This window comes from Physeter macrocephalus, chromosome 6 (assembly GCF_002837175.3).
Source record: "Physeter macrocephalus isolate SW-GA chromosome 6, ASM283717v5, whole genome shotgun sequence".
In the NCBI taxonomy this organism is placed as follows: Eukaryota; Metazoa; Chordata; class Mammalia; order Artiodactyla; family Physeteridae; genus Physeter; species Physeter macrocephalus.
The window spans coordinates 2,630,446-2,702,534 of NC_041219.1; the positions used below are offsets into that span (position 1 = coordinate 2,630,446).

The 72,089-nt window shown below is 41.1% G+C and overlaps 1 protein-coding gene across 1 annotated transcript; it reads left to right on the forward strand.

Annotated features, from left to right (window-relative positions):
- The first annotated feature begins 12,516 nt into the window (after positions 1-12,516).
- Positions 12,517-59,416, forward strand: IRAK3 (interleukin 1 receptor associated kinase 3). Its single transcript, XM_007126269.2, has 12 exons — positions 12,517-12,830; positions 26,756-26,938; positions 32,408-32,472; positions 33,097-33,151; positions 34,377-34,528; positions 38,469-38,533; positions 41,780-41,894; positions 42,785-42,903; positions 55,692-55,890; positions 56,225-56,287; positions 56,382-56,546; positions 58,483-59,416. Exons 1-12 carry the CDS (start codon positions 12,683-12,685, stop codon positions 58,996-58,998), a joined length of 1,845 nt encoding a protein of 614 aa, XP_007126331.1. The 5' UTR covers positions 12,517-12,682; the 3' UTR covers positions 58,999-59,416.
- Positions 59,417-72,089: the final 12,673 nt, after the last annotated feature.

Sequence of the window (72,089 nt, forward strand, 5' to 3'; positions counted from 1 at the left end):
ACTTAAAATGACATTAAATAGCAAGTTAAAAAATCATGGGGCTTCCCTGGTGGCGCAGTGGTTGAGAGTCCGCCTGCCGATGCAAGGGACACGGGTTCGTGCCCCGGTCTGGGAAGATCCCACATGCCGCGGAGCGGCTGGGCCCGTGAGCCATGACAGCTGAGCCTGCGCGTCCGGAGCCTGTGCTCCTCAACGGAAGAGACCACAACAGCGAGAGGCCCGCGTACCGCAAAAAAAAAAAAAAAAAAAAAACATGGCGGGCTTCCCTGGTGGCGCAGTGGTTGAGAATCCACCTGCCAATGCAGGGGACATGGGTTCCATCCCCGGTCCGGGAAGATCCCACGTGCCGCAGAGCAACTAACCCGTGCGCCACAACTACTGAGCCCGCGCGCCTAGAGGCCGCGCACCGCAGCAAGAGAAGCCACCGCAATGAGAAGCCCGCATGCAGCAACGAAGACCCAACACAGCCAAAAATAAATAAATAAATTTATTTTTTATAAAAAGTAAGCTGTGACGAAGTGAGAGAGTGGCATGGACATATATACACTACCAAAGGTAGGGTGGATAGCTAGTGCGAAGCAGCCACATGGCACAGGGAGATCAGCTCGGTGCTTTGTGACCACCTAGAGGGGTGGGATAGGGAGGGAGACGCAAGAGGGAAGAGATATGGGAACATATGTATATGTATAACTGATTCACTTTGTTGTAAAGCAGAAACTAACACACCATTGTAAAGCAATTATACTCCAATAAAGATGTTAAAAAAAAAATCATGGCAAGTCAAGAGACTGCAAAAGAAACAGAAAAGCTTTCTGTTTTAGTACATTTGATGGGACTTCTCCCTGCCTTTTAAACAAGGGGCCCCGCATGTTTATTTTGCCCCAGGCTCCACATATCATGTAGCCGGCTCTGCTAGTGCGACTGTATATGGAGAAAGCCCTTTGGAAAATTGTTTGCCAATATCCACCAAAGCTGAACATACACAACAAGGTCTATGACTCAGCAATTCCACTCCTACATGGAGTATATGCTCAACAGAAATGCATGCATATATTTGTAAAAGATGTCCAAGAATACACATAGCAGCCTTATTCATAATAGCCAAAAACTAGAAACAACCCAACAGACCACTGTTGGTAAAATGGATTAAAAAATTGTGGTATATTCGTATAACTGCATAGTTTCTACAATGAAAATGAACAAATTACTACTATATACAACATGAATGAACTTCACAAACCTTATGTTAAGCAAAAGAAACCAAATACAAAGAATATGCACTATGAGATTTTATTTAAAATTAAAAAGCAAGCAAAAGGGGACTTCCCTGGTGGTGCAGTGGTTAAGAATCCGCCTGTCAATGCAGGGGACACGGGTTCGAGGCCTGGTCCAGGACGATCCCACATGCCGCGGAGCAACTAGGCCTGTGCACCACAACTAGTGAGCCTGCGCTCTAGAGCCTGTGAGCCACAACTGCTGAGCCTGCACGCCTAGAGCCCATGCTCCGCAACAAGAGAAGCCACCGCAGTGAGAAGCCCGCACGCAGCAACAAAGACCCAATGCAGCCAAAAATTAATTAATTAATTTTTAAAAAGCAAGCAAAATTAACCTGTGGTCTTAGACATCAGGAAATTATCTTTGGGGAGTAAGAAGGGATAAGAACTGGGAGAAGGCACTTAGAAGGATTTCTGGGATGGCTGATTACATATGTTTACTTGTGATAATATAGCAAGCTGTTTATACTGAGGGTTTGTGTACCGTTTTGTGTATTATACTAAAATTTTTAAATTGTGTTTTTAAAAGTGACAAAAGTTATTTGCTCCCTCTCAGTTTAGATAAGAAAGTTATCTTATGACAATAAAGCACTTAACTGCAGATATGGAATCCAATAACTCAGTATCCTCTATTTTTTTAAGCTTATATTTTCAAGAACAAGTTTATTTGTTGTTGTTGGGTTTTGTTTTGTTTTGTTTTTGTTTTTGCTTTGGCCACACGGCTTGTGGGATCTTGTTCCCCGACCAGGGATTGAACACCAGCCTTCAGCAGTGAGAGCACAGAGCTCTAACCACTGTACCACCAGTGAATTCCCTCCTCTATTCCTTTAAAGCTGCAATTTCAAAGAAAGTGCTTTGTAAATAAAGTCACTAATCTAAACAAATTTCAGTGGTTTTAAAGACCTGTCTGCATCTCTCCTCTTCCTGCATCTTTCCTCTTCTTTCTTACTGTCTCTTCTTCTTTCTCCCCTCCTTTTCATTTAATATGTTTGTTCTACCAACTACAGGCTAAAATCTCTTCTAGATTATTCCCAGACTCTAATAATTCTATCCTATTCCTAGATTGACTGGAAAACCTTTTTTTTTTTGGCTTTTAGTTAATAATCTGCGTTCAACATTGAAGGAAGTAGAGAATTAAGCTGCTACTATCTTAAAATTTTTTTTTTATCTTTAGAGTTTTACCTACAACTCAAGTTTAGGGACCAGAACAGTAGAGGTTTACAAATCTCATAAATTACAGAAAAAGAGCATGGGCTTTTAGAGCTAAATAAATTTGAGTCTGAATCCTAGCTCAATCACTCACTAACTTTCAAGCACCCAAACTTATATCTCCAGGCCTAGATTTTTTCTACTGTAAACTAAGAATCAGAACACCTAAACTGTGGGTTTGCTGGAGTATTAACATATGTAACGTTGGAGACAACATGTGTAAAGCACTTAACTCTGTGATAGCAGGTGCTCTACTATATCACCCTCACTGAATCTAAATAGGTAGGATTTGAGAGTTATTAAGGAATGGGGAGAATGTTAGAAGGAGGGAGGAAAAGCAGGCATTAAGCATGGCCAGAGGTAGAAATGAACACAACCACCATGAAACAGACTAGAGAAACTTGAATAGTAGGACTTTATTATGTAATAGAGAGTCACGAGGAAGTAATGTGATGAAATCTCTGTTTAATGTAGATTAATTTGGAAATAAAATGGATTGGGAGAAAGCTAGGCTAGAGAGGCAACACAGTTTTGTGGTTAAGCCTCAGTTTCCTCGTCTGTAAGATGCAGATGGCACAGATACCTACTTCAAGGAGCCCTCATGTGAATACATATGTGTGGTATAATAAAAAATGTATTTTGTTTTTGTTCTCAGTTCCTGGCACAGAGCTTCAAAAAACCTTGGAATTTCTGGAGTGATCAGAGTATCTTTTGTTATTCACAAAGAACCTCTTTCCTCCATATCTGAATTTATGCTAATTCATGAGGTGACTTAGGTGGGCCTTGACATAGTTACAAGGAAGGGGCTGGCCAAGCCAGAAAGACCAAGCTTGTGATTAGAGGGTTGGAACTTTCAGCCACACCCTCCTAGATCTTGAATTCAATCAAGTGGTCGATGATTTAATCGATCATGCTTATGTAACAAAATCCTAGATAAAAACTCTGAAACAGTGAGGCTCTGGGAGCTTGTTGGTTGATGAAAGCATACATGTCCAGGGAGGATGGTATGCCTGGAGGGGACAAGGAAGCTCAGGGCCCTTCTAGACCTTGTTGTGCTGTTTACCTCTTCATCTTGCTATTCATTTGTGTCCTTCATAATAGAATGGTCATCGTAAGTATAGTGTTTTCCTGAGTTCTGTGAGTTGTTCTAGTGAATTATCAAATTGGTGGGGGCTGGATTCTGGGAACTCTCAAATGTGTAGTCAAATAGTCAGAAATACAGGTAGATTTGGGATACCTGAGACTTGCAGCTGGTATCTGAAGTGGGGTTAGTCATGTGGGACTGAGCCCTTAACTTGAAGGACCTGTATTAACTCTGAGTAGTTAGTGTCAGAAATGAAGGCCTTTGACCTTAACTTGTGGGGTCCATGCTAACTCCAGTAGTGAGTATTAGAATTAGATTCACCTGTAATACACTCAGTTGGTATCAGCATATTGTAGTTGGAACACAGTATGTAAAGTACTGACACAGCGCCCAGTACAGGGGAAGTGCTCAATAAATGATAGCTGTAATTATTATTGGCTAGAGGCAAAATCATCACTTTTTTCATTTGTTAGACATTTGTTGAGTAATTACCCTGTGCCAAGCAGTATGCAAGGTACCCAAAGATGACTAGGGCTGTCCCACTACACTCCAACCCTCAACAAGCCCAAGGGGAAATAACAACAACAACAAAAAGTGATGATGGAAATAAGTACTGAGTGTTATAGAACCAAAAAAGGAATGATTAACTTTGGGGAGGTTAAAAATGGCCTCACAGAGTGTTTTAGTTTGCTAGGGCTGCTGTAACAAATTACCACAAACTGGGGTTTAAAACAATAGATGTTTCTTTTCTCACAGCTCTGGAGGCCACAAGTCAGAAATCCAGGTGTCAGCAGGGTTAGTTCCGTCTAGAAGCTCTTAAAATCTGTTCCATGTCTCTCCAGTGGCACTAGGCCTTCTACCTTCTGTGTCTCTATGTCTAAATCTCCCTCTTCTTATAAGGACACCAGTCACTGGATTAAGGCCCACCCTTATCCAGTATGACTCCATCTTAATTTGATTGCATCTGCAAAGACTTTATTTCCAATTATGGTCACATTTAGAGGTAACAAGGGTTAGGATTTAAGTACATATTTTGGTATTACACAAGTCAATTTACAACACTGAGGTGGTGACTTCTCAACTGGTCTCAGTGGATAAGTATGGGTTCACCAGGCAAGAGATACTCAAAAAACACAAACATGAAATAACTAGTAAAGACAAATTGAAAAGACACAGACACTTATGAGAGACATTACAGAAGAAAAAATTTTGTGACTTATCGAATATAGCACCTAGCACAATGTCTGACACAGCAGTTGCTCAGAAAATTCTTTTGAATATATCAATCAATTAATCAAAATTACTAAGAGTTCCCTTGGCCATGTCACCAGAAACAAGGAGTTGATTTTTCAAAAAATGATCAGTTTGGGGCATGTTGATTTGAGATGAAAGCAAAAAAACTGAAATGAAACAAATAAATACTGGAGACAGGAGTGAGAAGGGAGTCTGCAGGGCGGGCTAGGGCTGAAGACACAAATATTAGTGTGCGGTTTGCAGGGCAGAAATTGAGACACAGATGTAGAGAACAAACATATGGACACCAAGGGGGGAAAGCGGCGGGGGTGGTGGTGTGATGAATTGGGAGATTGGAATTGACATATATACACTAATATGTATAAAATGGATAACTAATAAGAACGTGCTGTATAAAAAATAAATAAAATTCAAAAAAAAGACACATGCAAAAATATATATATATATGAGTGTAGTCCATGTAGAGATAATAGATGAAAATGAGATTATATGAAATCTCCAACATCTGGAATAAAAAGATCCAAGAATTCAGTCTGTGGGTGCATAGTACAGGCCAGAGGAAGAGTCAGTTAGGAAAACAGAAGAAACAATCACGAATATAGGAAGAAAATACCAAGCATCATCATAGAGGAAAAAAAGGCAAAAATTCAAGAAAGATGATGTGATGAGAGACTAATGCTCAGAATAAGCCCTGAGGCCATTTGATCTGAAAAATTACTAGTATCTTTAGACCCAAATATGTTGGATATTTTCATATACAGACTTGTTATTGCTTTCATTATCAAGACACCAGATTAAAATCCAAGCTTTTATTTTTCTTTCAAAAGTTCAGAACAGGGCTTCCCTGGTGGCGCAGTGGTTGCGCGACCGCCTGCCGATGCAGGGGAACCGGGTTCGCGCCCCGGTCTGGGAGGATCCCACATGCCGCGGAGCGGCTGGGCCCGTGAGCCATGGCCAATGAGCCTGCGCGTCCGGAGCCTGTGCTCCGCAACGGGAGAGGCCACAACAGAGGGAGGCCCGCATACCACAAAAAAAAAAAAAAAAAAAAGTTCAGAACAATGAAATAAATTCAGTACAAGAACAAGAGGAACTATGACCACTATGAAAGGCTACATGATGTAGATAACTAATTACCAAGTGTTGTTAGAATGTGTACTCTGAAACCTGATGATGTGGCATTGTTTCTTGAATTTACGTGCAGAGGGTTTCCTATGAACTGAAATCTGTGTCATTCCCCCCACCCCAATTCACATATTGAAGCCCTAACCCCCAGTATGGGTGAATTCGGAGAAGGGGCTTCTAAGGAGGCAATTAAGGTTAATGAGGTCATAGGGTGTGCTGGAGAACGGAAGGGACAAAACGTATCCACTGAACTGAGAATGCATTTTGAGACTGAAAAATGAGGCAGGCAGCTCCATACACTCAATGGATCAGTTTATTATAGGGTAACTTACTCACAGGGGGTGATTAGTTGGACAACAATCTGGAAGCATTCAAAGCTGCACTCCACACAGCTGAGGGGCCATTGGGACAATTTTATAGGGTTATGGGGGTAGGTGCTTGGAAACAGGATGTGTACTCCTAAAACAAGATTTATGAAGGGGTAACTAGTCTCGAGGGCACAGGGAATACATCAGCAACATTTTTCATCGTTTGGGGACTAACAGAGCATAGAGGCCACCTGGACCTAATGATCACTAAACAATATCTAATAACTACAAAGCCCTTGATGATAGAAAAGAGATTCACTACACATTACAGCCCTAGGTAGGGTCAGTGGAAGGACAGGAGGAACTGAACAGGCCCAAGATGGCCCAGTTATGCTAACAGCCATGCAGGGTGGGGCCCTGATCAGATAGGATTAGTGTCTTCCTAAGAAGAGACACCAGAGTGTTGCCTCCCTCCCTCTCTCTCTCTCCCTCTCCCTCTCTCTGTTTGTGTGCATGCAAGTTAGGCAAAAGTTATTCTAGAAATACATTCTGGGATGAAAAATACTGTGAAAATAATTTGAAAAGGAAATAGTGAAATGGGATGAACCATAAAAGTGCTGGAAGAAATTATTTTCTAGAGTTGAAGGTTTTCTAATCATAGAGATAATATGTTAACTTTAGTAAGTTTGGAAAACACAAAGTAAGAAAATAAAATCCCCCAAATCCTTTCTATCAACCCTAAAAGGATAATTGTTAAAATTTTAGTATTTATTATGCTGTGAAATAATAGATTTTTAGAAAAATGTTTTGATACCTTAAATGGGAAAAGGTTGAGTTACAAGACAATGCAACCCTAATGTTCTTTAAAAATACAGAGAGAGAGAGAGAGAGAGAGAGAGAAGGAACTGGGGGAATAATTATTGCCTGTTATTTTCGTGAGGTCATTTTTTCTTTTTTTTTTTTTTTTTTTTTTTTTTTTGCGGTACGGGGGCCTCTCACTGTTGTGGCCTCTCCCGCTGCGGAGCGCAGGCTCCGGACGTGCAGGCTCAGCGGCCATGGCCCACGGGCCCAGCCGCTCCGCGACTGGTGGGATCTTCCCGGACCGGGGCACGAACCCGTGTCCCCTGCATCGGCAGGCGGACTCTCAACCACTGCGCCACCAGGGAAGCCCTAGGGAAGGGAAGCCCTAGGGAAGGGAAGCCCTCATGAGGTCATTCTGATGAAAGCCCAAGAAACCATTAAACTTTCACTTTTGAAAATTACCAAGTAATGCACACTACAAATGTTCTCACCCCATTATTGATCTTTACCCTATTCCTGAACCCCAGGGCACCTATGACCCTCTAGAATAAGGCTCAAGGATGAGATGAAACTCAAAGACGGGATAGGTTAGTGATCTTTGTTTCAAAAATTATTTCTGAAACTAGAAAATTCCCTATGACCCACAAGCCTGTGTGTCCTTTGAACATTCATCCTTAGGGATACTGGGTAAATAGCTGCCACCAAGATAGCTGTCTCGTACATATTAAGAGCTGTTATCTGCCTCACCTGCTTTCTCGCACTTGTTTTTCGATTTCTGAGACTTTGATGCCCATGCTTAAGCTGGAGCTTCACCACTGATAATACCATGTATCTGTGCCATTGTCACTTTGTCCTTCAGGGTTTCCTCAGCATCTCCGTTTGTAATCTTTGCAGTTCATTACTCTCTTACCTCCAGCTGGGGTGGAAACTCTTCTTCTAGTGTCCAAAACTTGAAGGGGAGGGGTGGCACTAGCGAGCATTCCGTGGCAAAGGGCTAGGTCATAGTGTGAAGCAGTTTTGCGTTTTCACCACAGCCCTCTCTTCACTAGAAAGCATGTATGCTGGCAGGGGGTCTGAGTCTTCATGGATTCTGGTGCAGTCTCACGCACGTCTAGAGCAGTCTCAGGCACGTCTCATGAACTTCACATCGCTTCCACCCACACTGTCAGAATCATTCTCTACTAACATTCGTTTTCTCTCAGGGACCCAGCTGTCTCTCTCTGCAATCCAGTTTCCATGCCTATCTCACATTCCACAGATATAGCTGTAAATGTACATTTGAACTCCAGTTTTGGATAGGAGTTAGTTTCCCTCCCATAGGTTTCAGGCCCTCAGCAAAATCAGGGAGTAATACCAAATGTCTGTTCAGTGAATCAGGATGCATATAGCTGCAAATGACAAGATCCTTGGTTTAAAAACTGATTTAATAAGGGAATTTATGTCATATAATTATAAGTCCACAAGTAGGACATTCTTCAGGCATAAAACAAATGAGCAAGTTAATGACCTTATCAAGCATCTGGTTCTTTCTCTCACTAGACCATCCCTAAGACTCACTTCATTCTAATATTGACCTCTGTGGTTGCAAAGTGGTTCCAGAGATGGCCAGAGCTGCCGCCTGTTCTTATTCAGATCAAGAAACAGAGAAATCTGAATGAGATTTGGTTCCTGCGGCCATAAATTATTGCCAATTCCAGTCACGTGCCAGCCTGAATCTGAGTACATGGACCATAGCAATTTTAAATATGGAGGTCAAGGTAGACCTTAGCCACATGGGAAGAGCATACCAGGCAAGAGAATAGCAAGTACAAAGGCTCTAATGAGGGATTCTGCCTGCTGTGTTCAAGGACCAGCAAGGAGTCAGTGTGGCTATGCAGAATGAACAAGGAATTGTGATCAGAGGGTAACAGAGTGGAGGGGGAGTGGGAGAGAGAATGCAGCACGTATGAAGAATCTGATTTTTCTTCTGACTGAATTTAGAAGCCATTCTTGGTTTCTGAACAGAGGAGAGGCATAATCAGATTTGATTTAAAAAGATCAATCTGGTTGCAGTGTTGAGAAAAGCCTGTAGGAAGCAATAGTGAAAGCTACTTTTAGTTAAGAGACAATTACAGTGATCTGGACAAGACATAGTGATGACTCAAACCAGGATGGCGGCTGTGGAGGTGGAGAAAAGTGTCAGATTCTAAATATATTCTGAATAGAGTCAGCAGGATTTGCTGCTGGATTGAACATGGGCTGTGAAGAAAAGGAGGAGCCAAGGATGACGCTATAGTTTTGGGTTCAAGCTACTGGAAGGATGCAGTAACCTAGATGAGGAAGAATGTTGAAGGGCAGGTTCAGGAGGCATGATCAAGCGTTCAGTTTTGGACATGAGTCTGAAGTTCAAGAGAGAGCTCTGGACTAAACGTACACTGGGCAGTGCTGGGTAGATAGTTGGTATTTAAAGCCTCGAAACCACCTGAGATCACCAAGGGAGTGGGTGTCAATAGAGAGAATTATGGACTGAGCCCTGTGGCACTCTGACATTGAGTTAAGGGAGAAGTGGAGGAACAGCAAGGGAAGCTGAAGGGTGACCAATGAAGTCAGGGAAAATGTAAGAGAATGTGGAAGATAAATGAAGAAAGTGTACAAGAAGGAGGGGGTGATCAACCGCGTCAAAAACTACTAGTCGGTCAAGTAAGATGGGGACTGAAACTTGACTATTATCTTCAGCAGTGATATGGACATAGGTGACCCTGAAGAGAGCAGTTTTAATGGAGTAAGGTGGGACAGATGGCCCTAGTTACAGTGGATTTAAGAGAAAATAAAAGGAGAAAAATTAGAGATGAAATAGTCAACTCTTTACTACAAAAAGGAGTAAGGAAATGGGATGCTTGTGGCATCAAAGGGGACAATGGCATCAAAAGTTTTTCAGTTTGTTTTAAGATGGAAGAAATAATTTCATATTTGTATGCTGATAGAACTCATCCAGTGAACAGTGAGAAATTGTTGATTTTGCAGAGCGTGTGAACAGCTGCCCTTAATGTCTTTGAGGAGGGGACAGGAGATAGGATCTAGTGCCCAAGTGAAGAGATTCGATTTAGGAGCCTAGATAATTGATCCATGGAAAAGATGGTGGGAGGGGGAGTGTATATTAGTACAAATGCAGGTAGGTACCGTCGATGTGGTAATGAGATTCTGTGGAAGTTTTCTCCTGGTGCTCTCAAGATCATCAGCTGAACATGAGGATGAGGGAGAAGGTGATGGGATTGAGGAGAAAAGAGACGCCATATACTAGTTGTCAAGGAGATCAGCAGAGTAAATGGACTGAAGGCACAAGTGTGACTGCCTGGCAGCATAAAGGACACACTTGAGAGCCATGACTTTGATTTTAAACTGAATCCAATTAACAGGGTTTTTATTCCCCCTCCCCCTTCCAGCTACATTCAGGTGTATGGATAGAGCTCAAAATTGGAAAACTGGATTTCATCAGTATGGTAGATTTGCCAAGGGAGTTCAACAAAGTGAGAGGGGAGCAAGAGAATGGACAGCATGTGCAAGGGAGGGATTATAATAATTGAGTGTGGACTTTATGGATAAAGAGAAAAGTGAGACCGTCAAGTGGTTGGGGCCAGAGAGGAAGTGGCAAGATTTTGGACTTGGTATCCAGACGGGGGTAAGGATTGTTGGGGTCAGAGCACTAGAGGATGAGATGTACTATTAATGAATCTCGAGCAGATTAATGAAATAGAATTTACGGACAGGGTGCAGTTATTGATAATGAGAAGTTCTAGGGGATGAGTAAGTGGCTGAAATAGTGGGGAGGAGAAAATCACTGGAGAAGACATATCGAGGAACTGAGAGTCCAGGGTATGAGAAAGATCATCATCTATTCTACATATATTCTAAATCACCAAGGATTAAGAAGAAATTAGCACTGGAAAGAATTACAGTAAGCAGGGGCTATATAGTCTAAAAATGAAGAGGAGAAATTGAGGTGGGGGAGAGCAGTGGATGACGGCAACAGTGAAGAGTAGTGAGTGATACAACCTGATGATATAAAGTTCAAAAGTCAAAGACAGTTTTAGGGAACAGGGAGGAGGCATGGTCTGATACTGCCAACATTGAAAATGCAATTAAATTCGCATAATCTATACATAGATTTTGCATAGTCTGGCTTTCACATAAAATTCTTCCTTCTCTGTAAATCAGAAGATCTGGCAAAGCAATCCGTGCTGACTGCTTCACTCAGCCACAGTGATTTCCTGGCTCCCTGGCGTATTTGAGTCTGGCTCCCCTGTTCCAGCAATTCAAGAGCTACTAGATTAGCCTCTGTTACTCATTATTCAGGTAGTCCCTTTGAGGGGTATAGGGCTTCTAAAGCGTGTTCAGATTGGCTGTAAAATTTTAGCCATTTGAACAAAGCCATTTGAACATTGAAAACAGGGATACAGAAACTCTTGCCCAAACGATGTTGGTTTTACCAATTTTCAAGTACATTTTGTGGAATACTTTAGCTGAGAGCGACCTGGAAATTCAGGTAGCTACCAAATGATGGTGCATCATCACTGTTGATCTCTAGAGGGCGTCATTCCCAAAAAGTACAAATCTGAAAGGTTGCAAACAGGTGTTGATATTTTCAGCGCATAGCCATCGTCCACTCTTCACTCCTTCAGGCTAGGATTTTTCTCACCACTTTCGAAGCATCCCCTCTTTTTTGGCAGTGGCATTCGTATCATGCCTGTGGTGGGATATTACAGCATAAACGGCAGAAGATTTCAAAACAATAGCCAATTTTACTTAAACTCCCTGTTGAAAGCAAGAGGAAGATTCTGTGAAGCACTTTGAGGAAGGAAAAAGTGGTCGAAAAATGCTTCATCAGGAAAGCCCATGGACAAGAGTAGGTAGTAAAACCAAATAGCAGTTTGGACAAAGGACAGCCCCGAGAAGAAAACGACCACACTTTTATTTCACTTCGTTCTCTCTTATGTTTTTCTGTTCTTGGTATCTAGGTTCATCTTTTTCCAATTATTATTTCAGACATACACATTTACCTGTTTAACTTCGGTAAAAGTTGGGAGGAAAATGTGCCAAACGTTTAGAGTGGCTGTCTTCAGCTGGGGGGCGGGGTGCGGGCTATGAGTGATTATTTTCTAATTTCAGTTTTTCTGGGTTTTCCAAGTGCTCCTCAAGAAACAGGACAAAACGAAATAACTTTAAAAAGAAGTCATGACAGGTCATCTCATATCCGTCCAGGCCAGGTCGAGGGGGTGGCGGACTCTCCATCAGTTCTGAGCTTCTGGTCTTTCTCCACCTCTCACTCTTTGCTTGGTCTCTTCACCCATGTCCCAAAGCCGGAGGAACGAAAGGACTGTTGAAAACTTAAAGCCAACCTGCAGGGGGAAGCCCGGGGCCGGGCGAGCCAGCGCCGGGCCGGGCCGGGCGAGCCCAGGGGCCTCTCCGGGGAGCGTCGCTGTGCGTCACGTGGGGCCCGCCCAGACGCTGCCCGGACCCCGCGCGTGCGGCCGTCTTAGCAGCCGTCGTGGAAGCAGGATTTCCGCGCTTGTGCAACGGCATCGCGCTTCCGCGGAGAGGCCTGGGCTCCGCGTTCCTCCCCGGCCCGGCCCCTCCTCTCCGGCAGCCCAGCCATGGCCTGGACGGTGGCGGCGGGGAGCCGCGGGGTCCGCGGAGCGCTCTCGGAGCACACGCTTCTGTTCGACATGCCGCCCACGCTGCTGGGCGAGTTCTGCGCAGTCCTGGACAGCTGCGACGGCGCGCTCGGCTGGCGCGGCCTCGGTGAGTGCGGCCCAGGCGGCGGGGGCCGTGAGGGGCGGCGGGGCAGCGGCGCCCACGCTCCGTCCGACGTGCGGCCCGCGCGGTCCAGGACTGCGCGGCCTCCGGGGGTCCTTGCTGCAAACCCGCGCTTTCCTCGCTTGCACTGGGAGCGACTCCCCAGACCCACCCCCGAGCTCCCCCTTCGTCACTGAAACTTCGGGTAAGATTTAAGTGAGCGGAGCCTTGGGGAAACCAGCTCCCCCCGTGAAGCCATCTAATGTTTCTCCACGATTCCTTCCTTGCTTGGTTCGGAATATTTTCAATAAGAAACGCCTGTGGGATGTCTTCCTGTCCTTTCAAAATGACCCCCAGAATATAATTTTCGTATGAAGGCATGTTTATACCTTTAAAATATTTATCCTGTGGTGTTTTCAATGCACTCCCCTTAATTACACTTCAGGTGAAATGCTAAACTAAAACATTATTTGTAATTAACGTGGCTCGCAGTTTGCTTAATTAAATATATGTTTCTTATTTACCCAATCTGGTGGAATGAAGTTTTAGGCTAGAGAGTGGCTTTTTAATTTAGTCTAGCAAGCTGGCTCCAAGACTTCATTTTCTGCAGGCTTTGGAAAGTTGAGCAACGGCCTGTTGGAAGTGTTGAGTTTGATCAGAAATAATTCAGGCAAAAATCTGTAAGTATGTGCATTCATGGTTAGATTTGATACCCCATGATGTTGCAATTAATTGAAATTAGTTGAAAATAAACACAAATATGTCAAAGCAGCTTCGCCTTAATTCTCTGAAAGAGCTGTTATTCTTACCAAAAAGAGCAGAAGACCAAGGAGGAAAGAAGTTTAATTTGTTGTTGATGAACTGTATGGTCACACTTTATGGAATGTGGCATTGGGTTTCTAGTTGTATAAAGATTGTTCATTATAGGCTCTGTAATTTTATATTGTAGCACTTTAGTAAAAATCAGAAAACTGATTTCTGGAATGCACGGACATTTGTAGTATGCATTTGAGAGATATCCCTTCCACACCAGATCTTTATGAAATGGATGATGGCATGGCAGTTTTTGCACCCGTTGGTTTCCTAGAGGTACTGAATTTGTAAGTGAAAAATGTTTTTAGTCCAGTCCATGGTTAGTGAATGGACTGAGTAGATATCATAAATGTGTGAAGTGGGTTGGTATAGACTATGAAAATATACGAACATATGTCTCATCTGAAACAGTGAGTACTCAGCCCCAGGTCACTGCTCCTTTTCAGGAAGTTCAGCTCAGTGTTGCTGAATCTTTTCTCTCCCACCCCCCTCTCTCCCTCCCTCCCTCCCTCCCTCCCTTCTCTTACTCAGCATTGAAATTCAGATATTCATTCATTACCTGCGTTGTTTCATAAACCCTTCCAATGCCCCTGTCAGGCAGGCGCAATTATCATCAGTGTTTGCACAGATAAGGAAACTGTGGTGCACATTGGTTTAGTAACTGGCCCAAGTCAACAGCTGGGAAGTGCAAAGGGAGGACTTGAAGCACATTATACAGGAAGGATGAAGCACATGAGGACTCTTTGGACTATATTCTAAATTTTACTGTATATTTAAATCTGTTCTGGGACTTCCCTGGTGGTGCAGTGGATAAGAATCCACCTGCCAATGCAGGGAACACGGGTTCAAGCCCTGGTCTGGGAAGATCCCACACGCCACGGAGCAACTAAGCCCGTGTGCCACAACTACTGAGCCTGCGTTCTAGAACCCGAGAGCCACAACTACTGAGCCCACGTGCCACAACTACTGAAGCCCACGTGCCACAACTACTGAAGCCCGCGCACCTAGAGCCCGTGCTCCACAACAAGAGAAGCCACCGAAATGAGAAGCCCGTGTACCACAACGAAGAGTAGCCCCCTCTCGCTGCAACTAGAGAAAGCCTGCGTGCAGCAATGAAGACCCAATGCAGCCAAAAAAATTAAAAATTAAATCTTAAAAAAAAAACTGTTGGGGCTTCCCTGGTGGCACAGTGGTTGAGAGTCCGCCTGCCAATGCAGGGGACACGGGTTCGTGCCCTGGTCCGGGAAGATCCCACATGCTGCGGAGCGGCTGGGCCCGTGAGCCATGGTCGCTGAGCCTGCGCGTCCGGAGCCTGTGCTTCGCAACGGGAGAGGCCACAACAGTGAGAGCCCCGCGTACCGCAAAAACAAACAAACAAACAAACAAAAAAACAAAATAAAAACTGTTCTAAACAAAGTCTATTTAAAATTAAAACAAAAAACACATAGACTCTGGAGTCTGTCTACATTTCCCTCTATGACTTCCTCAGGGTCACAAGTACTGCTGTGTTCTTTCAGCTGCATCTCACAGTCTCCCTAAAGTACAGCCACTTCTGCCATGAAAGAACCATTCAGTGAACCATTTCAAACATGCAGCCCCATTTTTCTAGTAGTGGAAATAAATGAAGACCACCAAAATGAGAACAAGCAAAGGCTATTTATTCAAAGCAAGGAAGTCAGCTCCCATGGCTTGCATTTGACTGAGATGCAAAGGCAAGCAGAGGATGAGAAAAGCTTTATAGCTGAAAAAGAAGGCTTCATGTATGCCCTGATTGGAGGCTGTTGGCATGGGGAAGCTGTATGCAGGACAACTAGGAGTGGGGAATTCTATTTAATTAAGGGTACATATTTGGCTTTCTCCAGTTGGCCCTAAATTGGAATTGGGGCAAAAATTAGGAAAGCTATCAGCTATTAATGAAGCCTTGGCCATTTTGGGCCAATTGCCATAAGGGTTATTGTTTGGCTTTCTGGACTAGTTGCTACAGATAGTAGTTTGACTTCCCAGACTGGTTACTCTAGATAGAACATTGGCTTCCTGGGCTGGTTGATTCATGTTGTGGGTTAGAGTTCTGTTTGTATATCTGTCTGGCCATTGTTCCTTTGTATATTTGTTCTCTTATAGGGGAAGAATCTAAACTGTTTACTCCTTCATACTCCAGCTATAATTCATTGTGTAGGGGGTTGTGCCCCTGCAGTCTGGACCAGAGCTCTAGAAGGAGACCTGGAACGGACCAGCTGCTTCATGAATTGTTGGCTCAGCAGAAAGGGAAGGCTTGCTCCGTTCCAGGTGGTTGAGGGCAACTGCCTGTGTTAAATAGGCTGAGTTTCTCCATTGGCACAGTGAAAGGAAAAAGGGGGGAATGAGGTGCAGGGAGGGAAAACTTGACCTTAGAGGGCGGAAGGGGGAATATTGAGGACTGAATCAAGAAGACAGTTTCTTTTATGCTCAGGACAGCTGAAAGCCTGTGGTTACAGAGGGTCCAAAATTCGATATAGAAAGCAACTGTAATAGTAATGGGCAAGAGAAGAGAAAAGCGGTAGAAGAGATTAACCAAACTAAGTGTTGGTTCTCGAGCTTATCATGATTCTTGATGATGGTGAATATCAAGCTATGTTTACAAAGGCAGTTCAGACAAAGGCAGATCATATGGTGGCCTATATGGTATAATCGGTGTATACAGGATAAGGTAGACAGGATGTTAACAAACAGGAATCACCTGTGCAGTCTTTAAAAGCTACAAATGCCCAGGCCCTACCCCTGGAGCTGTTGATTCAGTAGGTCTGGGTCAAGGGTCCAGCATCTTTCTGTTTTTTGCCAAGCCCCACGGTTGAATCTGATGCACAGCCTGGTTTGGGAGCCATTTGCTTAGGCCAAATTCTCTTCTTTAATAACATCTTATTGTAACAGTTACTTTACTGTAGTCTTTCACTACTCTACCTAATTCTATCTTTAAACACATTCTACATATTAATCATTAAATCACATATTTTATTGTCATTGAAAAAGGTGTAATCACAAGATAATATATTCTCTGGTTGATGTTGATGATTTTTTGGCTTTATATTGAAAGTAGGACCACTGTAGAAAATGCCATTCATCTTATACTACCTCAAAGACATAAGGTATATGCAGAGCCTCTGGTGACAAGTGATTTCATTACATTACCTTGAACTAGTGTTTAAATTGTTTGGAGCAGCTCACACTGTAAAACCTCTCAACACTTACAATGAGAGAGGAACCCTGCTTACAGATACTATGTAATAGGTTGTATTCAATTTTCTTCCTCTCAAAAAAGGAAAGAAAATTATCATAGAAATTATTATTAATCACTTTAAAACAAATTAAATGTAAAATCACATTAAATATGCATTTGAATATTTAGTAAAGATTTAAAACAATAATAATACTAATAATTGCCACCATCTTTTGAGTGCATACTATTTGCCAGACACTCTGTGCTAAGCACTTTACATGGATTATCTCATTATTTATCACAAAAACTCTGAGACAGGTACTCTTCCTATTTCCATTTTATAGATAGGAAAACTGACTCTCAGAGAATTTAGGTAACCTACCTCAAATCATAGTCTAGTATGTTGCAGACTAGGATTCTAACCAGATTGTCAGACTCCAGAGTCTATGTTGTTGTCTTTCTTTAATTTTAAATAGACTTTATTGCTTAGAACAGTTTTAAGTTGACAGAAAAATTTAGAAGATAGTATCAGTACAAAGAGTCCTCATATATTCTGTCCTTCCCATATACTGTGTACTCAGTTTCCCATTATTAACATCTTACATGAGTATGGTACGTTGATTACAATATTGATACATTGTTATTAAATACAGTTCATACTTTATCCAGATTTCCTTCATTTTTACCTCAAGTCCCTTTTGTCTTCCAGGATCCCATCTAGGATATCACATGTCACACATTTCATTTAGTTATCATGTATCCTTTGGCTGCTTTTGGCTGTGATAATTTCTCAGACTTTTCTAGTTTTTGATGACCTTTACAGTTTTGAGGAGTACTGGTCACTACTGATCAGTGCTGATCTACTGTTTTGTAGAATGTCCCTCAATTGAGATTTGTCTGATGTTTTCCTCGTGACTAGACTGAGGTTGCGGATTTGGGGAAGGCAGACCACAAGAGGTAGAGTGCCATTTTCATCACATCCTATCAGGGGAACACACTGTTTACATGGCTAATCACTGTTGACATTAACCATGGCTGGAGTAGTGTCTGTCAGGTTTCCACACCGTAAAAGCAAGTCTTCCTCCGCGCCCCCTCCCACCCCTTTCCATATTATGCTCTTTGGAAGGAAGTCACTAGGTGTGGCCCACACTTAAGGAATAGAGAGTTATGCCTCCCCTCCCTGAAAGTGGAGTAGAACCCATGTTCTTCTGACCACCGTGTCATTTCTCACATCTTACAATGTTCTAGCTAGATCAAACTTTTACTCTTCAGTTACCACTCCTTTTGCTGTTCCGCTTTATGGTAAAATTCCTCAAAAGGGCTGTTTACTCTCCAGTTTCTCCATTCTCCCTTGAACCTGCTCCAATCAGGCCTTCGCCCCCCACTGCACTGCTCCATTGAAATTCCTCTTGTCCAGAGTCACCGAGGCTAAATCCAACAGTCAGTTCTCGGTCTTCATCTTATTTGACACAGCTGATCACTCCTTTCTCCTGAAAGCTTTACTTCACTTCTACAACATTACACTCTTTATTCTTCTGTTCTTACAGGTTCCTCGTTCTCTCTCTCATCTCTTAGAATGCCCCTGGGATTAGTCCATGGACCTCTTCTCTTCTGTTTATCTACTCTACCCACTATCTTGTCATTGCCATCTATGTGCTAATAACGCCCAGATTTCTTGCCTGGGTCTCTCTCTTGAACATCAGCACCGTCTACCTAGTCCACCTATTTGCCTACTTGACAGACATCTCCAACTTAACAGTCCAGAAGTGCTCCCCTCCCCCAGAGTTTTTCCCCATCTTAGTTAATGGCAACCCCATCCTTCATTTGTTCAGGCCAAAATTATTAGTCTTCTGCGACTTCTTGCTTTCTCTCACAAACCACATCCTGTGTCTCAGCAAATGCTGTTCACTCTGCCTTCAGGATCTATTTAATAATCTGACCACTTCTTATCACTGTCACCACAGCCATCCTTGTCCAAACCACCGTCAGATTCCACCTGGTTAATTTCAGCAGTCTCCTAACTGGGCTCCTTGCTACTGCATCTGCCCGCCTCAAGTTTCTTTTCAACACAGCAGCCAGTGAGCCTGTTTAACATATGAAGCATCTTATACCATTATCCTTATTCAGAACCGTCCAGTAGCTTCCCATCTCACAGTAAACACCAAAGCCCTACATTGCTTTTCTTACTTCTTTCTTCTTATTTGTTCAACTCCAGATAAATTGGCCTCCGTGGACATTCAAGGAATGTTTTTCCTGTGGGTAACCTTGAGGCTTACTTCTTCACATCCTTCATGATTTTGATTAACTATTACACACCCTAACTATGCTTTTAAAATTGATACCCCTGTGCTCCCTTATGCTCTTTTACTGCTTCATTTTTCTCTGTATCACTTATCATTCCTCATATACTTTATATATATACATACACATACGTATATATTTATTTGTTTATTGTCCATCTAGAAATAAGCTTCATGAGGGCAAGAATTTTTGTTTGCCTTGTTTTCTGCTTATTCCTCTAGGATCTAACATTGTACCTGGTACAGAGAAGGTACGCATTGAATATCCGTTGATTGAATGAATTAATGAACAGATGTCTGTTAAACATCCAAAACCTTTTTGGGCAGAATCTTAGACAAAGTAGTATACTGGATACAATGCCATGGCCCCAGCGTGTAAGGATTTTCCAATTTAACATAGGCAACAGAACAATAGAGATGCTATAAAGTTTAACAAGGGAAGAAAGTATGGGAAAATAGTACTGATCGTTACCTGAGTGTGCAATTGTACAGCTTCTGAGTTCCAGACTGAAACACTGGTGTTGAGGGTGAACTGTTCTTCACTTGTCTCCCAGAAGTCATTAAAGTCTGATCCTTCCCTGGGTCTGGGATTGAGAGAGCAGGACAGATGGAAAGATCCCTGAAAAATCATGGGCAGGCCTTCCTGTTTATCAAATAGGAGTCCTACTCATGTAGGGGGTAAAAAGTACACATAAGCTTAAGTATGGACAAGTATTATTTCTTGTAAAATGTAGGACCTAGTGAGTGTTAATGCTATGGTCTGTAAGAGGAGTTGAGCTAAATTATGCTTTTGAGTTTTGTTTTACTTTTTTAGGAATTAAAAATATCTTTTAAATCCTCAAGTTTTTTTTTTTTTTAATTGCCTAATTTGTTTGTGTGCTTTGTGGGGAAAAAAAAAAAAGCCATCTTTTCCTCTTCCCATTTTGTTATCTCAAAACAAACTTTGCAAGAACACAGACAATTTCCTAGGGGTTTTGGCATATGGTTATATGCAAATACAAGGATTCCAAATAGGGTATGTTGCGTTATTCTAAAAAACCCCTTCAGAGACATATTTGCATGTGGAGAGTGATTTCTACAGCTGAATTCCCCAGTCTTAGCACTCCTAGATAGTCCTGCCCTCTCAAAACAGAGCCCTGAGAACCTTTGAGCATTGAATGATTATTAATCTGTCACTATTTTCAGATCAATTTATTTCTGGACTTCTCAGGTCGACTTTTTTGGCTTATATTATGCCAAGGTGCCTCTCAAACAAAAAATTTGCCTTCCAAAAAATGATTTTAAACTGTGTTTAAGTACAGCATATTTTTCCTGATTTATCTTTTCATGTAGAAGGCTCTTCACTTTTACAACACAACAGTCATTGGGAAGTTCACTCTTTGTTTAGGACTCTTAATAAATAAAGTTCTACATTCTGGAAGGAACAAGTAAGGAAGGACTAGAGAAAACTTTGCATGCTGAAGAATATAACAGGAATTAAGAGTTTGCTTTCCTGTCAAATCATATTGAAGCTGTTGTTTTACAGAATTTGATCTAAATGAATTATACGTTTTATGGATGCTAAGAATACTCTTTTAGTGGTGTTTCTATTCCCAGTGCATCATCATTGGAGAAAAGCTATTAAGATTGTACTGTGAATCACCAGTTAGGGAAAGAGAAAACATTTCATTTCCAGTCCTGGAAGCAACCCATGCTTTCAGGATCCATTTTCACTGAACTGGGTCAGTTTCAGCACTGTCAACTATGTACTCTTGGAAAAACGCCTTTGTCTAATCTAGCTTTCCTTAGACTTAGTGCAAACTCAGAAACCTTTGCCCCCGGGGTCAGTGTTAGGGAACTGTAAAAACCTCAGCTCATTTGGCATCTGTTCATTCACCCTCCAGCTAAATCTCAGAGATGTGCTCAAGGGAATCATGGCCTGTTGCACTTTTAAAAAGGAAATTCAGAAATTAAGAAAAAGAAAAATGGGGAATAGAATTATGTGGGAAATCTGACATCCCCTGGAACTTGAAAGGTTAACTCCAGATTTCCTTAATAGTTATAAACTGTTCCTTTCCTACTATGAGAATTGTGAGCCATGAAATGTTTATATCTTTTTATGTGCAAATACTGTATATGAGACTCCTGCTGCTATTGCCACCAGATGCATCTTCCAAAAACTAAAGCTTCCATCTTTGCATCACCTCCTCAGAAATCTTAGATTGGTCCCATTTACTTTCAGGGTAAAATTTTAAGTTACACTGACACTCAGGGCCTCTGTCTGTCATTCAGCAGATACGTATTGAACGTCTGCTGTGTGCTAAGCACATTCCCATACAGGTAACACGGAGACTTCATGGAGCTTGTTCACCTTTTCTTTAACTTGAACCCTCTGCTCTAAGCATGGTGGTCTCCTCTTTGCCCCCTCATGCCCTTTTCTTCATTTCTGGAACAACTCTCCATCTGACAGGCTCTTCCCTCTTCCTTCGTGGGACTGAAACCTTGCCCCAGGCCCCTGCTGTTGCAGAGTCAGCTGATGTCCCACCACATGCTCCTTCCGGGGCTGTGGTAGCCCACACAGACATCTTCTTTCTTCACCCCTGTTAAATTATGTGCAATGTCTTATCTCACAGCGTCAAAGTAGAAAGGGAACTGTTTTAATATGGAAAAAAAAAAAAGTCCTGCTGTGTGTTACATAAATTGTTAATTTATATGGTACATGATGCCTCTATAAATGTTAGCCAGTTGATTTACTAACAGACAAAGTAGAAATCTAAATTTTCCCTTTGCTGAAATTTGATATTTAGCATTCCCTTATTGGAACGTTAATTTGGAGACTGGGAAGTGTTTTAAAGACTGGAGCTGTTTTCAAGTCAGTGCTTATGTAATCAGCAGGCCAGCGAAGGGCAACTAAATTTAGTGTCTGTTTTAGGAGGCACTGTTTGTCAAAGGACATTAACTGATGAGAAGTTTGAGATTGCTCAGTGAGGCTGTGACTTGTCTGGAGTTGTACTATAGGTTGGTGACAGATCCACCACTAAACCCACGTGTTCCTGCATATATCCAGGGGGCCACAGTGATGTCTGGACTGGTGACTTTTCTCATTAGAAGTCAGCATAGTCTGTGGGGCTCAGAATTCATTCTTTTGTCTTGTTTTCAAATCGTTAACTCGAGTGATTTTTTTTCTCCCCAGGGTAGTATACCCTATCCAGTTATTCCTTAAGAATTGGCCTCTCTTTAGAAATACTCATAGTTTTAAACTTGGCTCAGGCTCCAGAAACCACCCCTCTAGGAAGCCTTCCATGATGCCCCATCTTTAGTTAGGGACCCTTCTTCGTGCTCCACTCACATGTGCTATGTGCAGTTACTGCACTGTTGCACACAGTAGATGCTCAACAAATGTTTGAATTACACTGATTTACAGTATTTCTTCCAAGAGCTTTTAGAAAGAGTTAAAGTGTTCATAAAAATGTGCCTCAACCAAATATGCAGATGACATCATCCAAAAATACTTTAAAATAGAATTAGCGTGTCTTGCCAACTATTTTTGCTTTGAAGGTTCCCTTCTATTTTTTTTTTTTTAGTGCTACTCTATCTAAAACATATTGGCATTTGGTTAGTCCTTGCCTCTTCATGAGACATCATCTCTACAAAGAGATGTAAAAGGAAGATATTCTTGCCAGAACTTAAAATATGGAAGAAGGGCAAAAACATTCCAACTTAATGAATGATATCACATATTTTGTAGTAACTGTTTTCCCCCTACAGGCTAAGCAGGCATTCAGATTGAATGTTTCAACTTTATCTTCCCTTGTTTGACATGTGCTTACCAGAGCAGCCACTTCCTTTCACTCTTTTCGGGTATAAGATGCGACTGAAATAACAAAAACACTCTGACTTCCCTGGTGGCGCAGTGGTTAAGAATCCTCCTGCCAATGCAGGGGACACGGGTTCAAGCCCTGGTCCGGGAAGATCCCACATGCCGCGGAGCAACTAAGCCCGTGCGCCACGACTACTGAGCCTGGGCTCTAGAGCACGCGAGCCACAACTACTGAGCCCGCGTGTCACAACCGCTGAAGCCTGAGCTCTAGAGCCTGTGCTCCCTAACAAGAGAAGCGACCGCAATAAGAATCCCGCGCACTGCAACGAAGAGTAGCCCCCGCTCTCTGCAACTAGAGAAAGCCCGCGCGCAGCAATGAAGACCCAACATGGCCAAAAATAAATAAATAAATAAATAAATTTTTAAAAAATAAAACATCCAAGATAAAAAAACTTTGTATGTATTAGGTTAGTCTAAGTTATACTGCAGTAAAAAAAACAAAACGAAAAACAAAAAAACCACCACCTAAATCTCAGTGGTTAGCATAACAGAAGCTTACTTTTGGCTCATGGGAAGAGCACTGAGAGTCCAGGGCAGCTGATCTCCATGTGATGGTCCAGCATCTTGGGGCACCCCCATCTTGACATGTGCTTCTACCATTGCTGTGACAGGGATGGGAGCCTGGTGAATTGCACCCTGGCTCTTCAGTGTTTCTGGCTGGAAGAGACACATAGGCATAACCAACCTAGAGCAAGAAAATATCATCCTCTCTGATGGGGTAGAGGACTAGAAATATTGGTGGGCACTAACAATGTCTACTAAGTCCATTTTTTTGCTCCGAAATAGGGGCAATAATGCTATCATATTGTGATCTCTTTCAGCTTTTAGGATTTACTTACAGTCTCAGCAGGAACATAAAACTGAAGGAAATTGAATAGTCCAGCAAAGCCTTGTAGGACTGAAAATATGGGGGCAAGGGATGTCATATTAAACAGAAGACATTTGCCTTTCTGATGTCTTAGTTCAAAGACTGTAACTGGTGTAGTAGTTCCTTAAGAAATTTTCAAAACCTGTGGAGTCTGAAACAGACTGAACAAAAGATAGTTCCCTAGGGCTTATTGCTCTTCTCAGAGCTGAGAACCTGTTCGTCTTATAAAAGGACATCAGCCTTTGGAGAACATCATTGTTGGAGAAGTGAGCCCTTCCATGAGGTTACCTTGATTCCTCTTGGAGGTCAGCTTCCATATTTTTGTGTGGTAGAGGGAGAGGGACCGATTCCCACAACCAGTGACAGTGATGTGTTGCAGGTCCCCACAACCACTCTCAGGTGACAGTTGGATCTTATCTATAGATCTATATCTGACTGCCTGAATTTTTAAGACTCTGGAGGATAAAGGTATGAGGGGATGCTGCCATCACCATCACCAGCCCTAAAACACATTGCTAATTTCAGTACTCAAGATGGCTGGACTAATCCGGGAGTACTGTCCCAGGGACAAGAAAGCTCTTCTTTCCATCTGTCATTTGCTTGCTTTCTTCCTCCTTTGCCTTAAAATACACTTCAAAATTTGGGAGTTAATGCAGAAAGGCCGTGTAATATTTTACCTGAAGAATCCTATTATCTCAGGGTGCCATAAAAAGTCATATACTAAATCAACTATACTCCAATAAAAATTGTTTAAAAAGTCATACACGTTCAGTACAGCTTTAAGGTATTTACACAGGACCCTAAATCAGTCAGATACACTGTTTTCGAGTAATTAAAATCCTGTTATCCCAGTAGAACATTTCCCTGACCCTACCCAGATAATAATTCTAATTGCTCAAAAATGTTCAGCAAAGACAGTCTAGAACAAAAAAAAATTTCTTAACATCTTTATTGGAGTATAATTGCTTTACAGTGGTGTGTTAGTTTCTGCTTTATAACAAAGTGAATCAGTTATACATTTACATATGTCCCCAAATTTCTTCCCTCTTGCATCTCCCTCCCTCCCACCCTCCCTATCCCACCCCTCTAGGTGGTCACAAAGCACCGAGCTGATCTCCCTGTGCTATGCGGCTGCTTCCCACTAGCTATTTTACGTAGAACAAAAAATTTAAACAGCATTTCGTAAAAGCTTCAACAAATGAACCTAACTATATTATCAATGAGTAACCACACTGAAGAGAATGAGAGAGAAAAGAACTAACCTAAGTAACCTTGGAAAACAGGCTCTTCCCAGAATACCCTTAGCCTGAGGACAAATGTGCACAAATGCTGTAATTTGATTAGTTAATGTGTTCCTCACAGGGCTGTGGGTTAGCCATTCTGAAAGTACTTTATGTACGTAGTAGAACTGAACAAACAAGCAAATATATTGTGGATAATGAGAGCAAAGTTTCTCACTGTGTGAGAATGAAGTTATATAAGTGAGAAAGGTCTAAAATGTGCCATATGGTATTGACTTGGATCAGAGGTATCAGTTAAAAATCATGGTTTTTAATGTGTGTACAGACAGAAATACAGATGCGTGGGTGAGAGCACATACATATATTTCTCACCTCTGTCTGCTTGAAGGACCGACCTGGCAGCAGTGAGCACATATAGCATCTAAGTTCTTGCTTTTTAAACACCATTATCCAATAAAAGGAATCAGGACTCCTTGGAAAAGTAATTATATCAAGGGCCGGGGCAGGGGAAATACAAAATGAGCCTAGAGCATCTTGTAAAGCCAGAAAAATAAAGTGTTCCCAAAATGATAGGGCTTGTCAAAAGAATACAGGAGCAGCCTGAATGGAAAAAGCTGGAGCAATTTTAGCAACAAAATAAATAATGATAGTATTGGATTTTAACCTGTAGAGTAAAATAAATATCCATGAGTCCACTCTGATATAAATAAATTAATTACCTAAATAAATGGGGAAGAAGAGAATACTTTCTTACAGAAGAATTGTAGTTAATGAACATAGAAGGAAGAAGGGAAAATTGAAAAATACCATTGGGCTTCCCTGGTGGCGCAGTGGTTGAGAGTCCGCCTGCCGATGCAGGGAACACGGGTTCGCGCCCCGGTCCGGGAAGATCCCACATGCCCCGGAGCAGCTAGGCCCGTGAGCCATGGCCGCTGAGCCAGCGTGTCTGGAGCCTGCGCTCCGCAGCGGGAGAGACCACAACAGTGAGAGGCCCGCGTATCACAAAAAAAAAAAAAACAAACATTAAGCAAACCCCACAGTAATAATTATGATAAACGAGAACCGTAGATAGGTGCAGATATTTTTAGGCAAAATCTGAGAAGCAGGATGCTTCCACAGTCTCAGAGTATCTCCCCCAACATAGTTATTAGTAAAATATAATTAATAATAAGTTTATAGTGGAGAAACCTGCAGACATCACCTTAACCATGGGATCAAGGTTAACATCACCAGTGATAAGACATGGACATCATGAACCTCTTGATATTATGCACCGAGAAGGATACAACAGCATTTCACTGTCCTTAAAGATAAGGAAAAACTGAGGAACATCAGATTAGTGGAGATTAAGGAGAAGGAACAAGTAATTGCAATGTGAGTAACTGGATAGGCTCTTAGAACAGAAAAAAGACATCAGTAGAAAAACAGGTGAAATTAGAATAAGGGTCTTCAGTTTAGTAATCTCTAAGTCTGATCTTTGTACCGTGGTTACGTAAGATGTTAACATTAGGGGAAGTTGGATGAGAAATACATGCTAAAATTAGTTCAAAATAAAAATATAAATAAAATGCAACAGAACATATAAGGTACACAAAAAAAACAGGGATTCCAATAAAAGTAAACTATTCTTTGGTTCTTCCTATTACAATTTCCACAGCGGAGCGACTTTCAAGCAGCTGGCTGGATGTTCGTCACATTGAAAAATATGTAGACCAGGGTAAAAGTGGAACAAGAGAATTACTTTGGTCCTGGGCACAGAAAAACAAGACTATTGGTGACCTTTTACAGATTCTCCAGGAGATGGGGCATCAGCGAGCTATCCATTTAATTGCAACTTATGGTAAGCATTGATTCTAACGATATGGCTCTTACTCAATTTTATATGAATTGTAACTTGTAAATATTGTATTTTATCTAAGACATTGACTGGTCATGCTGTATGTCAGTGATTCCTTACCTGTGACTTTTATCTGAAGCGGGGTTTGCAGCTTCCCATTTTTGTGTCTGATACTTTCTTTTCTTATTGCCTAACTTATACAACACATTCCCTTCTACCACTTTATAGTTTGGTTTTTAAAAAATATTTATTCACAAGCTACACTTCTTAAAATGTTTCATTCTCACTTAGTTAAGAGAATCAGCTCTCTGTCCAGAACTCTGACTCTCTGAGTCATAAACATGACCAGAACCACAATATGAGTAAAATACAAATAATGCTATAATTTGTTTTACCATATGATTAGAAGTTAAAAATAATTGGGTTCCCCCCTGTATTTTAGTGCGGATGATACCTCCAAAATAACCCTGGGATTTCTCTATTATCTTCACTGCTGTTCTTATGCCACGGCTTTCTAACTTCTAACCTGTTTACTGTCCATTTCACAGTGACTTGATTCTTGCCTCTCTTTGTCTTCTCTTTCTGATGCTGTGTCATGCATTACATTTATAGTAACCTGATAAATAAAGCTCATGAAGTTTTCTCTGTTCATTCTTTGTCGATAAAATAATCTCCCAATGTCACCTGTTCTGTTTATTCCACTTTAGATTCATTGACTTCAACAAGAATGATCTTGAGTGATCTTGGGTCTTATGTTATAGATTCAGGGCTCTTAGGTTGGAAACTCCTTTAAATCATCAGGCTTATTCTTTGGCTTTTTCATCCAGGCATATTTTTAGTTCTGTGTATTTGCACACATGCTCTTTGATAATATATTTTGTCCACTCAAGCCACTGCCTCATCACCTAAAGAAGCTTTGCACACACAAGAAGAAATCCCAAGAGGTTTGTACCAGAAAACTGTAGCTGCAGAATGACTTTTATTTTATAGGTTTTTCACATTAAGGTATTAGACAGTTCCCAATAGGCTTCCACCATGATATTATCTGTATAACTTGGCTAATCCCTTTTTTCTGTTGCACACTATTTCTTCACTTAGGTTTTTTTTTCCCCCTTAATGTTTATTTATTTATTTATTTTAGCCACTCCGGGTCTTAGTTGCAGCACGGGGGTTCTTCACTGCAGCATGTGGCTCTTTAGTTGTGGCATGTGGACTTCTTAGTTGCAGCATTCGGACTCTTAGTTGCGGCATGTGAGCTCATAGTTGCAGCATGTATGCAGGATCTAGTTCCCCAACCAGGGATCGAACCCCGGCCCCCTGCATTGGGAGTGCAGAGTCTTACCCACTGGACCCCCAGGGAAGTCCCTTGACTTAGTTTTGTACGGCAGAATGCTTCACTCTGAAGCTGACTGATCAGGCAAAATGCAGTGAGTCTCTGGGAGCTGTAAATGTAATGCCTTTTCATTATCTGAACCTTTTCCAGCCACTGAAACCACCCACGTGACTTGTTGTTCACAGTATAAACTCACACCAATTTGATAGGACACGGGTATATTTTATACTTAAGTGTTCTGGAATAGATTTCAGGGTGTCTTTTCACACTTTATGTTGTTTATTTATGCAGCGGGGAATTATATGGACAAAAATTCCACATCCTTGGTTGACTCCTAGTCTGTTGCACATGGAAAATTTATTTTTTACAATGTGGGATTAGTTGATTTGTGGAAAGGCAATTATTTACTGCCCTAATACCAGGAGATAGATACATCTGAGATGAAAAGGAGGATAGTGCTTTGTTCTGAATCCTTTGCTAAGGAAAATAGCATTATTTATCTACAGTTTATTGAATTAATGCTTTGAATTATGATCTTAAAAACATTAATTGTATAGCTTGTTGAAAGCAGCGACATGATGATTCATTGGAAACATTTAAAAAAAATGTAACCTGCTGCACAGGTGTTTCCTATGACAGCAGCTCACTGAAGTCAGGAGTTGGAGCTCCTAATTGAAATGCAAAAAGATTTAGTCTTTCTTTGTTGCTACCATGAACAGAGTTATCACTTATCTAAATAATCTATTTTTGCCTAGCTTTCCTTAAAATTGTTCCATTTGGTGGGATGGTTTCACCTTAATCACCTTAGTCAAACCTTTTTTTTTTTTTTTTTTTTTTTTTTTGTAGTACGCGGGCCTCTCACTGTTGTGGCCTCTCCCGTTGTGGAGCACAGGCTCCGGACGCGCAGGCTCAGTGGCCATGGCTCACCGGCCCAGCCGCTCCGCGGCATGTGGATCCTCCCGGACCGGGGCACGAACCCGTGTCGCCTGCATCGACAGGCGGACTCTCAACCACTCGCCACCAGGGAAGCCCAGTCAAGCCATTTTGAATCTTCCATTTTATATGACAGTGAAGTCTGGTCTCTCTTTTTATGTGCAGCAAAAGGACAATGGCGTTTAGTGCCCTTGCAGCCCCCAAACTTCAAATTTTGTTCTACACAACAGTACCCTATTCAGGATGTTTGTTACTTCTTGCCTAATTGCCCTCGCTGGAACCTCTAGTATAACGTTGAATAGAAGTGGCAAGACCAAGACGTTCTTTTCTTGTTCCTGATCTAAGGGGAAAACATTCAGTCTTTCACCATTATGTACGATGTTCACTGTAAGTTTTTCACAGATGCCCTTTACCAAATTAAGGAAATTTTTTTCTCTCCCTAGAGCTTCATCATGATAGATTATTGGATTTTATGAGTTTTGTTCATTTTATTAATGTGGTATATTTTCAGATATTAAGCTAACCTTGGATTCCTGGGATGAATCCCACTTGGTCATGGTACCTCATCTTTCTTATATGTTTCTGGATTTAGTATTTTGGTGAGGATTTTTTCATCTATATTCATAAGGGATATAGCTCTGTAGTTTTCTTGTGCTATTTTGTGTGGCATTGATATTAGGATAATATTGGCCTCAAAGAAAGATTTGGGAGTTGTTTCCTCCTCTTCTATTTTGGAAGAATGTGTGAAGAACTGGTCTAAAATCTCCTTTAAATGTTTGGTAAAATTTACCTGTGAAGCCATTTGGGCCTGGGCTTTTCTTTATGGGAAGTCTTAAAATATTAATTAAATCTCTTCGCTTGTTACAGACCCATTCATGTTGTTTATTTCTTCTTGAATTAGTTTTGGTAGTTTGTGTCTTCCTAGGAATCTGTCCATATCATTTATCTAGTTTTTTGACAAATAGTTGTTCACAGTATTCCCTTATAATTCTTTTTATTTCTGTAAGGTCAGTAGTTATGTCTTTTGTTCTTAATTTTAGTAATTTGAGTCTTCTTTCTTTCTTGGTCAGTCTAACTAAAAGATTGTCAACTTTGTTTATATTTTCAAAGAACCAGCTTCAGTTTCATTGATATTTCTCTTCTGTTTTTCTCTTCTGTTCTTCTGTTTCATTTATTTCCACTCCAGTCTTTTTTTTTTTTTTTTTTTTTTTTTTTTTTTTTTTTTGTGGTATGCGGGCCTCTCACTGCTGTGGCCTCTCCCGTTGCGGAGCGCAGGCTCCGGACGCGCACGCTCAGCAGCCATGGTTCACGGGCACAGCCGCTCCGCGGCATGTGGGATCTTCCCAGACGGGGGCATGAACCCATGTCCCCTGCACTGGGAGGCGGACTCTCAACCACTGCGCCACCAGGGGAGCCCTCCACTCCAGTCTTAATTCTTCCTTCCTTCTGCTTCCTGTGGTTTAGTTGTCTCTTCTTTTTTAGTTCCTCAAGGCAAAAGTTTAGGCTATTTATTTGATATTTTTCTTCTTTTTAAAGGTGGGCATTAACAGCAATAAATTTCCTTTTAAGCGCTGCTTTTGCTGCATACCATATGTTTTGGCATATTGTGTTTTTGTTTTCATTCATCATAAAGTATTTTCTAATTTCCCTTGGGATTTCTTCTTTGACTCACTGGTTATTTATGAGTTTGGTGTTTAATTTTCATGTATTTGTCAATTTCCAAAAAAAAATTTCCTTTTGTTATTGATTTCTACTTTATTTTTTTTTGCATTTTAAAAAAATGTATTTATTTTTATTTATTTTTGGCTGCATTGGGTCTTCATTGCTGCACACAGGCTTTCTGTAGTTGCAGCGAGTGGGGGCTACTCTTAATTGCGGTGCGCGGGCTTCTCACTGCAGTGGCTTCTCTTGTTGCGGAGCATGGGCTCTAGGTGCGCGGGCTCAGTAGTTGTGGCATGCGGGCTCAGTAGTTGTGGCTTGCGGGCTCTAGAGCACAGGCTCAGTAGTTGGGGCGCACGGGCTTAGTTGCTCCATGGCAGGTGGGATCCTCCCAGACCAGGGCTCGAACCCGTGTCACCTGCATTGGCAGGCGTATTCTTAACTACTGCGCCACCAGGGAAGCCCTTGATTTCTACTTTAATTCCATGTAGTCAAAGAATATGCTTTGTATGATTTCATCCTTCCAAATTTATCGAGGCTCATTTTATTGCCTAACGTGATCTGGAGAATGTTCAACGTACACTTGCAAAGTATGAGTATATTCTTCTGTTTTGGATGGAATGTTCTATAGATGTCTGTTCGGTCTAATTGATTTATAGTTTTGTTCAAGGAGGCTTATTATTAATTGATTGTATTTTGTTGCTAGTCTTCTAAGCAAAATAATCTAGGAACCATTAGAATACAATCTAAGAAAAACTAGAAGATGAAATAAAACTCTTCTGAAGTCTGAATCAAAATGTCAGAAGTAACAGCAAAATATTGCAGAGTTTTAATTTTTTGTAGGAAGCTACATAGACTTCCTTAGTTCAGACAGAAGTAATAGTCTTCAATTGGGCAGCATTTGTGGGCATTTGTGATTGATCGCGCATGCGCGCGCACACACACACACACACACACACACACAACACACACTCACTCACCCCTCTAATACCTTATGGCACGAGATGGGATAAAAAGTGAACTAACCGAGAGAGGTATATCCCATAATCGTAAAAATTTTAAATACATGTACAAAAAACTGATAACAACATTGCTTTTTTCCTGTCAATTCTCTCCTTCATACTTTAATATTTTTAATGATGTCTAACAATAACTTAAGATAGGTGCTCATGGACTTCCCTGGCGGTCCAGTGGTTAAGACTCCGAGCTTCCACTGCAGGGGGCACGGGTTTGATCCCTGCTCAGGCAACTAAGATCCCCCGTGCCATGCCTCACGGCCAAAAATTAAAAAAACAAAAATACAAACAAACAAATAAGAAAAAAAGATAGGTGCTCATGTTTTAAGTGAACAAAGGTATGTTTGTATATTTGATCATTAGAAAGCTCTTTCACATATGGAAATTTGTAACCATTCAATGGGAATGAAACTGAGCTTTAGAAATGAACCTTACTAGCAAGGTATTTATTTTCACAGTGTAAAAAAGAAAAAAAAAGTTTGTTAAGGACATAACATTTTTTGTATCTAGCTTCCCTTATTTCTCTTTCAGGGGCAGCCTTGAATCCTTCAGAGCAGAGTCATCAGGGAAAAGGATTTCCGATCATGTTATCCAAGGTAGAGTGTGTGCGCATGGGGAATGACCCTTGAACCCTGTTGCATATATAATTGAGCGTAAGGAATGAAATTATCAGGCAGAAAAATGCTGTATTTGCAGGTACTTTTTTAAAGTCTGGAGAGCTTTAGCTCTCATTCTTGTTCATTTATTTGGGGATTCAGGAAATTGGAGATTTGTAAATGTTTGAAGAGTTAAGAGCTTTGTCCTCTCGGTGATCTGTCAGAGATGAGTCTTAGAACTTTTAAGAGTACTGTAAGTTACGCATTTGTCTTAACTCAGCTTTTAGTTTTCCTGTTCTAGTGTTTTGCATGTTACTGTTAGTTTTTATTAAAGAAAATTAGCGGTGATCATTTTTACAGCAATAGAAGTCATTTAAAATTGACTATAACTATGACTTTGATACTTGAGTTTTTACCGTTGGTATGGAAGCCTTAAATATATATAGCAGTGAATACTATTGAATAAAATAAAATAACTTTGCATTCTACTAGCTTTCTTCTAAATTAGATTCCACCCTGTTGCACTGTACAGTCCCAGGGGGAACTTTGGATTTCTGTTGAGGTTCTGTTCTTTCTAGACTTTATGAAATTGAATTATACTTTAATATGTATTTCTTCTCTTAGGAAACAGCTAGTGTCACAGTGGATAATGTTCTTGTTCCTGAGCATAATGAAAAAGGTAAGAAAAACAAAACAACTTTTCTTTAAATCATGTTTTCCTTTAAGTGAATTCATGAATTCTTTTAAGTGAAATTTAGAAAGATCCAATAAACATAATAACTATTCATTAATATGCAAATTCAAGATAAATTTTTCATAGATATCAAAATATTCTCAATTTTGACTGACACATAGTTCTGATGGGTGATATATTATTGTTATATTAAAAATTCATTGGCCAGTAAAGAGCATAATTGTGGTCTCAGGAGAATTTCATGACACTTGCTATTTTTATGTGTCATAGGAAGGCATTTAAAAATTGGGTTTTATACAGTTTTAGAAATTTTCATAGCACTTACAGAGAAATCTTTAGAGGTGATTGTAGAGCAGTGCTGAAGGTCACTATGAAAATCAGTTATTTTCCACACCGACTTTCCTACTTTATCAGCAGGGAGAATAATTTACTTCTATCTGGGAATCATTCTGATAAACTTTAGTGGCTATTTAAGGCTGCCTTGCCTAATCTTTGCCACTAGATCCGATGCTTCTTTGGTTCAAAAGAGAATTAGAATAGCTAGATAAGGTTGTAGTCCTTTAATGTTTCGCAAAAAAGGTTTAAATCAAACAGACTAAGTGTGTAAATATAGCCAAAATTGGTCTCTGAAGCATTTAGCCAAGCTTTTCCCTTTGAATTTGTATTTGATTACCTTTGAAATGTTTCCTCCCAATCTCTGCTTTAGATGATGTTTTTTAAAAAGCTGAAGCATCTTCCTAATTTACTCTGAGCAAGTTAGTTAGCTATTTAGAGGATTTGGCTTATGAAAAACGTTTCTACCAGTCATGCTTAGAGAATCAAAATTTCCACTTCTATAATTTTTATTTTTACTGGTTTTAGTTCATAGTGGGTCAACAGCAATCTGTTGATCTAATGACAGGGAAACAGTCTTGGAAAAGTTTCCCCAACTAAGTTGTCTGGCTGATCTCTTTGGAAAGGTGATAGAATCACAGTGCTTTTGTTTGAATATCTAAAAAGCCATTTGCTCTGTGGGATGGTGGGAGCCAGGCCCAAGTAAATGTACAGAGAGCACATGGTGGGCTTCAGTTTTTGCTCCTGGGCCTTTCTCTGTTGACTTTTCACTGGGCTCTGATTTGTTTCTAATGGGGAAGTCTTGGTTCTTTATAATGATGATTGATTCTTAAAAAGAGAAAAAGTAACTTATCTTCTCCCTACTTTCCTTCCTAAGGAATATTGTTTAAATCCTCCATCAGCTTTCACAACATCATAGAAGGAACCAAAAATTTCCACAAAGACTTTTTAATCGGAGAAGGGGAAATTTTTGAGGTATACAGAGTGGAAATCCAAAACCGAACATATGCCATTAAATTATTTAAACAGGTATGGAAAGAATTACTATCACAGGATATCCATTCCATTTATTGGCTCATAGTTCACATTAAATTGTGTCATTTTTCATCAACATTGAAAGGAGGAGTACTTGAAAATAAAATTTCATAAATGGAAATAAGATATATGACCTCTGGTGACTGGAGAAATGACTGAGAAATGAATGCCTGTCTTGCAGGAATGTGGAAGTTAAATCCTTCCCCTCCCCAGATGTATGGCCTGAGAAAGGCTTTTCTGAAAAGCGTTGTTAGGACCATTGGGACTTTGCTTAAAATGGTCGGATTGTGCTGGTCTGCTCCAGTTTTCCTGGCTTTCTAGGATGGGCAGCGCCCTCTCCAGGCAGCTTCACAAGCTAAGCCACAGACTGATATTCGGTGCTACTTTATGAATCGGCTTAAATCACAGTTCAGGAGAGGAGGAAAGAGGAGGCTTTGGTAGGAGCAGCACGGCAATGCTCAGAGCAGGAGGTTAGAATACAGCTGAGTACAGCCAGGGAAGCAGAAAAGCCTATTGGGGGTCCGACTCAGGAGTCAGGAGGAGATAGGTCTGCACACGCATACCCAAAGAGCTGTTCTTCATTGTTGGTCAACAGCCAATAAACATTCACTAAACTTCTTTTATGGGCTGCGTGTTGGGTGGAGATGAATAAAGCATAGTTACATTCTCCAGGAGTTCCCAGTCTTATGGGGAAAACAGGTAAAGAAAAGGTTAAATTGCAGTGTGATAAGTACTTTAGCAGAGATTTGCCCCAAAGGTCATGGGATCACATAGAAGATAGGCAGAGAGGGGCTGGCACAGAGTAACCGTGCAATAAACATTTCCTCAGTAAACAAATGGAAAAGTGAATGAAAGGAAGTGACCTTTCAACTGGATTTTGAAGGATAAGGAGAATTTTCCAGGCAGCGAGGGAAGTACTTTCTAGATGGAAGAGATAACAGGTGCCCAGGCCTAGAGGCACATGCATGAAAGCCTGTGTCTTACTCACGAAGACCAGCTCGTTTGGTGGAGTAGAGTTTAGTGTGAGAGGGTGGGAACGTAGTGGCATCAGATGATACTGGAAAGATAGGTGAAGTCCATGGATGGTTTCTAAGTAGGAGAGTGAAAGGACAAGATTTGGGTTTTGAAGTATCACTTTGATTACTGGTCAGATGATGGACTGGAAGTTGGCATGGGGCACTGGAGGAGAGACGGCAGGAATTAGACTAGAGGTAGAAAGACCTGGCAGAGGGATATTTCAGATGTGTAAACTGAAGTGGATAGGGCTGAAACCTGTATTCTCCAGTTTAATATTAGAATCACCCAGGAAGTGTTTTGAAAACTGAGCTCTGCAGCATCTGGTTGGGTCAGAGCAGTGGTGGTGGTAGGCGTCCCCAGGTGGTTCAGATGTGTGACCAGTGTTGGTAACCACTATGTCTGAAAGATGAGGTGAAATGGAGCAAATCTGGTGATCTGTTATACAGGGCTGGGGAAATAGGGGAGAAGGAGGGATCTGAGGTGGTTCCAGTTTTGCAGCTTAGATTACAGGGCCTTTTTAAAAGAATTATTAACCCAAGTTGTCCATTTCCTCAAACTGCATTTGCCCCACTAATTCTGTATAGACATCTCAAGATTCCTGAGAAGATGAATGTCTAATGAAGAAATGAAACAATCTATTGTTATAACCATTCAACAAGAAGAATGTGGTTACTCTAGAGGTGTCCTAACTGAAGCCTGCTTCTTAGGGCCAGTGTGTCCCTGGCCCCATTTGTACATTCTCTTCTGGTTGAGCCCCAGGGCCACCTCCCCAAAGACTCCATGCGTTTACTTTCCTCTTCTCTCTGCAGCTGCCACCAACTCACACTCCCTTTTGGGAGTGTTCTTTCCAGGAGTCTGGCTTCAGAATGGGATGTCTTTGCCCTTTCTGTCCCGAAGACAATGATCATTTCCTTGATTGCTTCCGACCCCTCCAGGATGGTTTTGGTGACCCTCCTGTGTATAGTCGCAGCAAAATACCACTGTCTCATAGTATTGATTTCTTCATCTGCCTCTCCCAGTGGACTGGGTGGTTTTCTTTAAGGAGCTTTTATTTATCTTTGTATCCCAGTACCTTATTACAGAGCCTGGCCTATAGTAGTTGCTCAATAAATGTTTGTTGGGTGAATTGAATGAAGCACATAGGCTGTTTTCATGAATTTAGTTGCTATTCAGTATTAGTAAAAAGACAGGAGGTAACAAAGTTACCCAAGACCTAGAGACTGTACAAAGTCCTACACACACATACACATACACATTAGGAAAAATGAGATAATTTAATGAAGCCTTAGCCACAGAGCATTTTTTACTAGAAATGTAGTTTTGTAACATTGAGACCTTAATTTCAGTAACCTTTCTTAGAGGAACTGAGGCTGGGAACTGTACTTATTAGGTGTGTTAGATTAGTGCATACAGCTCACGTGGGGATCTTACAGTGCAGATTCTGATTCAGCACATTTGGGTAGGGACCTGAGACTCAGCATTTCCCACCAGCTCCCAGAGAAGCTGGTATTCCTCATGCACAGAACACACTTTGAGCAGCAAGAGTGCTAGGGTAGCATGAACACAAAAACTAACCCCTTCACTTTTTCAGATTAAGAAAACTAGGACACTCCAGGGAGGCTTGGTGACAATAAGTCACAAATAATGGGTGTTAGAGGTGGGCCTGAGACCCAATCCACTCGCTCCCAGGGCAGTGGTTTTTTTAAAATGTAAATTCTCATAATGTGGTCCTTGCAAATGATTTGTTAGACTAGTTTATTGTTTCTGACTTCTTGGGTTAACTTGGAAAATAGTTTCCAGGATTCCTGTTGGACTTCTCTCCCTTTGTTCCTGAGGACAGAGAGCTCTAAAAACTCTGCCCTGGGACTTCCCTGGTGGCGCAGTGGTTAAGAATCCGCCTGTCAATGCAGGGGACACGGGTTCGACCGCTGGTCCAGGAAGATCCCACACGCCACGGAGCAACTAAGCCTGTGCGCCACAACTACTGAGCTTGTGCTCTAGAGCCCATGAGCCTCAACTACTGAGCCTGCACTCTAGAGCTTGTGCTCCGCAACAAGAGAAGCCACTGCAATGAGAAGCCCGCGCACCACAACAGAGAGTAGCCCCTGCCCGCTGCAACTAGAGAAAGCCCGCTCACAGCAACGAAGACCCAGTGCAGCCAAAAATAAATAAATAAATAAATAAATATTAAAAACAAAAAAGAACTCTACCCTGTCTGGCAATTTGCAAACGATAACTGGAGCACACTTACTTTAACCCTTTCATGGTAGGAATTTGAGATTCAGAGACATGCAACAATGTCAGGTGTGTGAAGCCATCGAGAACAGTGGAGGTGCTCCATACAATATTATTGAATTCATTAATTTATTCATATGTCAGGCACTCTGCTAGCTTCTGAATCTTCTTTGAAGTAAGGAGTTATATGTTTCATTTTCCTAGTGGGCCCATTTTTTCAAAATTAGTACAAAGGTAAACTTGAACCAACAGCCAAATGACCCAAGTCATAGCCAAATTATTGAAATCAATTCTAATCAGAATACAATACAATCAGAATACAACCAGGATTCTTTGAGATCAAGTGGGGAGTTTCTGTCATGGGATTTTCTTTGAATACATATTTTGAATTCATGTAAATGTGTCCAAAATATAGTGAAAGGGTTTGAATATAAAATATAGCAGTATGATACATTGCATGAAAAACTTCTAATTCAAAAGCAGTGGTTCTAAATCTGTTTTGGGGTTAATGGATTTTTGAAAGTCTGATGCAAGCTAAGGATCCTCTCCCCAGAAAAATGGTCATATGCATTTATACCATAAAGTATCTAATTTCAGGGAGACTATAGACCCTAGGTAAGAATCCCAGAAATAGAGAGATCCTTTCCTTATTTTTTTTCTTGTTTTTCTGTATGATATTTAGGGGGAAAAAATGCAATGTAAGAAACAATGGAAGAGGTTTTTATCTGAGCTTGAAGTTTTACTGCTGTGAGTATATTGCTTTGGATTTCTCCACTTGTGCCTGGTTTTCATCTCTGTTCATCTTTGATTCTACAGCACAGAGCTTGGCATGGTTGGCAGTTAATAAATGTGGGTTGGATGTTAGAACATTGGGTAAAATTTTGACATCTGCTTTAGTATATTCCTTGGAATACATTTTAAAATAGACCATTTACATAATTCACTTGAACATATTTTCACGAGAAACTGTCACAAGGAAATGGGTTAAATCATGTGTGACTAACATGACTGAATGTAAACTAATTCTTAGAACTTTAGAATTGCATATATTTTACCATTTCCCCCCTTTCTTAGAGACATTCCAGTCAAGAAACTGTTTCATCAATATAAACCTCTCTGGAAGAGAGTTTTAGACAAAGAAATCAAGTGCTTTCGATGTGCACGTTACTTTCTGGGAATTCATTCATGAGCCTGAAAGTCCTTGGAGACAAACTAAAATGACTTCATTTTCATATGTATTCATAACTGCAGCTGTGCAGCCTGTCTCACTGAAGGCCCCTAACCCTATAGAGTTCAGTCATCACCCTTTACAAACAGAAAATGTTCTTTTCAGATGTTTTCTAAACCAATACATAAATTGGGGGGAGGGAGGTATTATCCTAAATCCTTCTCCGTTTATACCCAGGACCAGAAATCAAAATGTTAGAGGCTAAGTATAAACACTTAATATATCATTTAGTCAACAAAAAACTAAAACCAAAATTGTAATAAGAAGGTTTTTATATTTAAACTTTATTTCTTTGCTTATGAATAAATAATAGGTTCAGACACTTCAAAATTCCAAAAGGGCAAAAGGGTAAGCCAAGAGATTTTCTTCCACTACTCTCATCCAACCACCCAGCTGATTTTCCCAAAGGCGACAGAGTAATCAGTTTCCTGTATATCTTTTCAGAGATATTTTATGTGTATATATGTTATTTCATACCTGTTGGAAAACTTATCTAAGTTTTAATATCGCTTAGAAAACTAAGAAAGCTTCACATAATTAAAATTATAGGGTCAAATTGTTGTATGTGTTACATGTTACCACATTGTCCTCCAGTAGAAGCTATACCAATTTACACTTATACCAGTCATATGTTAGAGTGCCTGGTTCCCCATATTCTTGATAACATGGCGTTTATTCTTTTAGTCTTTTCTGATCTGCTAAGTGGAAATGGTTTCTCAGTGTAGTTTAAATTTCTTTTTCTACGATGAATGAATCTTTTCACATATTAAGAGATATATTTCCTTTTCCATGAAATATCTGTTAATGTTTTTTGCCCATTTTTTTATTAGGCTGTTGGGTTTTTTCTTAATGGTTTGTAAGAGCATTTTATATGTTAGAGAAAATTAGCCCTATTTTTATGTTACAAGATACAAATAATTTTTTACCACATTTTCATTTGTCTTTGCTTATTCTAGTTTTTGCCATGTGGAAACAGTTTTCATGTAGTTGAATTTAATCTATACTTTCTCTTATGGATTCTGGGTTTTATATTATAGTTTAAAAGGCCTTCCCCACTGAGAGGTTATAAAATAATTATGCCATTTTTTCCAAGTACTTTTATATTTTCATTTTTTACATTTGTATATCTGATCCATTTGGATTTATTCTGCTGAGGCATTTATGTATTACTTTAGAGAGAATTAACAACTCTGTGACATTGAATATTCCTGGTGTGCCATCATTATCATTTATATTGCTAATATTTCTTTAGTTTTAGGCCCTATACCAAGTACTTCACATGTATTAATTCTTTAATCCTCACAACAATCCTGTGAGGTGAGTCCTGCTATTATCCCCATTTTGCAGATGAGGAAACTGAGGCAGAGCGTACTTTTTTTTTTTAACAAGATCCAATTTATTTCCTGAATCATACTCAATCTCCCGCTTCTCAGACATTTACTAGTAAGTAAGTCAGAGGCAGGCTTCTCCTCTTAGAACATACTGTCTGGAGTGGGTTTAGGAGAGAAGTGCACAAGCAGACAGGCAATTTCAGTAAGTTAAATAATAAGACAAGCAAGTACAGAGCACTGAGGGAGGAGGAAATGCTAATTTGGGGAGGGGGGTGGGCGGCAGAGTAGGTGTCTTGGAAAAAGTAACATCTAAGCTGAGACCTGAGGATGAGTTTTTTTTGTTTAATATTAAGGGAACTACTTAAGGGATTGTATTATGTGTTTATGTATATACACTTACACACACTCACACATTGCCTTTCTTGAGGAAGAAGGAATAGAGGGACTCAGAAGGGAGATATATATATATATATATATATATATATATATACACACACACACACACACACACACGCACACACACGTGTGTTTTATAGGTAAGTTTTGCTACTGAAGAAATGTATAATAGGACTTTATATATATAACACCATTTATGGAAAAATAGCTTTATTTATTTTAACATCACCAGACATGCCTAAGACATAGGAGGTGTTCCATAAATAATTGTTGAATTGAGCTGAGTTCACAGTATGTGTGGTGAATTTCACACGTTTCATATTTCATAGCTATTACTGGGTTCCATTGGTTTTCACAGTGATGACACATGCCCTCAAGAAATAGAGTTTTTTTAAAAAAGAACCTGAAAAATGTATACAATACTGACATAGAATTCTGGGATTTAAAAATCAGTGATGTATTTTTCAGCATCAAACTTTACTAGTCACATGGATTTTAGGTAACAATACAAGCTTTCCGAAGGCATTGGATGTCTCTTAACTGTGTGACTGGGGCCTAGTACAGCACTTGACATGGTAGCATTCAGTAAATGGATGAATGAAAACAGTCTTCCGAACTCTTCTATTTTGGTGATTTTAGTTACACATGTATACCTAAAGCAATGAAATGGATAATTTCAGTTTATTATCTTTAATAAATAAGTTATATTGGGTTTCATGTTGATAAAAATTAGTTAATATCAAATATTGTTTTCTATTTGTTGTAAAGTTCCCCAAACCCCAAATCTTAAGAACTCTTTACTTTCTTAAAATGTCTGCCTTATATTTGGATATTGGCTAATATTTGTCAGAACACTTTAGACCAATTTGGAAGGCAAATCTGTATCATGTGTCCATTGAAATTCCTTCTCTCTTGGCCAAATTTATATTCTGCTTTATACCTATTCCCCAACCCACCCTACCATCCCCCAAACAGAGTGTTATTCATTTCCTATTTGAATAAACAGTTTGATGGATTTAAAAAATCTTTTGTTTCAAGGTTCCAACATCCAAACATATTGGAGTTGGCTGCATATTTTACAGAGAGTGAGAAGTTTTGCCTGGTTTATCCGTATATGAGAAATGGATCACTTTTTGACAGATTACAGTGTGTAGTAAGTTCTATCTATTACTCTGCCTGATACTCTGACCCTCTAAAGCCCTGGGGCAGCTGCTGAAATACCTGAGCTATTGTGTGTGGTGCAACATGGTGGCCAGAAGAGTTTCTGGGTCCTTACTCCTCATTGATACCATGTCTCAAATGAGTTTACATCAACTACCCTTATTTCTCAGATAATTTTTATTTGCATAACTTTACGCAAAGTACCATTCAGGACAAAGGATAGACATAAAAGTGATAGACACCTTAAAGAGAAGGAAGGAGGTTGAATAAATGCCATGGTTTCTCTTTTGTGATGTTTCTGAAAGATAAGTTTACAAACTGATTCCAAATTGGTTAAATTTCAGTTAAGATGAGAATAAAAACAGATTATTCTCAATTACCCACACTATTGTGCCACAATAATTTTAAAATCTTGTTCGATGAACTCTTAAACATCTTATTAGCCATATTTCAATTAAAATAACATTAAAATTATTGGGTATTTCCATTGCCTATAAAGGGGCCTAGAACCAGCGTTGGTAGTAGAGGAAAACCTATTCTGAATTAAAAATAAGTTATGGTAGGGGCTTCCCTGGTGGCGCAGCGGTTGCGCGTCCGCCTGCCGATGCAGGGGAACCGGGTTCGCGCCCCGGTCCGGGAAGATCCCACATGCCGCGGAGCGGCTGGGCCCGTGAGCCATGGCCGCTGAGCCTGCGCGTCCGGAGCCTGTGCTCCGCAACGGGAGAGACCACAACGGAGGGAGGCCCGCATACCACAAAAAAAAAAAAAAAAAAGTTATGGTAAACTACAATGTTCATTTACCCACTCTCCCCACCTCCTCATTAGCATTTATTGGTTTTTACTCAGAAAATACAACCAAACCAACTACTGTTGTCTTTTCAGGGTGACACAGCCCCACTCTCTTGGCACATTCGAATCAATATATTAATAGGAACAACCAAAGCCGTTCAGTACTTGCACAACACGGAACCGTGCTCCGTCATCTGTGGCAGTATATCAAGGTAAATTATCCCAGAGCTGTAGGTTACAGCTGAAGGCCCCTTTCATCATCATGGATGAGTCGGACTTCACCCTATTCTCTGTCTATAGTTTCCCTGGTGTGTATGTGTATGTGTTAAGAAATCTCATTGAAATATTTAAAATCTTATCTTTTAATGAAAACATGTCTACCAAATTTTAAAGGCTGCACTTATATTGCCAATCGGAGAGTTTGTATTATCTTTGGGAATTATTAAAACAGTGTAGGATATACAGTGTTGTGTATTTTATTAATTATACCGGACAGCAAACTGTGAAATGAACCAGTATTCATCTCAGTTTTTTAAAAAAAGAAACTGAGGTCTCAGGAAAGGTTAAGTGGCTTATACAGGGACTCCTCACAAGATAACAGTAGTGATCGGCAATTTAAATTCTTCCTCTTTGAGTCTCCAGCCTCCTGCCATGCCACTGAGCCCGCTGCCTCCTAGCTGTAGGTACTCACCTGTGACAAGCTGAGCGGCAATCCCAGTGTTCGTTTTTGAGACGCGTGAGAAAATTAGAAGCAACACCTTCCGTCTTTTTTCTTCTTCAGCAGACGTAAAGAATCATTCAGACAAAGAGTATACCCTGTAGCAAACCACCCCCCACCCCACTGTGCATTTTTCCTGTGTGCCCTTCATCGTGAACCTGTCTCAAAGTAGGTATATACACCTTTGCTGAATAGCAGGGGAGACTGAATTTAAAAGACTCTGCCTCTTGTGAACCATCACCTCGTATCTTGGGAAAAGCTTTAAGTGTGCCTTCGAGTTGAACCGAAGAGGAACTGATTGCTTACTTTGTTTTTCTGGTGAAGGGACTTTCATATCAAAAGACTCTAGATTTTGTTTTGTCCTGGGGGAGTGGTGGAGGTAGGGTGGAGGGGACACAACCCGTAGGCATCTGCTCCTGTTGCAGTGTGGCAGTTCATCAACTGCCAGTGGAATCGGCGTAAAATTTGTGTGCCCTCATGGGGCCTGGGACAGAGATGGACAGTGAAAGTCTCAGCGGTCGGTGGAATCAACCACTAGGTTCCAGCTAGTGGAACCTCCCTCTTCAACTCAGCTCTCAGCCAGCTCAGCGCTGTAGGTGCTTAAATATATGTTCTACCTGGGTAGATAGATAAATAAATACCTGGCATTTTGCTATACATATTCTTTCTTTGGTTTAAAGCGGGCTTGAACTTATTTTTAATCCCATGAAGTAGTCCGTTCATTTAAAACATGTCCCTTTTGTGTGACTGATTCATCACCTCCTTTCCTGAAAGCAGAGCTTGATAGGATAGAGGGGTGAGAAGGGAGACAGTGTGGAGGTCCTGGTACTTGACGGGAGAGGAGGACAGGGAAGGCCACCGACCAGAGCAAAGGGAACGTCAGGGTCCCGGCTCTGCCTGAGTCACAAGGCTTTCCCACAGCTGACACTGGGCAGGGAGATTTGCATGTGCCCCCGCAGCATGCCTCTCCTGCTTTTAGGTCAGAGCACAGGCTGTGACCCTGATTTCTGCTTTCTCATGATTGGCAAGTGTCTTCAGGCAAGTTCCCAGGAAGTAGGCTCAGAGGCAGAGATTTGCCTGCAGGGGAATTTTTTGAGAATGCTCTCTGGAATAACAAAAGTAAGGGAAGGAGGAGGAAGACAGAATTGGGCAGTTGGGGAAGCTGAGCTGGGATATGGAAGTAGAGGCCTCGGCAGATGCCACGGGGACTGCTAAAGTTGGGGTGGTCCTTCGAAACTATCCCCAAATGAGGCAAGGTGCTTGGGTTTTTGCATCCCGGCATCCAGCCAGCCCTGAGTGGGGCTGTATTGGGGTGAGGCAGCTCTCTTCTCCCACTGGCAATTCCCAGGTTGGGGCTTAGCTGGGAGCCCTCAGCAGCCACGCCTCCCTGTTGGGGACGGAGTGCCTCCCTGGATCGTGAAGGAAGGATGGGGCCACACCACTGCAGCCGCCACAGTTAGGGAGGAAAAGTCGGCTGCATGGCGCTCTGCAAAATGTGACCAAATGATTTTCTTTTTCTTGTACTTTCCTCCCCACCTTCTTGCCATCCTGTCCTCTTAGTTCAGTATCCACAATTGTTTAGATCAGAGAGATCTGGTTTAAGAAGCTGGCTTTAAAATGTGATTCTGAGCCAACTGCTTGACTCCTCTACGCCTGAGGTTTTTTCCTCTGCAAAGTGCTAATAAGAGAATGATAGCTTCTACCCCTTAGGGTTAAATGGCAGAAAGTCTATCTGGTGCTTGGCAAAGAGGATGCACTCACTAAATGGTGGCTCCTGTTATAATGGTCAAGAAGTGGTAGGAGGGCTTCCCTGGTGGCGCAGTGGTTGAGAATCCGCCTGCCGATGCAGGGGACACGGGTTCGTGCCCCAGTCCGGGAAGATCCCATATGCCGCGGAGCGGCCAGGCCCGTGAGCCATGGCCGCTAAGCCTGCGCGTCCGGAGCCTGTGCCCCACAACGGGGGAGGCCACAGCAGTGAGAGGCCCGCATACCACAAAAAAAAAAAAAAAAGAGAAAAAAGAAAAAAAAGAAGTGGTAGGAGTAGCAGAGGCGGAGGCTAAGAGCTGTTCTGGCCAGTCAGCCTTTTTACTTATCACCCTTTTACTTATTGTCTTAGTCCATTTGGGCTGCTCTAACAGAAATACTGTAAATTGAGTGGCTTATAAACAGTACACGTTTATTTCTCATAGTTCTGGAGGCTGGGAAATCCAAGATCATGGCACTGGCCGATTCTGTGTCCCGTGAGAGCTCACAGGTGGCCATCTTTTCTCTGGTGGAAGGTGAGAGGGGTCTCTCTGGGGTCTCTTTTATGAGGGCACTAATCCCATTCATGAGGGGAGCCGTTATAACCTAATCACCTCCCAAAGGCCCCACCTCCTAATACCATCACATTGGGGGTTAGGATTTCAACATAGGAATTTAGGGGGGACACAAATATTCAGTCCATAGCCCTTACCTCTATCATCAATTTATTGTGTTTGAAAAGTGGACCTACAAACTAAGTTCTCTTTTAATAAAAATGATTTCTGTGTTAGCACATGTTTAATTGAACATTTTGCGAATCACATTCATTTTAGTTCACAAATATTTATGGAACATCTGCTGGTGTGCAGAGCATTGTCTTAGACCACAGTGGGGGGAAGACATTGGCGATCATAGTCTTGACCTTGAAGCTTCAACCTGGTGATCAGATAGATAGTGAAAACACAGAAAATATATAGTGCGACACTATATATGCCTAATGTGTGGTTGGTCTGAGAAGGCTAATTCTAATTAGGTAGTTCCAAGCCAAATCTTTGAGGAGATGGTCATTGTTCAGTGAATTGGTTGAAAGAAGGGAAGAGAATATTCCTGGTGGAGGCATAATTTATTCAAGGGAACAGAGTAAAGAAATGCTGGGTGTATAATGAAATCAAGACAAGGTAGTTGAGGGACTTCCCTGGTGGTCCAGTGGCCAAGACTCTGCACTCCCAATGCAGGGGGCCTGGGTTTGATCCCTGGTCAGGGAACTAGATCCCACGTGCCGCAACTAAAGATCCTGCATGCCACAACTAAGACCCGGCACAGCCAAATAAATAAATAAATAAACACTTTAAAAAAAAAAAAAGACAAGTTGGTTGATTGGAGAGGAAAGGATGAGATTGGAGAATAATGAAAGATAAGACTGGAGAAAAATAAGGAAAATTGTGGGGAGAGGGTTGGATGGAGCTTTGAACACTTCCTAGGCTGAGGACCTGGGTTTGATAAGCTAGGCTCTTACAAGGGACTCTGAGGCTTCTTCTCTCTGGGGTATAGGTGGGAACAGAAAGGTTCTGAAGTCTCTTAGGTGGTCTCACAATTTAAAAGGAGGCTGTTTCTTTCAGGCCAGTATCCCAGGTATTTGTCTGGATGTGCTGAGCTATAAAATCACTTAAATAACACAGAGTGCTCAACAGGTAATACTGATACGAGTAGCAAAAGAGATCTGATCAGAGAAGGGTAGAATTTCATGGAAGAGGCAGGATTGAGCTGGAAATGAAGCTAGCAGTGTATTTTATTTTATTTTTTGTTGGTGAAGGGGCTGCTGCTGATTGTTGCCTTTCTGGGTTTTCCAAAGGGTTCAGGGGCTCAAAAATAACCATCTATAGATTACACCCACCCAGTCATGTGTCAAGGTGTGGAATTCTGGGGCTCTGGGCATTGATTTGAGAATTGTGGTTTCACAAGGGCTCATCAGTGTGTCCCCGTCTGTTCCAGAGCAAATCAGCCCCCTCCACAGCCACTGAACTCTTGGCCTTTCTGCTGAGCCTGCCAGCAAAGGTGTTAATTAGTGCCAACTATAACAGTAGACTTTCCCCACTTCCTTTGGTGAAATTTCAGCTCATTTCATTCAGGGCACTGAACATCTGTCAGATGGTAATGACATTCAGTCCCCTGCAGTCTTGACCAAACGTGAATTGGCGGACCTAGATCACCCTCCTGAATCTCTTTTAAATGAATCCTTTATTTCGCTCTAAACTTGGGCCTCCCCGATTCTTGGTCCCACTGTGTACAGCCTTGTGCTTTCAGGGACGTCTGAAATCCCTACTATTTGGCCTTTGTCATATTAATTTTCTAATTCTTTGCGAGGAAAGGCAGCTTCTTGAAGAGATGTCATTTTATGACACAGCCCTGATAATTGGCTCAAAAGAGGACATCTCAGAATGTGTTAAAACAGTGACCTTTTCTGTGGGTAAGTCAGGGCTCTGTTTTTGTTGAAATGAGAAATGGAAAACCTTTATTTTCTTCTCTGCACTTGGGCCTCAGACTGATGAATCACCGAAGAGTTATCATACATCATTTGACATTATTAAATATTGTTTTTAATAGTATGAAATAACATACAGTGTACATAAAGTGACAGTGCAAAAAGCCAAATTGAAATAGTAAACAGTACACAATTATAACCTTGTAGAACTACAACTTCAGGAATTAAAAAGAAAAGATTAAAAGTGGAGCATACCAAAATATCAATAAGGCTTTAATTAGATGGAGAGACTGTGGCTTTTCATTTAATGGCTTATTTTTTACTTCTACTTGATATTAAATTATTTAAGGATTATGTCTACTCTTATAATAAAAATAAAATTTATTAGAAAAAAAATAACTCAGCATCAGACCTTTCTATCTCAAACCAGGGAATCAGAAATTTCAAGAAGGAGTCTTTAGTTGCTGAATGATATCCCAAAGTTTCTTTTCATTCTCTGTAATTAATTCTGTCTGCAAAGAAGCTTGATAATCTCACACCTTCGTCGTTTTAAAAATAGTTTAAAAAATGAAGATTGTAAGGTCATCCTTCAGCAGCCTGGTGCCTGAAGTGTGAGCAGCACCTTCTGTCTGGGCAACACGAAATGCTGTCACGGGGGTGACATGGAAAGAGCACAGGAAGTCTGGGTTCGAGTCCAGGCCCTGCCCCCCACTCTCAGGCCACAGTTTTCTCACTTGTACATCAAAGCCAAGTGGGATAATCTCGAGTTGGACCTCTTCTTGCTTTCAAATTCTGTGCCATTTCACCTGCTTCTTTTTGTACTGTACTCTATTTCATCTATACTCTAAAGCTCTATACTCACAAATCTAGGGGTTGTGGCTGGAGAATGACATGACACCACATTTTCTTAGATCTTGGCCAAGCTTTCCCCTGATCAGCTTCCGAGTGAGAGTGAGCTCAGATATGTTTCAGGAGGCACCTCCAGACACCTGCTCACCCTAGAGCAGGTTAGGGAGAGTTCTGACTTGCCTGTTTTCCAGAAACACCCCTCCCCAGTCTTTTCCCTGTCCTTCCCCCTTTCCAGCACCCACCCCAGTGATCTCATTGCTGCCCCTGTCTCTTGTCACTGCCTAAGGGTGTGGCCTTTGGGGTCTCCCAGGTCTCAGTACAAACGCCAGCTTTACTACTTTCCAGCAGTGTGATCGATTGTGGGTAAATTACTCAATTCCTTGAGGCTCAGTCTCCTTATATGGAACTAGAACCACTGTACTTCTTCCCAGGGTTGTGAGGATGAAATAAGATTATCTCTGTGAAGCACAGCCCAGGGTTTGGCAGTGAGTTGAGTTCCTCCCACCTAATGGAGACTCAGGTATCTCATCTGACCTGTCCTTGGACCCCTGCACAGCACATTGTTAGACCTCTATTTGGGTGCAGCTCTAATTATTAGAACTTCCTCTGCACTGCTCCAAAATGTGACTCGCCCATTAGCCGTTATTTTGGCGCCCGAATTATCTATATACAACTAAAAAGAAGAGATAAAATTCATTTCCTTTCTGCCTTGTAATCAACAGTTTCTTGATCTTTTACGAATAGCTGGATCAAAAGATGTTTCTTTCAGTTAAATATAGTGAATCGAGAGAACACTGAACAGGGAAATAGGAGGGCTAGGCTTTAGTGTAAGCTATTTTGCATAGAATGAGTCATTTCAACCAGCTGGGCCTCATTTACCTCATCTGAAAAAACGTGGTTATACTTTTAGCAGCGCTGACAAATCTGTTTCGTCTCACATTCCATCTTTGATTGGTTGATAATGACTTCCCGTGTGCCTTGTTGAAGGGGAATCTGGGGTGGGTGGCTCTGAACTCAGTTAGTGATGTCTGCCAAGAATGTGGGAGGATGTTTTGGCAACATTTGGGCCACATATCTGCCATAGGCCCAGTGGTCTAAGGCTGCTTACGGTTTCAAATTCTCTTAATTTACAAACTGATTATATGATCAGATGTTTACTTGGTATCTTCTAGAGATTCAGCATTATGCTTCTGTAAACAGCAGAAGCTGGTCTCTGAGGGAGTGCCAAATCGAAGAGTGCAGGCTGTACAGTAGAAACTTGGAGAAAGGAGGGCCGCTGGAATTCAGAGCAGTCGAGTGGAAACTCCATGGAGGAAGTGGATCAAGCTGCATAGAGGATTTGGATGACAATAAGTAGGAGGGAGTACTTTGCAGGTATAAGGGGAGCAGCATAAAGAAGGCCCCCAGACAGCAGTAAGCCCAGTCTATCCTGACTGCACTGGTAAGTGTTAGTACCTTCAGCGCGGCTGATAGGCTGCAGACGTATCAGGGAGCTCAGTGAAAGCCGGGGGAGTTGACGCATCGTTTGGTCTTATCATTGGTTTGACAGAGGAGATAGCTGAGACTTACAGAGGTTAGTAACCTGCCTCAGTCACGTGTCTGTAGATGGAGTTGAGGAGGTGGGTTCCACGCTTGTGTGGGTCCAACGGTCATGCTCTTATTAGGTAATTAAGCCTTTCTAGCTGGGACTCCTGGGAGCATGTCGGCTTCATCAGCAGAGGCAGGGAAATGGGACAGGAGAGGAGAACATAATTAGTATGTGCAAATTTGGAAATGTTGACCTTGGATCCTAGTGAAAACGGCAGCAGGCGGCCGACTTTGGAGGGGAGATTAGGCCTGGTGGTCTGCATTCGGAATCTTTGCCTTGTGCAAGCAGAGAGAGAGAGTAAATGGTCTTCGAAGGAAGACACTGTCAAGGACACAGCTGCAGAACACCAAAGATGAAGCTGAGACCACATTTCAAAGGTATTTTCAAGAAGTCTGCTGGTTTAGTTACCCCCAAAATGTCTTAGTAATTTGAACTCTGCAAAGAGAATGTTATAAAAACAAAATCCATTTCCAGATGGTGGAATTTGGGGAGGAAAAGGATTGAAAGAAAAGAATCCTAAAGAGTTGAAGTCTCTGTTCTTGGCGAAAGACCCTCACATTTTTATTGGGGAAAACGAAGATGTTTTTGAATTATGGGATCACATAAAAGCATCTGAAGGCAGTAAACCTTCTTGTTATTTCCATCTTATTCCTTAGCGAGCTTAACTGTTTTCACATTTATGAATGATTTTAAATTGAAATGCATTTTATCCCCGGCATTTTTCATCCCAGACATTCATTCTTGTTAATGTTGCCAAAGTGAGAAGATAATCTTGGGGAACATTTCTAATGTTTCCTACAAGATCATGTTCTCTGAATGGTATGGCCATGTGTCTCCTGCCAAGTGAAACAGTCTTTCATACAGGGGAGGTGGTCTAGGAAAGAAAGGAAGGAAGAAGCCATCTGCTTAAAAATGAATTTTTTTTTAAATGGAAATTGATCAAATATATACGGTCATAGTAAGTGCATAGGGAATTTCCTTTGTGAGGGACTAGAAAGACTGAGTAGTTGGGAAGGAGGGTGGGCAGCCGCAGATGGGCTCCTTCAGTGTGACTGCGTCACCCTTGCTCACGGACCCAGCTCCTCCTGCCTTAACCCCCAAGACCTGATGTGTGTGGTGAGGCCACTGGGCTCCAGCTCAGCGTTTAGCAGGGACCGAAAGTGCAGGGAATGCAAATGTTTGTTTGATTGATGGTTTAATTAACCAGTCTCCTCCCTGTCTGACGTCACCCCCTTCCCCCGCCAAGAAAAACTACTTTTATTTTAAAGAAACATTTTAGATATAGCAATTCTTTTTCCTCAGATTTTTCCTATTTTCCCCCTAGTGCCTGCCTTCTTCTAAAATACCCAAATATGTTCATGTTTCCTAAGGAATGCCAAAACAAATATTATGTAAATTAAAATTTTCCCTATTAATTTTATTTACCACTATTGTCTCTAAACCCCAATGTTCATTTATTTATATACAGGAATACATACATGCATGCACACATACATACCAAACAATATGTATATTTTTCTCTCCATGGTCTTAAAATATCTGGGAATATTAGTTTAGTCAGGTTCTTCCAGAAGTTCTCTGGAACTATTTTGAAACACAACTGATGCCTTGAAACTGATTAACCCAAGGGTGTTGAGATCTCCAGGGTTATCCTGAAACCCTTTGTACCTTTGTTACATCAAATTGGTGTCCTTGAACTTCTAGAGACACCTAACCAATTTCTGTAGGATTTTAAGGTAAGGTGGTGGGTATAGGATGGACAGTGGCCAGCCTACATCCTTGAAAGCATGTTTCGAGGCTCTCCCTGGAAATCAGGCACTCTGCTTATGTTTTCTTATTTAGTCTTTGTAACAACCCTGTGAGGTAAGCATTATCAGATCTTTTTACCTACAAGGAAGTTGAGGCTTACGGAAGTTGTGCTGCTTTGGTCAGAGACGAAATTTCACATTTAAATGAGGAAGACCCCTTATTGTCTGGGCCTAGGACTCACAAGACACCAATAAAGCAAAAACAAGCCATAATGCTGTCTCTGAGTGCTGCCTAGGTCAATGGGAAAGAAAGGGAAAGCTGTATAATCCAAGAGGGGCGTAAAGGGTTTCAGCTTCGCATCATTTGAGGCCAGATACACTGCATGCTGAAGTGGGAGAGGGTGTGTATGCCTTTTTCCAGTAATCTGCAGGTTGTCGGAGAAACTGGGTCTTCCCTCATCTGGTGAGGGAAGGCAAGACATCTGGTGAGGGGTGTCTTAGTGTTGCAACAGCAGTGACACAGACGGCAAGCTGTCCTGTTGGCTCAGGCTGTCATGGAGAGCCAGTTGGGTGCACTTTATCTCTGGGGCCAATTAAGTGAAGTCTAGAGTTTTCCTGAGAGTTGCCAGGTATTCAGGGACTGGGCTACTGAGCACCAACAACTCCCCCTAAAATCAAAATATAGATACAGATTTTTAAAAACCAGTCCTGCTCTTACATGGCAAACATATTTGCACTTAAATGCAGATCCTGCGTTACAATCTAGGTGTATCATCTTGCCTTATATTTAAGGCCCAAGGGCTTCAGCTTTAAATTAGGAGACAATGTGAGCAAAAGGTACCCAGAAAGAATGGTCCTAGAGACCCCTAGCAATAGAGAGATGAAGTAACATCCCCAGAATCAGAATACAAATTTACCACTTTGTGTGGGATTTTCCCCATCACCTTAATGTACCACTACTAGTCCTCCTGCTAGAAGAGTTATCTAGAGAGGTGGTGGTCTCTCTGCTACAGTAAGTAGCCTTGTGGGAGAGAAGAGAAGAAATGGCGGCAGAAGCACTAAATTGAAGGCCTGGGCCATTGGACGTTTCTCATCTGTTTGTTGCATTCTGTTGTTACATGATTTTAGTTAGTTTATGTTGTCTTTGTTTTGTTAGTCTGTTTTTACTCCTGTAGGGTGAGTGCATTCAGCTGAACTGCAAGGTAGCTGAAGGCACCTTATGTTTGAACATTCTATTTGAGGTTGAAGGAAGGGAAAGAATTCAGCTACAATTGATTGTTGAAGGGCCTTTTGCAGTTCCCACTTTCCTGAAAGAGAACATCCTTCTTCCTCAGCTACCATCAACCTTTATTTAGAACATAGTAAATCACTGGACTCAGAATTTATGTTGTACACTAAAGTCTGCTGGTAAACAATTTGTCTTTTACACTTTCGTTATTCACAGTGTAAATGCCATGCCCTGGAACAATTTCACATTCTTATTGATGGCTTCTCACTGACCCAAAGTCCTCTGTGTAACCCAGAGTCCTTTATTGTGTAATGCTGTGTAATGCTGTGGTTACTCAGCTCACCTCTGCCTAACTCTTACAGAAGCATGAGTCACCAGTTGCTGAAAACTTCCCCAGTTTTTCTGAGGATCAAATAAATGGATTAGATTATGAGTGGTGGTGTTTCTTTTTTTCCTTTTGTACTTAGAAAAGACCTATTCTTCAGGAATTCTGTTTCACCAATTCAGCTTTTTGCATTCTCTTTTAAGTTATGGTTTTATACCATCTTTCAGGCTAGGGTGGAGGAAGAAGAGGATGAGATGTTTGACCTTGAAGATCTGGCATTCAGATCTTTGCTGTTCTCCTCTTATGCTGAAATAAAGCGGGGTGGGGGGTGGTGGTAGGGCAGGGGGGCAGAAGAGAGCCAGGCTCTCAGGGTGGCAGAAGCTTGGGTCCTGGTAATGAGAGTTAATGAAACTCTCTGCCCACCTCACCTCCTGGCACACCTGGCAAACTCCTGCATTAAATGCCCTGGGACTCTGAAATGATCAGGGCATCTCTGGAAGCCCCAGCCTTGATCTGAACAAGTGAAGTGTACACGTATGAAGTCATTAAGAACTAAATGTCTGTTCTTATCTAGAGCAGGGTCGAAGGTAGGATCTGGCTCTAATGTATTCCCCATATTCAGAGGTTCAGGGTAGCTACCACTGTTCTCCAACTGAGAAAACGGAAGGACGGGTAAGGGGTAACACAGATGGTGCTGTGCGAGACCCCAGCTAGCCTTAGAAACTTCCAGGTTTGAAACATCTGGGGAGAAAAGACCAGGCAAGCAGAATAATGAGGACTGTCCTTACTGATACAAGTCTAGAGAGCCAGGCCTTCTCTGACTTTCTCCGTGTAGGTACAAGGATCACGCAACAGGTAAAGGCCCTCAGCTTATGGATAAGGTGGGCTCTTTGGACCTTGAAACTCTCCTGCCACCTTTAGAGGAGGGAGAGTGAAATAAAGTTTAGAGCACATCTTTCTCTATCCTTAAAGGGCCCTGTGGAGTCCCATCATTTTGTCTGTTGTCAGCTCAGTCCTAGACAAAGTCTGGACTAGAATTCTCAAGACATTAGCATCAAATCCTCTAAATAGAACTAGGACTCTGAATACTCTGAATCATAATAAGACCTGTAGTTCAGACCTTAGAACTAGGGTCTGCCTGTGGGCCTACTTGTATAGGGACAGCAAGAATTTCTAGAACTTTCATAAGATCCAATATTTGTTCTAGACTAAGAATTTCTTCTTCTTATCCTATAGCTATTACCACTTTTACTACAAATATCCCATGTGGCATTTTGGATGGGCAGGCCTACTGTTGGAAGCTTTGGTTTCAGGGGACGAAAAGCAAGCTCTAGATAGCCCTAAGTAAAGTGGAAAAGTAGATGACTTTCTCACTATCCACCCACCTCTTTTATCAATATCCATCTGTTGTCTTATGAGGGGTTGCTAATCTTCATCTCAGCTACCAGTATTGAGCATTACTGTATGCCAGGCTATTTATGTGCCCCATATCAGTTCTGTGAGTTCTATTTTCTTCCTCATTTCACATGTGAGGAAAGATGACATTGAGGCTTACAGGGTGAGATAACCCACCGGCAGTCACAAAGCCAGGAAGAGACAGAGCTGGGCCTTGCTCCCAGGTGTGTGCCCTGTGAAAAGCTTATCATTTCCCATCCCTGCTAAGACCACCCTTCAAAGATAAAAGAAGCTGCTGCTTATTCTCAGCTAAGATGTTAAGTGACTATTAAGGTTTTTCTGTGCCAAGCAGCTAAAACTGACTCTGAGCACTTTGCCTTTGCCTCTGCAGATATTTATATTTTAAAAAAGACTCAAAGACAAAAAATCCATAGAGGTAGAACAACGAAATAGGGTTATTAGGAAGGCAGGGGCTACCAAAGATTCCTCAAAGTACTGCAGATCAGTAGCTCTAAGCCAAGCATTCCACAGCACAGCCCTGTGCACATGAGACACTTAATTATAATCTGATTAAAACTCAGTTAATATTCTCATTACATGCATGTAAGAAGAACACAAGGAAAGCTGCTTTGGTTAACTTTAGTTTCTCCTGTTGACAAAGCATCAGCTTTATCCACCAACTCCATATGTGTGCCTGTAAATTTGAAATGCCTGTCTACTGTTCCTCGGTCAGGTTTTTGTTTTAGGTTTTATACAACACTTGGATTTATACTTTAAGAAAAATGAGAAAATGTCCTTTAAAAAGTTCATGGAAAATAACATATGGCTTTACTTGGAATTGATCAGATATAATGGTGAGCTTGTCCTGTTTTCGAAATACCTTGATGATGTCTTTGTCTTGTTTGCCCTTGATCACAATTTCAGTGCAAACATACTTCTGGATGATCAGTTTCAACCCAAACTAACTGATTTTGCCATGGCACACGTCCGACCCCACCTAGAACCTCAGAGCTCTGTCATAAACATGACCAGCGGCAGCAGTAAGCATTTGTGGTACATGCCAGAAGAGTATATCAGACAGGGCAAACTTTCTGTTAAAACAGACGTCTACAGCTTTGGAATTGTAAGTACCAACTACCAGTTAACAACGTAGAAGAGTTTGTTGCCAAGAATACACTAAATTCTAAGAATTATTTTAAAGGCTTTGGCTTTTAGACCTATTGATTTTCTGTTACTCATTGTCTTATACATTAATTTTGTGTAATCAATCAAGTAATGAAATGTAAAGTCATTAATTAGAATGAACTGTATTCAGTATTGAGGTTAATAGTCACGACTAATTATGTGTATATATTTAATATTTGTAATATTTTAATAATATTTATAATAATTTAGTAATTATTACTATGTGTATAATATTAATATCATGTAGCTGACTTTCTATATATTCCTTGTAGGTAATAATGGAAGTTCTGACAGGTTGTAAAGTGGTGTTAGATGAGCCAAAGCATATCCAGCTGGTAAGAATTGCCTTCATCTCTGTGCCTATTTCTTGGTCACTTTTCGGATAGATTCTGAGCTCTCAATGATGAGGTTGTCTCCTTTTCTTCCTAGAGGGATCTCCTTATAGAATTGCTGGAGAAGAGAGGCCTCGATTCATGTATCTCATTTCTAGATAAGAAAGTACATCCCTGTCCTCGGAATTTTTCCGCCAAGCTGTTCTCTTTGGCAGGCCAGTGTGCTGCAACGCGGGCAAAATTAAGACCCTCGATGGATGAAGTGCGTATACCCATGGTTTTATTAAAAACCGAGTCCATGGAACCATGGAAAATCTAAATTGGATAAATTGTGTATCTATGTGAATATCAATGAGACAAATGCAGCTCCCAACAGAGACTTCTCACCTAATAGATAGCTTTTCCAGATCAGAAAGTCACATCGTTTGGTACTCTGAAAGAGGGTATTACTGGGTGGGACCAGGGCAACCACAAAAAATTTAATGAAAAGACATAAGTGACTAATTTGGAGAGAATATTTTATTCAACATTCATGAAGAGATCTGGTCCATTAAGAATGAAGCATACAGGAATTCCCTGGTGGTCCAGTGGTTAGGACTCAGCGCTTTCGCTGCCAGGGCCTGGGTTCAAACCCTGGTTGGGGAACTAAGATTCCACAGGCTGCGTGGTGCAGCCAAATTTTTTTTTAAATGCAGCATGTATTTCCCTTATTGATTTTTTAATTTACTCATCTGTCCATCAATTTAATCATCTAGACATTTATTTGTTTACAATAAACAAATATTTAGTACCTGCTTTGCACGTGCCAGACTTTGGACTAGGTGCTGGTGATACAACAGTGATCAAGATACTGAATTGCTGTCCTTCAGCTCACAGTCCAAAGGGAGAGTCAGATCTATAAACATGAAGTTTCGGTACCAGAAGATAAGCATGATGATAGATGAGAACACAGGCCGATATGGGAGCATAGAGTCAGAATACGTCCCAGCCTATGAAGTCAGGGAAGCTTCTTGATGGAGGTGATAGCTGAGCTATGATCTGAAGAACGGGTTGGATTGAGGTATTAAGGATGGAAGGACATTCCAGGGAGAGAATCTACACCTGCAAAGGCTCAGAGGTGCAGTGGATTCCTTGGCACCAAGACTGCAGATAGTCTAGCACCGTGGAAGTGGGATGGTGGAGAGCAAAAGCTGGACGGGTTTAAAATAATAGGAGGTTCCAAGTGATCGAGGGACATGAATTCCATTCTAGGAATTTGGATTCCATCCTAAGTCTGTTGTAGAGCCATGGAAGGGTTTTAAACAAGGAGTTGACATAATCAGAATATAAAGACCATTGGCTTGGGAGTCAGGAGAGCTGTGTTCTAGGCCTGACACCACCAGTAAGAGCTGTGTGACCTGCAGTCTTGGGCCCAGAAAGGAGCTTTGAGATATACAGTGGAGGGAACGTGAAATTGGGAGCCAGAAGACGTGGGGTCAGGCAACAGGTCTGCTCCTTACTGGCTAGTGATAGTGATTGCCTTTTCTGAGCCTCTCAGCCTTTTCATCTATAAAGTGAGGATATTTATGTTTGTGCAGGTTAAATGAGGTGATGTGTGTGAAAACACTTTGTAAATTATAAAGCTCTCTATATGTATTTTTTTAATTACGTGTGTGTGTGAATGTATGTTATTTTATATCAGGTTAATGATTCTCAATTCAGCTGCATATCCAAATCAACTGCAAAGCTTTTAAAATACAGATCCCTGGGCCCCCATGTCCATATTTTTTGAATGACCGTCTTCAGGTTGGGGCTAAGGGATCTGTATTTTAAGAAAGCTTCCCTAGGTAGTCTGGCATTTGAGAACTGTAGATTGGGTTCACCATCCCCTGACCCCTTCCAGTCCTCCACATATTAAGGCTGAAGTAAACAATGATAAGAGATTCATCCAAGGTCACAAAGTAGTTGGTGGCAAATCTAGGCCTAAAGTCAGGTCTCTTGATAATCAATTTCTTTTCTACTTTGCTTCAAGTCACTTAATTAACTTATTAACATGAAGGAGTTTAGCTAATCTTCAATTCCTTCTCATTTCAAACTCTATAGTTGAACTTACTTCATGAAAATAAGAGAATATTCCTTAATAGGTAGACAGAAAAAAATGGTAAAAGGAGAGGTTATTCAGACTTCATTCAATGTGTGTTGGCTTCTTGGTTAATCAGGTCCTAACTGTTCTTGAAAGTACTCAAGCCAGCTTGTATTTTGCGGAAGATCCTCCCACATCCTTGAAGTCCTTCAGGAGTCCTTCTCCTCTGTTCTTCGATAATGTACCAAGTATTCCAGTGGAAGATGATGAAAACCAGAATAATCCATTGCTGCCTCATGATAAAGGTTGGAGAAAAGGGAGAACGACTCAGAAAACTCCCTTTGAATGCAGCCAGTCTGAGGTTACATTCCTGGGCTTTGACAGAAAGACACGGAGTGGGAGGAATGAGGATACTTGCAATGTGCCCAGTTCTCCTTGTGAAGAAAGTGGGTCTCCAAAGCATGCAGCTCCATCCCAGGACTTGAGGGCCTCTGGTGTGAATATGGACCCTTCTGCGGAAGTTCCAGGTCATTCCTACAGGAGCATGCCAGTGGAAACTAGCTGTTCCTCTGAATTTTCCTGGAATGAATGTGAACAGTACAAAAAGGCATCAGTTTCACCAGAAGATAAAGAAGAAAGCAAGTATTGCTGAGGCACCTGAGTACAGGTCTCATCTTGGGAAGACATTGTCTTTATCGGTAGTGCCAAGAGGATGATTGATGGTGAATTTGGGTTATGCAGATCAATGATCTGAACAATTCCATTCCATTCCTTCCAACTTGTAGAACAGAGTGGCTTGAAATTTTGTTTTAACACGATCATTGCCTCATGATCAAACCTGGACTAAATTAGAACCATTCAGAATTACTTAAGATCGTAGACTCTGACTTCAGACAAACAAAACAATCAGATGTCTTCTCCATCAACATCCACGTGAATCCTCAGAGCCTCCAGTCTGCCAAGTACATTCAGTTCAGTTGGATTCCATTGTTTTGGTTTAGCTTGCTTGCGAAAGTTGTCAGAAACGTCTAACTTGTAAATGTTAATAGATACCATACCTTTTTAAAGAATTGCCTTTCTGTTTATTTCAGTCAACTCTTAGTATATTTCTATTCATGCCTGTCAAGTCTGCCTATCTGAACATGAGCCATGACATGCCCAAGATCTGTATTTCTGTATTTAAACTCTTAAGATAGTTTATCTCATATAATATTGACTATTATTACAATTTTTTTTACATAGAGACTATTATATCCTGAGTAGAATGTGTGAAATTTTAATCAAGCAATTTTTGTTCGAAGAAAATGGCTGGTCATAAAGGCCTAGGTCAGTTTTTTGTTTGATTCCAACTCTGTGCCTTTACTCCTGGTGTTTACTAGATCTCCGCCTTTTGAAATCCTACCCAATCTTTCAGGGCCCGCCATAACTGCCATCCTCCAGGAAGCTTTCCTAATCTTTCCAGCCAATAGTACTCACTTTATCAGCATTTCCATAGCAGTTTCTTTTTTTTTTTTTTTCCATTTTTAAAGATTTTTAATTGAAGTACAGTTGATTTACAGTGTTGCATTAGTTTCTGGTGTACAGCAAAATGATTCAGTTATACACATATATACATATTCTTTTTCATATTCTTTTCCATTATGGTTTATCACAGAAAATTGAGTATATAGTTCCCTGTGCTATTCAGTAGGACCTTGTTGTTTATTTTATATATAGTAGTTCGTATCGGCTAATCCCAAACTCCTAATTGACCCCCCCCTTTCGCCTTTGATAACAATAAGTTTGTTTTCTGTGTCTGTGAATCTGTGTTTTGTAAATAAGTTCATTTGTATCATCTGTAGCAATTTCTTTGTATTTCTGTTTTCTATTTGTCACTTTCTGAATTATATCCAAGTTGACTGTGCTATCATATCTCTCTTCCTAGAAGGTAAACTCCTGTATTAGTTTCCTACTGTCGCTATAACAAATTATCACAAACTTAGTGGCTTAAAACAACATAAATTAATTATTTTACAGTTCTAGAGGTCAGAAGTCCTTGGCATTCCTTCTGAAGGCTGTAGGGTAGAATTCGTTCCCTTGCCTTTTCTAGCTTCTAGACGCTGTGTGCATTCTTTGGTTCATGGCTTCTTCCTCTATCCTCAAAGCCAGCAGCATGACATCTTTAAATCTAGATCTCTCTCTTCCTCTCTCTCTGAACTCTTTTTCATCACCACTTCCTCTTTCTTTGGCCCTCCAAAGGATCCTTGTGATTGCATGGGGCCCACTTAGATAATCCAGAAAAATCTCTGCATCTTAAGATCCTTAATTTAATCACACCTGCAATGTCCCTTTTCTCCTCTAAAGTCATAATATTCACAGGTTTCTGGAATTAGGCATGGACATCTTTGGGGCCATTACTCTGTCTATCACATTCCCTGACTGTGTAGGGTCCATCTCTTCAGGGCCTAGCATGTTATCCTATACAGAGCAGGTGTTTCCTTATAAGTTAAATTGAGTTACATTATCTCTGTGAACCCACATAATCAAAAATTCAGCTATAATAAACATTCCAGAGTAAATGAACAAAGTGGGGATAATGACTGTCTTTATGATGATGGACAGAAACACTCCACGAAAACCATTTCCAGAGGATTTACAGAATCTCCCTCTCCAGGATGTTTATAATAAAAGGGCAGACCTCTAGTTTTCTCTGCATCAAAGGAATAGGCCTATGCTTGTTTTTTGTAGGTTTCTTTTTTTTGATAAGTCAATACGGTTGAGTTAATCATAGTCAGATTGGAGTCCAGATTCAAGAACAATTAATCAAAGAAGGAAGTCGTCAGAAATCAGGGTCAGGTTAACAGACCAAGGTCAGAAACATGGAGCTACAATTCTGGGAAAAAGGATCTCATGGCAGGAAGTGAGATTCAAAACACAATAAGCCTTAGCCTGATTGACAAGCCAAATAAAAGCCCCAGGCAAGCAGTTGGGAGAGGCCTTCCCTGAGGGCTGGTCTGGGGGGACCTGGCTGCCCAGTGCTGTCTTCCCCATCTGAGCATGAAGTATGTGTTCACAGTGCTCCCATACTGCCCATGTGCTAAGACTATCAGGGGAAAGGGTTGCACGAGACTCCTGTGATTTTTTTACCTCTTGTGACCTGTCCAGGTTTTTTGTTTGTTTGCGGGCCTCTCACTCTCACTGTTGTGGCCTCTCCCGTTGCGGAGCACAGGCTCCGGACGCGCAGGCTCAGCGGCCGTGGCTCACGGGCCCAGCCGCTCCGCGGCATGTGGGATCTTCCCGGACCGGGGCCCGAACCCGTGTCCCCTGCATCGGCAGGCGGGCTCTCAACCACTGCGCCACCAGGGAAGCCCGACCTGTCCAGTTTGAAAACTCTTAATTATACACGTTAATCAAGGAATCAGTAAAAGTCTTCAACATTTGGCCTTATATATCGCCAACCATTCTGAGGCCAATTTAGCTTGTCTTATGTAGTCTGAAAGTATTTTGGCTGAATCGGGCAAATAAGCCTGGAATTGTGTGAAGTTGCCACTAATAATTCAAACGAGGTAATCAAGATAATCAAGAACTGACTCTGTGTTAAACCGCTCTTCACTTTGAATCTGAATCCCCCAGTACCTTCAAAGAGAGATCATTAAGGAAGCTCTGATTGACACCAGGCCCACACCATTATTCATCACATGTGTAATCCGTTGGTATGATGTTGATTTGAACTTGCTTAGTTGACTTAAAGCACTGTTTCTCAGACTTTAACGTGCAGCAAGATGACATGGAAGGCTTGTTAAAAAACACAGATTGCTAGCTCCCAACCTATTACATGGGATTTTGCTTAGCACTGAGTAGAAGCTCTAGAAATACTATTAGTCAATGATCTTTTTAACTAGATCACCTTGCTAGGGTGTGACTATTTCGGACATCTTAAAGACCAAGTCAGATTAGCTGGCAATAACCTAATTAATGATATGGTAAGCAGATACCACTGTGGCTAGAAATTACCAGAATTTTCTATTGAGTGAGCCAGTCCTTACTAGATTTGCCTTCTAGTGGGTGCGTTAATAAATGTTAACTGATAGGAATTAAATCTTGCATCCTGCTACAGGCAATAAGAGGTTACCTTTGTGGCTTCATGATGTAAAGACTAAGACACATGAAGAAACCAATAATGAGCCCCCAAGTGTTTCCTCTGATCAGCAAACGTGAATTAGTAAAGAATTTCACTCTTCTTCATCCTTATAATGCACCATGGGCAATCCTCCAGGCAGATCCTATTTACTTGATAGGTTTTTGTGCCATTTTACAATCCCCAAAACATGAAGAAAGTATTTTGTTGTTTTTGAAATTAGGTATGGGATTTCTGACATAATCAATTTTATTGGCTTCCGGAGAATTGTTATAATGATCTGTGACCCACTGCATAATTGTGAAGTTTCATAAGGTGGTACATCAGCTTGGGTAAAACAGTTTTTATGACCTGAGGTGTGATGAGTCTAGGAAGTGAGGGTTACGTGAGTAGCATTTATGAAGAATCGAGGCACTGTGTTAGCTACTAGGGTACCAAGTAAGGAGCAAACATTTTAGAAAGGACGAAAAGGCATCTACCCAAGTTAACTGTTCAGTGACATCTGTTATTTGAACCATAAACTATTGGAACCGAAAGTAAGGGCTGAAAGGGTGAGGAGAAGGCTTACCCTTTACTGTGCACTTTCGAGAGGGCAAGGAAGGTGTCTTGGAGAAGCTTCCTGGAAAGAGAGAAGGGGTTAAGAGAAATAGAAAAGAACACACAAGAAGCACTCCAGGATGGATACGCAGGGAACCAGGGGTCCACAGCTCTACCAGACCTCTGCACAGCCCCATCTCTGGGGCTGGAAGTATGGGGTGAGGGCGAAGGGAACTGGGTCCAGAGCTGTGGATGTTTTTTCCCGTTTAACCTTTACAGCCACCCTGAAGGTATGAATCCCATTATATAGATGAGGAAACTGACTCAGGGTGGGTATGTAACTTGCCTAAGGTCATCCCAGATCTGGAGGAGCCAGGATTTGAACCCACATCTGTCTGACTTCAAAGCCCATGGTCTTTCTTGTACTTGACATGACACAGAGAAGCCACTGCAGATTCAAGCCCCTATGCAAAGGTCATTTGTTGATTCTAAAACTTTTTTCAGTAGGCACAGAAGCCTCACCGTGTTTCCTGCCTTTTTCATTATTCTGTTCCTCTGCTTCAGGCACCCACCTCTGCAGTCATTTGCTATGAGTTCAATGAATTCATCCATTCATTCATTGAATAAATATTTATCGATGGCCTCCTTTGTGTCAGACACTGTTCTAAGAGCTGGGGATACAGTGAAGATCAAAACCAACAAAAATCCCTGCCCTCATGGAACTTACATTTGAGTGAAAAATGAGTGAGTGGATGAACAGGAAATGCTGTGGGAGAGTTGTAATCTCAGTTCTAACACTAACCAGCAGATCTCCGTGGGACCAGCCAAACTGAGTCGTCTCAAGAGTATTCTCCAGACATAGACCCTGGCTTCTCTGCCAGCTCTTTTGTCAGGATTCAGAGAGGTTTTCTCCGTGTCCTGTGGTATAGCTCATGTCTCCATGCTAGCCTGTTGCTTCGCTATTAGTGTCTGTGGCATACTTTGTGGCAATCATGACAGCACCTGTTCTTCCACTGACCTATGACTTCTTCAGGGCATTCATTGGGCTACTGATGCCATCTTCAGCAGGCTTCTGCTAAGAAATTTGAAGCATCTACACATGCCTCACTGCACCATCACCCCAAGCTGGAACTGCCTGTTGACTTCTCTCTCCTCCATAAAACTGAAACTTCCCTGAGGGCAGAGGCTATATCTTGCTCCTTTTGGTATCCCTAATAGCTAGCACAGTACCTGGCACATACTATGGCCCAACGAATATTTGTAAAATGAATGAATTGAATAATCCTTCAAAACTTCTTCAGAATCATTGGTATCTAGTGTCTCAACACGGTCATCTAGGTTGCACCCAAAGTCTGTCTTTCTGATATCCAGACTGTCATCAATCATTTGCTTAAATGGTTCCATTTCACCATTCTTGGATGAAAGTTATTAATTTCAAATATTAATATCTGTGATGTCTTTGAAAAGAGGAATTAGAAATTGTATATGTTGCTTATAAATTTGCTTCATGGTGAAAAACATTCCCAAACCATGTCTACGCAATAATAAGCCAACATTTTGACAGGGAATAAACTGATGTTTGTTGTATTTTGCTCCCATCTTTCTGTCCCAAATTATTTATGTGTATTTGATGGTCCATTAGATTTTATTGCAGGTATTTCCTTGGGAGGCATTTTTATTCCAAAGATGCCTACCAAACCTGCACTACCCACCAAACTTTCACTTAAGAGCCTTCTTATTGGTGTCATCTGCCTAATTGCAAATTTTTATGGTCATCTCTATAAGTAGCAAGAGAGTATTTCCAATGTTTTTCAGTGGCTCCTTAGTTTTAAAATTTTCTTATAGACGAACGTTAATTGGGATAGAGGGTAAGAAGGTAGGAAGAGTGTACTTGCAGGAGATTCAGACTCAGTTAATATTGGTGTGTTTAGTACTATGCTAGCTGCATTCACACATCATCTAAGCTATTGAGCTGGGTTCTGTTACTATAAGATCAAGGAAAATGAGGTTCAAAGAAGTTGACTCTCATGCTGAGTCACACTGATGGGGATACAAACTGAAAATTCTTTATTTAAGCCCAGGAAATATCTGCTCTGAAAAGGAGTAAATTAAAAAATTAAAAGTATCCCCTATTTGCAAATGAAAACAGCTAATAAATATGTTTTTATTATTTTTAATTATTATTAATTTTGTCCTCACAGATGGGCAAAGATTAAAACAATTGACAGGAATATGGGCAAATGGGCATTCTTATTCACTATTGGCAGGAGTGGAGATTAGTACAGCCTTTCTAGAAGGTAGTATGTCAAAATTTTAAATGGTGATACACTTTTACCCAGCAATTTGTTTAGGAATTTATCCTAATGAATAAAAATTTCACAAGTGTGTAAACGTGAGGGCAAAGATGTACTTTTTAATGTTTGGATATTAAAATATTGGAAACAGCCTAAATATTCTTCAATAGAAGATGGGTTAAATAAATTACAGCACAAATATACAATTGAGTTGTATGCAACTAATTAAAAATTGTTTAGATCTGTGTTTATTGCTATAGAAAATTTGTCCCTGAAATATTATTGAATGAGAAAGCAGACTACCGAATAATATGTTTAATATGGGCCCATTTATAACATTAGATATTTTAAAATAATATGTGTTTCATAGAGAAATCTTCGCTAAAAAGTTAATGATGGTTTCTTTCTGGGCTGTGGCGTTTGGGTGCTCTTTACTTTCCTTAGACTTTTATGTATTCGAAGTTTTTATAATGAGCATGTATCACTTTTATTATCAGAAAACAATAAAGCTATTTTTATTTTGGAAAAAAATGTTCTCCAGATTTCTACATTTGCCTGACTCTTCGCTCAGCTGTGCCCTTGGTAACAACTGGAAACTGGTAATAATGCTTTTATTCCAATACCCTTTATTATTTCTGTCTTCCAACCTTAGTGACTGAAACTCGCACACAGATTTGTCTGGTATCCCCTGAGTAACAAGTTTTGAGAGGGCTTATAAAAAAGCAGTCCAAGAGGCGAAAACCAGACAAGCTGAAATATAGAAGAATGGAGAAGAGATCACAGTACACAACTGAGAATATCTGTAATTAAATATTAGTTGATTTTGGTAAAATCTTTAAAAGTTACCCTTAAGATCTATACTTGCTTCAAGTACTTCAAGAAGCAACCTACAGTTAAATTAAAGATCTTTGCGGAGATAAATTTTTTACCCTTAAGTATCCATACCCCAGACTTGTGCCCCACTATCCGTTTCTAGCCTACACAAAAATTTTAACTTGCTGAATTTAGTAGACTCTGGTTATCATTATCAACTGAAAATAAAACTTGCAACAGTGCAGAGAAAGAATGGCTGAATACCGTGCTTTTCTCCAGCAGGTAGAGATGGAGGCTATATATAATGCTAACGGGATCCACAATAACACATGAATTATAAAGGGAAAAGGCAAAGTACACTCTAGGGTAAAATACCGATTCTGATGAGTTCTATCTGGGACTGTTGTGGACATAACGAAGTTATGGAGTGTGTAAATATGATAAAAACACTTCCTAGGCAAATCCAGCTAAAAGATAAATGAATGTTGGCTTCTTAAGAGCATAACATAGCCACAGATTTTGTTCTTTTACACTAAATTAATGTGTTGGTGCTATTCTTATGTTTCCTAGAAGGGAAATGCCAGGTAATCCCAATGGTACCATCATTACAAAGGTTTCAACAAAAGAGAAGTAAAGGAAACCAGTACATAAATACAGTGTAAAATGGAATCATTCTGAACAGCACGTTGGAGTGAGGTAGAAATAACTTCTGGTGGTCTTCTTAGTCCCATTATTCACTAATGATAACTTCATGTCCTTCTGAAAGTGTACAGGCAAATTATGGTGTACTTGCAGGACCATTAAACACTGGATCTTGTGATGTTTTTAAATGTTTGTAACAGGATTTTTAAAAAGGGCTGCAGTGACTTCAGCCAAGGGCAAATATTAATCAATGACCTTTTATTGTTTTTATTTTATATACCTGGAGGAAAGTGTGTGCTTACCTTCCAGTATGCTTACAAAGCCCAATATGCATGTTTATGTTAACTCACTGCCTGCAGCTCTAAGGCCATTTGCTTTGTGATGGGAGGCAGAGCAATCTCAGACATTTTCATTATGCATTTGTCTGGCAGTTTGAAGCAGGAGAAATAATTCATGTGATTGCTAGTATCCTGTCTTGGCCATTAAAATGTATTTCCCTAATGAAAAAATTATCACCATATTTTAGAAGGCATAGTCTGACATGTCTTCTTCTTTCTCCCCATCTCATATCCTGGCATCATCGCTCCTGATTTCAATAGTCATGTGAGTGAACCAAGTAGCATTACTACATCACAGTTAAAAGATCTCATTGATTACAGTGAAGCCACACTTAAACTTGCCTTCAGCCACTGTTCCCATGGCCACACTGGACCCTATCGCCACCTGAAGCTGCTACACATCAGAAATCACAGTATGTTGTCCTTGACTTTATAAAGACCTCCCATTATCTGATCTCTCCATTTTGTCCGGGCCTATCAGTGACCATCCTCTTCCTCTCCCATCTGCTCCATGTTATTTCCTTTGCATAGGCTGGGCCATGCGTTCATCTATCAGTGATTGTGCTTATGGAGAAATAGAACCCCTACTAGGTGTTTCAAACAGATGAAATTTAATATTGGGAATCGGCTGTCAAAGGGTTGGAAAGCCTAGAAGAGCAAAAAGGGGAGAATGTGAAGTTATCCAGAGATTAATAACTACAGGAAGCCATTCTCACTCTTATGGATGAAAGAGAAAAAAGGGAAAATGTATAACTAAGAGCCCATGAACACTGTACTGCCGAGGCTGCTGACAGCTTGCTGCCGATGCTTCTGGAATAGTGTTGCCAAGGAGAAAAGCAGGAATGTGGACCGAACCACCACCTGTGCTGCTGCCACTGTCACTGCCAGGGGCCCAGTAAGAAGCAGGGAAAGAAAAATCTCTATTTCTTCCACATCCCGTTATGAGAAGTTAGCTGCCAAGGGCATCTAGAAAATACAGGTGTTTTTTTGTTTGTTTGTTTTGGCTGCCTTGGGTCTTCGTTGCTGTGTGCGGGCTTTCTCTAGTTGCGGCGAGCGGGGGCTACTCCTCATTGAGGTACGAGGGCTTCTCATTGCGGTGGCTTCCCTTGTTGCAGAGCACAGGCCCTAGAGTGCGCGGGCTTCAGTAGTTGCAGCAAGTGGGCTCAGTAGACGTGGCTCATGGGCTCTAGAGCGCAGGTTCAGTGGTTGTGGTGCATGGGCTTAGTTGCTCCACGTCATGTGGGATCTTCCCGGACCAGGGATTGAACCCATGCCCCCTTAGTTGGCAGGAGGATTCTTAGCCACTGCGCCACCAAGGAAGTCCTAGAAATACAGTTTTGTCTGAACTATAGTGGAAAGCACAGACAGGCAAGCATGGAGCTAACAGCCAAAAGACAAATCTACTCTTCAGCTGTTCAGCATTTATCCTCACCCTTGTACCCTATATTTAACCTTGCAGTAACAATAATAGTATCATACAAATAACCCTTAAATAATTCAAGATGCCGTCACTCTCCCAAAAGAGGAGACACAAGATCTCATCCGTCATCATTTCCGTCTCTAGGTGATCTTAATTTATCTTCCACCTGGATTTTCTAAGAATAGAGGTAATCATCACCAACATTTCTTGTACAGAAGAAATGAGAGGGAAAAATAAAAATTGGTTAATATACACAAATACAAAACAAAGGAAATATGTATGGCTGCTGTGGTCTTTGATTCTATAATTTGTCACGAGGCTGCAATTTGTATTTACAATGTGCTTTTTTAAAAAAATTAATTTATTTATTAATGGCTGTGTTGGGTCTTCGTTTCTGTGCGAGGGCTTTCTCTAGTTGCGGCAAGCGGGGGCCACTCTTCATCGCGGTGCGCGGGCCTCTCACTATCGCGGCCTCTCTTGTTGCGGAGCACAGGCTCCAGACGCGCAGGCTCAGTAATTGTGGCTCACGGGCCTAGTTGCTCCACGGCATGTGGGATCTTCCCAGACCAGGGCTCGAACCCGTGTCCCCTGCATTGGCAGGCAGATTCTCAACCACTGTGCCACCAGGGAAGCCCCAACAATGTGCTTTTTTTTAGTCTCCTTCCATGTTCCCTTTGCCCTCAGCCAGCATCCTGGTTGTCTACGTTTCCTTCCCTGACGGCGTGCACCAAACCTTCATTCCTGAAGGGTCATTCCTCAGTGACCCTGCCTTTATTAGTGTGTAACTACTGCACCTTAACTTTTACCCCTGGATATGGAACTATTAGCAAGCAGAGTTCCCTGGATTCCCAACTTAGACCTTCCTGCCCGCATTGTACTCACCAATCTGATTTCCCCTTGAAAACTGCAATCAATCCCCAGAGCCAGTATAATAACCTACTTCTTTCTTCTTGGTTCAGTGGCACAAAGAGCCCCAAAAGCCAGTCCCTCAACTTCCAGTTCAGTGAAACCATGGTTGTGTCCACAGGGATCATTTCTCACTTGAGATCCAGGACCTTTAAGTTAGCAGAGTCCTGAGTCTGGGAAGAAGAGATGGGAAGCCAAAAAAAAAACCATATGTGAGCGGGTATTTTTATTTTTCACAGCATCCTGGTCATTGAAAACTGGGGAAAAATTTAAATCATCAATAACTCTCTTAAAATATATAGTCAAATCAAATGTAATCCTTTCAATATGGTAGGTAAAAAGAATATTAGTTTATTCTGTCATTTAATTTGGGTATGTTACTGTTAATTTAGTCTAAGGTTGTGCTGGGTGGAGATACATACATGCACATGCATGTGTGTATGTGCTTGTTTGTGGTGTATGTGTGTGTGTGTGTCTCGAATTCATCACTTTATACTAGCTCTTACTGAGCTTGTGGATCTACCAAGGTCTTGAGGTCTTTTTCACATAAACTGCTGATAGCACACCTCTCCTTCATCCTTTCCTTGTGTAATTGATTTTTATGAAATAAAACCCAGAGTATATTACATTTGCATTTTTATAACACTATCCAACCATTTTTAAATGACTTTATATGCCTCGTGCTTCAGTGCCATCTTGTTTGTTTTCATTTATTGATCCCACCTTTTGAGCTTATCACGCTGCCTTTCGGCAGTCAGCTGCACGCCAAGCTCGTTCCCATGCAGGACTTTCACACTCTCTGTTCCCCTGCCTGGAACTTTCTTCCCCAAGAATTTCTCCCTCTGCTATTACTCTCTATCACTTTTACACCATATCTGTTTCCTTCAGTTCATTTGTCAGTGCATGACATTATATATTTATTTGTTTATCATCAATCTTCTCTAGAATATAAAATCCATAAGGTCAAGGACTTTCGCTTGTTCACCGATGGATCCCTGCCACACTTAGAAAATTTCCTGAAACATAACAGATGCTCCATAAACATTTTTTGAATACATGAACTAGCTAGTCTTTAAAGAAATTTGTAATTGAAGTATGGTTGATTTACAATGTTGTGTTAGTTTCAGGTATACAGCAAAGTGATTCGGTTATATATATATATATTTTTTCCAGGTTCTTTTCCATTATAGTTTATTACAAGATATTGAATATAGTTCCCAGTAGGACCTTGTTGTTTATTCTATATACAGTAGTCTATATCTGCTAATCCCATACCCCTAATTTATCCCTCTCCCCTTTTCCCTTTGGTAATCATAAGTTTGTTTTCTATGCCTGTGAGTCTGTTTTTGTTTTGTAAATAAATTCATTTGTATTATTTTTTAGATTCCACATATAAGTGATATAATAATATTTTCTTAAAATTTTTTAATTTTATTATCCAACCTTTAAGTTCTGTTCAGACTTGTATCATTGGCCGGTTTGATGAGATTGCTTTCTCTATGCACAATATTGTTGATAAAAAGTTCTCTACAGGATAAGGCCAGTTTCAGAACCATGTGGCACTCCACAGAGTACTTTCTTTGAGGTTAATATCTTTCCAATAATTTTTTTAAATTAGGAATAAATTCAACGAACTCTGATTTCATCTCATTTTCCAATTACTTCTCTATCTTGAATGCAAGATATGATCCAAGTTCTTTAAGTAGTGCAAGAGGGACTTCACAAACTGGTCCCAAACAATTTTTCCATCATTTATATCCCATCACTACCTGCTTCCTGCCTTCTTTCCATAGACTTTGTATCTTTCATTCTAGTCCCATTAAACTTGTTATGATTCCTGAAGCATACGACGTCCCTTCTCCCTTCCATGCCTTAGCACATGCGGTTCCAGCTATCCGGAATACCCTCCTTTCCCATCTCCACCTTCAGCTAGGTGCACCCTTATACGCCATCCACGACCTAGCATAAATATCACTTTCTCCATGAATCCTTCCCAAACTTCCCTGGGTGATTAATCACCCACTCCTCTGTTCTCCCTCAGTAATTTAGATGTTTGTCCACTTTTGCATTTTGCTTATTGTTCGTAATCTTTACCATATTATTTATGTCTCTTTTCAGTGTTAAGATGCTGACCTCCTCCAGGTATGAAGTTAGATACTGATTGATATCTACTGAATAAATGAAAAACATAATGAAATATTTAGTTCATTGCTTGTTACAGCTTTTAAAAAGCAGGTCACGGGCTTCCCTGGTGGCGCGGTGGTTGAGAGTCCGCCTGCCGATGCAGGGGACACGGGTTCGTACCCCGGTCTGGGAGGATCCCGCATACCGCGGAGCGGCTGGGCCCGTGAGCCATGGCCGCTGGGCCTGGTCATGCCCAGTAGGACTGGCTTCCATCAAGGATGGCATTGACATTGGTGAGTCTTTTGGGATCCAGCTTAGCCTTGCCATCTCAGAGACCTGAATTCCTCAGTCTGTTGGAATGGACTTACTCTCAGTGGCAGACCTGCATTGATCAGGTTCATGGAGGTTTATAAAAATCAGCATACTAATTCTCTACTTTCTAATGAAAAAATATAACTGTCCAGAGAACTGAAATCCTCAAGTCAACCTATTAGTGCATTGTCCCCCTGGAGGCAAGTTATATTTGAAGCAATATGATATGGCCCAGGGGAA

What these genes read in the sequence shown, in the direction of transcription:
- IRAK3 (XM_007126269.2), top strand. Translation starts at nt 12,683, where the DNA reads ATGGCCTGGACGGTGGCGGCGGGGAGCCGCGGGGTCCGCGGAGCGCTC. An exon ending in CCATTAAATTATTTAAACAG is followed by an intron (nt 34,529 to 38,468) that starts GTATGGAAAGAA and finishes TATGATATTTAG; the next exon opens with GGGGAAAAAATGCAATGTAA. An exon ending in TAAGACCCTCGATGGATGAA is followed by an intron (nt 56,547 to 58,482) that starts GTGCGTATACCC and finishes TTGGTTAATCAG; the next exon opens with GTCCTAACTGTTCTTGAAAG.